Genomic DNA, 64,335 nt, shown 5'->3' with positions numbered 1-64,335 from the left:
TAGTGCCATTTTAAAATACAATTATTTGATGCTATAAATAAGGTTAAACTGGTTAAACCAAAACAGTATTATAATAGATTTTATTGTAATGATTTGGTTTAACTTTAATGGTATGTGAGAATTGCTAGAAATAACACCTCACTACAAATGAATGCAAGTGTCTGTTCATTTTAAAACAAATGGGGGGGTTGAATCCTACATGTAAAAGACAGAACCACTTATTACTTTTCAAAACTACTTCCGTCAGTGGCAGGGGCGGACTGGTCATTGGGAATACCGGGAGTTTCCCCGGTGGGCCGGTGCTGTGTGTGGGCCGGAGGGCCAACAAAAAATCCTACCGGCCCACATTTGTAAGTGTTCGGCCACTCCCTTTTTTTTTTTGCTTACAGTGAGCAGCTATTGTACAGCGCCCGGGGAGCAATGGGAGTGAGGGGGGAAGGGGGATGTCCGGTGCCTTGCTCAAGTGCACCACGGCATATTCAACTGCCTGCGTCATCAATCTGTTCCCTCTGCCAAGGACAAGCAACAAGAGGAATCAAAACAAGACAAAGACACAACACATCGCTCAGAAAACCCTGAAAATCTATCACTGCACCCGCCTGAGGAATGTCTTGATTATGGGAGACAAATGGAGGAATCTCCACCGCCCTTCACCCCCCCTATCACCTCTGAGGATACTCTTCCTTCACCCCACAGCTCTCTCTACTCTCCGTTCACCCTTTCACCCTCGCCCACCCTCCTGGAGATCGCTGAACACACGAAGGAGATACAGAGGGTTGGCACCGATTCCTTCCTGGAGTTCAATAACCAAACTAGGGCGATACGCAGGGTTGGCAGCATGTCCTTTACCCCCGCTCCTCAACGACGCCCATCAAAATCACCGAAGCACCACATCCCCCGTCTCCGTCTCCGTGCCTACGTCAACCACCTCCTCCCCCTGGACGCGCACCAACACCCCCGTCACCATGCCTACCACAATAATCCGGACCAAAACGTCCTCCCCCCCTTCAAGACTGCTGTCTCCGAAGCCTGATAAGGATGTGTGTGTACAAAACGCAAACACTGACTGATATATGATGGGTCCAGGCTCAAGGGCGTATGACACTCTCAACTCTTTCCAGGACATGCCGGGGCCCTGCCTGCCTGTAGCTTTGCCGATATCTGTGTTGATAGGTAATAGATTAAGAGCGGTGAATCAGCTTAGACACAGGAAGCGCTCAAAAGTTTGTGTGAGTTTATCAAATTTAGAAGTGATTCCATGTCAGCCACAGCTTGTTACAAAAAACCTGACTGATAGTGTGTTCAACAAACTTAAACTAGCTTTATTAAATGTCAGGTATTTGGCAGGTAAAACATTTTTAATCAATGATTTTATCACTGAGCACAATCTCGATTTTATGTTTTTAACGGAAACATGGAGGGAACAAAATAACAGTGCAGCTGTTCTTATCGAATCAACCCCTCCCAACTTTAGTTTTATGAATCAGGAAAGAATGCATAAGAAAGGGGGTGGAGTTGCTATTCTGTTCAATGATTCCCTTCAATGCAGGAAGACATCGTATGGAAACTTTGCTTCTTTTGAATATGTGGCCCTTCAGCTGAAATGCTCCTCTCGAGCTATGTTCCTAAATATCTATAGACCACCCAAATACTGTGCAAGCTTTTTTGATGATTTTACTGAACTGCTGTCTATAGTGTGTATTGACTTTGACCGTCTAGTCATTGTTGGTGATTTTAACATCCATGTTGACAACCCCCAGGACAGAGGGGCTAAAGAACTGTTTTGTGTTCTTGATAACTATGGACTGACTCAGCATGTGACGGAGCCCACGCACAATAAGGGGCACACTCTGGACTTAATTATCTCAAAGGGTCTGAATATCTTAAGGTTGTGGTGACTGATGTTGCACTGTCTGATCATTCCTGTGTTTTCTTTGAGAGCTCTATTTCTGTTCACAAAAATGTTCAAAAAGAGGTAACCACAAAGCGATATTTAACTGAAAACACTAAGGAAATGTTTACTCAGAATTTTTCTTCCACACTTGCCCCTGCTAACACCTCAGTAAATGAGCTAGTAGATCATTTTAATTAAAAAAATTTAAATTGTATAGATGCCATTGCTCCAACTAAGGTAAAGGAAGTGACTGGGAAGAAAATATCTCCATGGAGAAAGGCCATAACCGTGAGAACAGAGAACAAAGAGTTTCGAAAAGCTGAACGCAGGTGGCGAAAAACAAATCTCCAGGTGCACTTTGAAATCTATAAAGAGAGACTTGGCCTTTATAATTTGGAATTGAAATTTGCCCGACAGTCTTTCTTCTCTGATATCATTGCCAAAAACAAAAACAACGCACGTGCCTTGTTCGCTTCTGTCGACAGACTAACTAACCCCCCAGTGTCAGTAGCCTCTGAATTTCTATCCACCAGGGCGTGCAATGAATTTGCCTCCTTTTTCACTGACAAAATTCAGAAAATCAGACAAGCAGTCAGTGCCTCTGCATCAGGTACAGCAAATATTTTGTCTCTGTGTCCACCTAATATCAATTCAGACATCATGACACAATTCCATCAGATTAATGATAAAAACCTAGAGGACATTATACAACTTCTGAAATCCTCCTCCTGCTGCCTTGATATTATTCCAACAGGATTTTTCAAAAATGTTTTGCCTTGCATGGCCTCAGATCTACTTCATATAGTAAACAAATCTCTTCACTCAGGTGTTTTTCCACAGGCCCTGAAAACTGCAGTCATTAAACCGCTCTTAAAAAAGCATAATTTAGATGCTTCAGTAATGAACAATTACAGGCCCATATCAAACCTCCCATTTCTAGGTAAAATCATTGAAAAAGTAGTCTTTCAACAGTAATTTCTTGCATTTAAATAGTTGTTTCGATGTGTTCCAGTCAGGCTTTCGTCCAAACCACAGCACTGAGACTGCTCTTGTAAAGGTCTTCAATGACATCCACTTAAACACAGACAGTGGCAGAACTTCAGTGTTAGTATTATTAGATCTCAGTGCTGCGTTTGACACTGTTGACCACGACATATTACTCGACCGACTAGAAAACTGGGTGGGACTTTCGGAAACAGTTCTAAATTGGTTTGAATCCTACTTAAAGGACAGAAACAACTTTGTTTCTATAGGTGAATACAAATCTGAGTTGACAAATATGACATGTGGGGTTCCTCAAGGCTCCATCTTGGGGCCTCTTCTCTTTAACATCTGCATGCTACCACTGGCTCAGATAATGAAAAACAACAAAATAAGTTACCTTAGCTATGCGGATGATACACAAATTTACATAACCATTTCACCAGGAGACTATTCTCCAGTTAAAACACTGAGTAAGTGCATTGAACAAATCAATGACTGGATGTGTCAGAACTTTCTCTAATTAAACAAAGACAAAACTGAGGTAATGGTCTTTGGAGCCAAGGCAGAACGTATAAAAGTTAGCGCTGAGCTTCAGCCTGCAATGTTCAAAACAACAGATAAAGCCAGAAATCTAGGTGTAGTCATGGACTCTGACCTGAGTTTCAACAGTCACATTAAAACAGTTACTAAATCAGCCTACTATCACCTAAAGAACATATCTAGGATTAAAAGACTAATGTCACAGCAGGATTTGGAAAAACTTGTCCATGCTTTTATCTTCAGTAAACTGGACTACTGTAATGGTGTCTTCACAGGTCTCACTAAAAAATCTATTAGAAAGCTGCAGCTGATTCAGAACGCCGCTGCTCGAGTCCTCACTAACACTAAGAAAGTGGATCACATCACTCCTGTTCTGAAGTCTTTACACTGGCTTCCTGTGTGTCAAAGAATAGATTTCAAAATACTGCTGCTGGTTTATAAAGCACTGAATGGTTTAGGCCCAAAATACATTTCTGATCTTCTGCTAAATTATGAACCATCCAGATCTCTCAGGTCTTCAGAGACTGGTCAGCTTTCTGTCCCCAGAGTCAGAACTAAACATGGTAAAGCAGTGTTCAGTTATTATGCTCCAAATATCTGGAACAAACTCCCAGAAACCTGCAGGTCCGCTACAACTCGTACTACTTTTAAATTCAGGCTGAAGACTTTTCTTTTTGTCGCTGCTTTTAATTGAAACTGAGCCGTTGTGTTCATCAGTAAAGTGGAACTTCTGTGTGAACTATTCATATCTTAAACTGCACTGTAACTTTTTATTCATGTACTTTTTATTCATGTATTTTTTCTTTGAATGTTTCTTTTATTATCTTTTACTGTCTTTAAATGCCTTTGTCTGAATGTCTTTCATTTTTGTGAAGCGCCTTGCCTTGCCTTGCCTTGCCTTGCCTCGCCTCGCCTCGCCTCGCCTTGCCTTGCCTCCTATCAGAGCTTTTTGCACTACGTGAAATCTCTTAAAACCAAATACTGGAAACACCTAACAACAAGTCAAGTTTCTAACATTACACCACACTCTCCACAGTACACATTAGCACACGTTTGATTAATACGCAGCTCATTGCTTTGTTCCCTTTTCATCATCCTGATTCCTGTTTGCTATTGGCCAGTTCGGCTGATTTATGTGTTCCTCTTTCTTTACGGGAAATTGACGTTGAAACTAAGCCAACACATGAGACAAATATGTTGGCACCAAACCTATAAACTATATCAGATTCAACTTATTTATATCTACCCACAGGTAGATTTGGTTTTCAGCAGGTAAAACAAAAAAATCATCTAGTGATTCAAATCAACCACATGTTTACTCAGCGCAACATTGAAGTGACGCACAAAGGAACGCATCAATAGTTATAATAACGCTGCAACAAATCCTTCAACTCCTACGACCAAATAGGTCGATTGTTCACCAGTTCATTCAGACCTATAATCACGTTTTAAAGTTATCGACCTCTAGTGCTCCCGTTGACTGCAAACGCTCCGATGGGTCATACATTCACACATAACCCTCTCTGGAAAATCCTAAATTGTAGGATATCTTGGCCATTATAATGCTTTTTGATTACGTTTCTAGCGAGAAGTCTATATTGTACTTTTAAAATCTACGTCCAGTGGATGTGTAGGATCTAAAGTTTGATAGATATTTGATAGATATATCAAATGATTTTACAGTGATATCTGCACTACTCATCCACCGAAAAACGTTAGTTTATCCCCTAGGTTCTTCCCTTTCAATTCTGAGAGACACATTTCTTTTTTCAGAGGTTTTGATATATTGAATAAAACATCGAACTACCCATAATCCTCAGCTATCGTTGAAGCTCGGTGATTGGATGTTTTAGCTACAATGCACGTTTGGGATATGGTGTTTATGCGATATGAAATCCGAAAACATAAATTGAAAAAATAAAAAAATACTTTATTCCGAGTGTGCTTGCTTTTCTCTTTGGAAGTCATCACATAACGGCATTGTAATACACGGTTCGGCTGCATTACATATTACACATCTGCAGTAGTTCTTTATTTATAGAGCCCTGATTAGAAAACCTTTGGACAAACTGGAAGAACTGCCACCGAAACTGAATATGTGACGTGGATCATAAATATATCAGCAACTAAACAACATCTTCAATTTCTCTTCACACAATACGTCTCCTTGAAGTATCAACATTAATTCGGCTGACTTTTATATTTGATCCAATTGGCAGATAGGCTATATTTACACCATAATGTTGCACAGCTGACAGACAGGGACTTGTAGTTTTAAATATATTACTGATTTTCTTTGAATATAAGAATGTAAATACTGAGTTGAGAGAATAGTCGGGGGTTTTGGGTGATGGGAGACACATCTAAGGAATCAGAATTTCAATAGCTTACCATTAAATGACGGATATACCTTTCTGTCTGTGATGTTTTACAAATCAGATATTAATGTGTAGAACTACAATATGTGAAATAATATAGCAATATCTTATCCAATTATGTGAAAAGTTAAACATAAATAAAACTACACATATTCAGATGTTATACATTAGTGCTGTAGCGACGCGTCGACGACGTTGACGCGTCGACTTCAAAATATCGTCGACGACATATTTCTGCGTCGACGCGTCGCTACACTCACGTGGGTCACCCAAAGCAACAAGCAGTTCGCAATCGCACTTCAAACACAATGGAGACTGAAACGGCTACCACCTCCTACTCACAGGATTGCGCACGAAGCCCTCAAACGAAAACATCTCGCCCTAGGTCTTCAAAAGCATGGGAATATTTTAAAGTTAGTCCAAAACGCAAAGATATTGTCATTTGCAGTCTTTGCCAAATGGAGTTGGCATATCACACAAGCACAACGGCTATGTTGGAACGGAACATTTAAAGCGGCAGCTAGCTGTGGTGGCTACCATTAGCAGCTAGCATTTGCTCTCCGATTTTTACATAAAAATGGAATTATGGATTATAAATTCAATCATTTTTTTATACATAGACGTTAAAAACCTATGGATTAACCGATTCAGCCGCGTTTTTTCTCATTTCAATGCCATTGAACACGTCTTTTGATCAGATTGACAGCTATGGTGGTGAAACGATCTCCCTAGAAGCTCTGTAAAGGTACGTGTTGTGATGACTGTATTTGCTTCCCCTGTCGCGAGTCCGGATCACTCAGTGATGATACTATATACCTACATAATCAGTGGAGTCTCAGCTTTGATCACTCTCTCTCTCTCTCTCAGCTGCTCCTCGTGCTCTGAAACTCACCTGAGGAACAGGTTACACGCCATTAGCGCTGAGACGTGATCCACCATTGCTGAGTTCCGGATGAGAGCCACGTTCAGCCTCATCCACCACAGCGGACCCGAGTTCCACTAAAGGCACGCCGGGAAGGGTTTCAGGAGCCACTCCACACTGGGCGAATCACTTCTGGGATCCTACTTTTGCCCGCCGAGTGGATTTAGCACGAGAGGGAGCAACTCTTGCAGAGATAAAGAGTCGGAAGTGTGGTCCCGGCTCTCCTCTCGCCGCCCTTCTCGCCGCTCCTCACACCGCGTATCGCCGCTCCTCTTGCCGCTCCTCTCGCCGCTCCTCACACCACGTATCGCCACTCCTCTCCGCGCCTGTGCTACCGGCGGAGATGTAGAGTGGATTAAATAGCCGGTGTAACGCGGTGGGATTACCTTCTCTACTCTGCTGTGCTGCTGTAGCTGAGGCCTGGTTCCACCTGCTCTGCTCTGCTCTGCTGTGCTGCTATAGCTGAGGCCTGGTTCCACCTTGCTCCGGGAACAGCGTGGATAATGTTGTGCTGGACTGGGAGAATGGCGGGTGTCGTGTTTCTGCTGTGCCTTTTCTTGGCTGTGCTGGACAAGGAGAAGATCGCTAGTCGTCCTGAAAAATCTACTGGATTCGGGTATGTTCTGCCGCCCGCAGTGGACATCCCCTGTACAGTTTCAGAGGTGTTGCACAAACAATTGCTGGTTGCACTGTCACGGACATTCATTTCGGAAAATGTTTGTCTTTCTCACATGCCTGCCACGATGGTCCTTCAGAATTGTTTTTTAAACTCTAATCTCACTTTCGCGAAGTTTGCTGGTGACTCTAGAACAGCTGACAATGTATGTGTGTTGATTAAGAGGAAAAGGTGCTTGGTATTTTTATTGTTGTTACTATCAGGAAATGTACAGCCAAATCCAGGTCCACCTAGCAGTATTAGTCAAATAGCTACTCCTGCTGATTGTATATCTAGATCTGGGCTAGGTTTAATTCATTTAAATGTGCGTAGTCTGTTACCAAAATTTGATTTTGTCCGTTAATGGGGGCGAGTTCGACTGATGCTGATGTCATTGTCTTATCAGAAACGTGGCTAGATAAATCCATTTTGGCCTCTGACATATACATAAATGGTTACAGTGTATATCGTACTGACCGGCCTAAAAAAGGTGGTGGCGTTGCCATTTATGTGAAAAATAAGTTTTGTGTAACTAATATGGTTTCCAAATCTGTTAGTAAACAGCTAGAATTTGTAGCCGTGAATATTGAGGTAACAAAGGGTCAACAGGTCATGGTGGTGGGCTGCTACAGGGCCCCTTCGGCTGTCAAGGACTCTTTATCGTCATTGGCAAAACTGTTATCACAACTTTCCTACAAGGAAATAGTGCTGCTTGGTGATTTTAATTGGGACTGGTTAACTTCTGTGTCAGAGGATTTTAAAAACCTGTGTACCTCTTTGAATTTTACCCAGATTATAGACAGTCCTACTCGCCCAAATATTAAGTCCCCAAATAAATCCTCCTTAATTGATCTAATTTTAACAAATGTTCCACATAAATACTCATCTGTGGGAGTATTTGCTAATGATGTGAGTGACCACTGTGTTGTAGCCACAATTAGGGACACTAAGGTCCAAAAGGTTAAACCACGTATCATCACAAAGAGAGACAAAAAACACTTTGTGGAGCAGGGTTTTTTACATGATCTGTTTGATTTTGATTGGGGTAAAATCAATTTGTGTGCTGATGTAGAAACTGCATGGTCTTATTTTTATCTTGGTTTTATGAAAATTATAGATAGATATGCACCCCTGCGTACATTTAGAGTGAAGGGACGAAACAATCCCTGGTTTTCTGCTGAGCTGTCCAGTCTCCTTCATGAGAGAAATAATGCTTGGGCTAAGGCTAGGAAATCAGGCTCAGAGGTAGAATGGCTACGTTTTAGGCAGCTAAGAAATAGCTTCACATCTCAAATAAAAAGTGCTAAATCAAAGTACTATTTGTCGGTTACCACAGAAAACCTGAATAATCCTAGGAAATTTTGGAAAGCCATAAAATCGATTTCCACTGGTGATATCCCAAATGAGCTACCTCCGTGCCTTACCACAGCATCTGGCTTTATATCAGACAGGGCTACTATGCTAAATTGCTTTAATGAGCATTTTGTGTCTTGTGGCTCTCTGTTTGGCTGTGTGGCTCCTGTGAACGCTCCAATCCTTGACTCTGAACAACGTGGTCTGGAAAACCCTTTCAGTTTTACTCCTTTAACTATTGGTATTGTTCATGAAGCATTATCCAAGTTAGATCCTAGGAAACCGGCTGGCCCGGACAACGTAGAACCTTTCTTTTTAAAGATAGATGCAGATTTTATTGCTCCACCTCTTACTTCTCTTTTTAACCTCTCCCTTAGCACAAACACAATTCCAAAAGTATGGAAGTCTGCTTATGTCCTGCCTTTACTGAAAGGAGGGGAGGCAACTATTTTAAATAACTATAGGCCAATGTCTAAATTGTCAGTTCTGGCTAAGGTGCTCGAACGACTTGTGAGTGAACAAGTAAAGGAGTTCCATCCATCCATCTTCTCCCGCTTATCCGTGGTCGGGTCGCGGGGGTAGCAGTTCCAGCAGAGAGCCCAAAACTTTCTTTTCCCTGGCGACATCAACCAGCTCTGACTGGGGGATCCCAAGGCGCTCCCAGGCCAGCGAAGAGATATAATCCCTCCACCTGGTCCTAGGTCTACCCCTTGGTCTCTTCCCAGCTGGACGTGCCTGGAACACCTCCTTAGGGAGGCGCCCAGGTGGCATCCTAACTAGGTGCCCGAACCACCTCAACTGGCTCCTTTCGACGCGAAGGAGGAGCGGCTCAACTCCGAGTCCCTCCCTGATGACCGAACTTCTCACCTTATCTCTAAGGGAGACACCAGCCACCCGGCGGAGGAAACCCATCTCGGCCGCTTGTATCCGCGATCTCGTTCTTTCGGTCATGACCCATCCTTCATGACCATAGGTGAGGGTAGGAACGAAAATGGCCCGGTAGACAGAGAGCTTTGCCTTCCGGCTCAGCTCCCTTTTCGTCACAACGGTGCGGTAAAGCGACTGCAGTACCGCTCCCGCTGCTCCGATTCTCCGGCCCATCTCACGCTCCATTGATCCCTCACTCGAGAACAAGACCCCGAGATACTTGAACTCCTTCACTTGGGGTAAGGACTCATTCCCTACTTGGAGTGGACAGTCCATCGGTTTCCTGCTGAGAACCATGGCCTCAGATTTGGAGGTGCTGATCCTCATCCCAGCCGCTTCACACTCGGTTGCGAACCGATCCAGTGAGTGCTGAAGGTCGCAGACCGATGAAGCCATCAGAACCACATCATCTGCAAAAAGCAGTGGTGCAATCCTTAGTCCATCGAACTGCAGACCCCCCCCCCCACGACTACGCCTCGAAATCCGATCCATGTATATTACAAACAGGATTGGTGACAAAGCGCAGCCCTGGCGGAGGCCAACCCTCACCGGAAATGGGTCCGACTTACTGCCGAGGACCCGGACACAGCTCTCGCTTTGGGAGTACAGAGATTGGATGGCCCTGAGTAGAGACCCCCTCACCCCATACTCCCGCAGCACCTCCCATAGTAACTCCCTGGGAACCCGGTCATACGCCTTCTCCAAGTCTACAAAACACATGTAGACCGGATAAGCGTACTCCCAGGCCCCCTCCAGGATCCTTGCGAGAGTGAAAAGCTGATCCGTCGTTCCACGACCAGGACGGAATCCGCATTGTTCCTCCTCAATCTGAGGTTCGACAATCGGCCTGACCCTCCTTTCGAAGGAGTTTTTATGTATAAATGATATCCTGTCTAAACATCAGTCAGGATTCAGAAAGAAACACAGCACCATCACTGCAACAATGAAAGTGGTAAATGACATTACTACTATTTTAGATAATAAGCAGAGTTGTGCAGCTCTGTTTATTGACCTTTCCAAAGCATTTGACACCGTTGATCATCGCATTTTAAAGCAGAGGATATTGGCATATCCAGCCATGCAGTGGGTGGTTTGTGAACTACCTCTCTGAAAGGTCCCAATGTGTTCATTTTGATGGACTGTCTTCTGAATGGTTAAACATTTCTAATGGTGTACCACAAGGTTCTGTTTTAGGACCACTTTTATTCTCCATATATATTAACAGTGTAGGTGATAATGTGGATGAAGCTACTTTACATTTTTATGCGGATGATACTGTGATGTATTGTGCAGGTCCCTCCATTAAAGAGGCTGTTGTTAAATTACAAGCTGTTTTTAAGACTATTCAGACTCAGCTCTCTGAACTAAAGCTTATTTTAAATGTGGATAAAACCAAGGTAATGCTCTTTTCAAAAGCTAAAAAGACACCAGAGCCTGTTTTAGATATTGTAACTACGCAAGGAACAAAACTTGAAGTTGTTGCCTGTTACAAATACCTTGGTATCTGGCTTGATGATTGTCTCACTTTTAAACTTCAGGTCACTAATCTGCTTAAAAAACTGAGGGTTAGACTAGGTTTCTTCTACAGAAACAAGTCCTGCTTCTCGCTTGAAGCCAGGAAAAGGCTAGTCACTGTGACCTTTTTACCTGTGCTGGACTATGGGGATGTGTTGTATATGAATGCACCTGCCAATTACCTGAGCAAATTGGATGCTGCGTATCACAGTGCTCTGAGATTTGTCACAAATTATAAAGCGCTTACACATCACTGTACCCTGTATACCAAGGCAGGTTTACCATCACTCTCTGTACGGAGGCTCAGTCACTGGTACACTTTTATTTATAAAGCTTTGTTGGGTAAACTCCCGTATTATATCTGCTCGCTGATAACACAGAGAGTTGCAAGCAGCTATTGTCTGAGGTCACATGATGTAGTCTTGTTAGATGTGCCAAGAGCAAGGACTGTCTTAGGTAAGACAGCTTTTATGTGCGCAGCTCCACTTGCTTGGAACAATCTTCAGCAAGAATTGAAACTGAGCAATCTCATTCCTCTGCATGTTTTTAAAGCTAGGGTAAATGAAATGCTTGCCGATACAATGGGCACTTGTAAATGTCTATAACTATGTATCCTGTAAATATAATGTATAATGTCCTTTATTGTTTTATGTTTCATGTGGAACCTATATGCTGCAGGTCTCCCTTGAAAAAGAGATCTATGATCTCAATGGGACCAATCTGGTTAAATAAAGGTTTGAAATGAAAAATGATCGGATATCTTGTATGTGCAGCTACGATGAGTAATAAGGGTACTTTTATCTTGAGTTCTGTGCCAATGTCCGTTAGCATTTTTCGCTCATGGGTTATTTAGATGCTTCTTATGAGACTTGTGTTTTGTTTTGGTAAACATGGTTTGTATCGTCAGTTAGCTGAGATTATTTCCGTTAATCTGGTATAACACATTAATAGGTTCTTAAATATTAAGATCCCCTGAGACACAGTATCGTGAAAAAAATCTTTTTTACATTACTTTTTTTTACATTACGTTTTTTATGAATTGAACAACAGAAAAATAATCGTTAGATTAGTCGACTAATCGATCAAATAATCGCCCGATTAATCGTTTTCGAAATAATCGTTTCCCCCCAGCACTATTATACATACATAAGTGTCCTACACTAATAATAAAAAGTTATCATGGCATTGTAAGCTGTGTGTTATTTGTAACATCTTCAGAAACTAACTTTCCAACTCCTCAGGCAGTTGACTGTTACATGTGCATTCAGGTTCATGGTACAATGCATAAGATTCAAATCGAGAGACTGAAACTGTATTCTTCTTTACCGTTCTGTTTTAATTTCACAATAAAGTTAATGGTAATATTGTGTTATTATCACCCATATATTAATTATATGTTTTACATTTGATAACACCAATGTCTTTCCCATCCCCTAAACCTCCAGGGATGTACACAGTTTAATACTGGCAACTTCTATTTATGGGAAATACGAAAACGTCCCAGTAGAGACGTGCCATAGAACATGTTCTGAAACACACACATAGCCAACATGTGTAGTTCTGGGAGGGGGGGGGACTAGTTTGAATCCTGTTTTGGATAGTGTGCCGTGGGGGCTTCATTCCATTTCACAGTGCTGTTTGACGCTCAGCGTAACCTTGGTGCACTGCCACTCCAACATCCAATCACAGAGCTTGAGGACTAATCACGGGTTTGTCAAGAAAAGGGTAGTCCCAACCGATAGCTGAGGATTGTGGGTAGTGTACTGTCTTCGGCCATCCTAAACTCCAACAAAACTATTTGTTTCTCCGAATCGAAGGGGAAAAAACAAAAGCATTGTACACAATTTAAACCAATCAATGTTGTGTAATTAGCAAGGATAAACTGATATTTCTAGTGGATGAGTACTGCAGATATCACTGTACAATCATTTGACAGTGAGGGGAATACTTCCGGTTTTACTATGAAAACTTCGAGACCGGAAATACTGTTTTCACTCCGTGAGGGTTGACGCTAACTTTACATGGGCACTGGTCAATACAAATGAATAGGGGGAAGACGTAGTATATTGACGTTCTCCTGGCGAGACCTCAAATCATCTTCGTAATATCTATCAAACTATAGATCTTACACATCCGCTGGGCGTAGATTCTAAAAGTACAATATACACTTCTTGCTAGAAATCTATTAAAAAAGCATTTTAATGCCAAACTATCCTACAATTTAGGACTTTCCAGAGAGGGTTATTTGTGAATATACGACCCACCGGAAAGTTTTCAATCAACGGGAGCATCAGCCCATATGCCGCAAATTGTTGTTTCTTACACGACCACTGTAGGTGCTAAACTTTAAAACCGGACTATAGGTCGTAATAAGCTGCTGAACAATCGACCAATTTGGTAGTTTTTTGGAGGAGGACAGGCTGTATAATACAATCATTTTAAATATGTGATGCCTAATTGGGCCATTCTGCATAAGAAGTGCTTTTACTTTTGGTACATTTCGGTCATACTTGTTTACTTGTACTTAAGTACATTTTTGAATGCAGGAGTTTTATGTTAACTGAGTATGTTTAGACTGTATTGCTACTTTTACGTAAATAATCTGAGTACTTCTTCCACCTCTTGTTTCCTAAAACTAAATAAATGCCAGTCAATAAGTCAATAATTGAGATATGATATTGCAACACTAACATAAGAACACTGTTAGTATTTTGTAATATGTCAGGTGGTACAATATTAGCACAGTAAAGCAGCGGGAAAACCAACGTGTTAATGTTGCTTCATGTGGGTTAGTCCCCTGCCTTTAGTTTCTGATTGGGTTAGTGAATTACAGGCCTTGCCTCCCTTCCTCTTATACTCTGCCTTGTTTGCAGTGAGACTCACACATCAGGAGAAACCTGACAGACTACTGCTTCGGGTAAGAGCTTATATGTGTTTATATGTAAAGATAAGAAAACCTTCTTATGTTTGTTCCGAGTTAACTTCAATATGTGAAGGAGCCTTGAGTTGTAGTGTCTAGACATCCTTCTTCACATCAGGTAGATGATTCTTGTATTATGAAACATGTCGGTTTCTTCTTCTGCCTCATTTGCAGTGATTACAGATGAAGGGTTAAGAGGCTGCATATTTGAATTTATTTTGCATTTTAGGATATGCATTGACATTAAATATTACTTCCCTATAAAACTACCTTTGGAAGTAAGTGCTAATCTGTTACAGTCAAATATGATTCATGTTTTTTGGTTTCCGATGGTGAAATATGATTTTCTTTTTAATAAGCAGCCTCTTTAACCTGTTTTCACATACACTTTGGTTATTAAAAGCACACTTTGTCTTGCACCAGACTTCTGATCCTCATGGTGTTCATTTTGGCAGCTATTTTTGACGAAAATGGTTATTAGTGTTAGTCACATTTTAGTCCTTTTTATCCTTCATAGTTTTAGTCGACGAAACTCAAAACATTTTAGTCAACTTTTAGTCAAAATGTTTTCTCTCTTTAGTTAAGTTATAAATAAAATATATAATTATGTTATTATATTGTACCGTACTTCAATAAAATGTTAAGGTCCTTGTACTTTACTGGAGTATTTAAGTATTTTGCTCCTTAGTACTTCTACTCCACTACAGTTCAGAGGTAAATTATGTACTTTTACTCCACTACATTTATTTAATCCCTTTAGTTACTTTGCAGATTTGTATTATTGATGTGAAATATAATCAAGTCTTAAATCAGACTTTAGTTCCACCTGGAGTAAATTCACAAGCTACCCTGCAGTATACAAGTCATTCAAACTAGCTGCACCTTTACCAGCTTTGAGAACACTTTAATGATCAATCATTATAAAACATATCATATATTATTCTGAAATGGACCAATCTGCACAATCACTACTTATACTGTCGCTACTTTCACTATATTTTGTTGAGAATACTTTTCTACTTTTACTTGAAGAACATTTTGAATGCAGGACTTTTGCTGTAACAGAGTTTTCCTACACTCTGGTACTTTTTTACTTAACTATCAGATCTGAGTACTTCTCCCACCTCTGCGCAGCTGATGTGATAACGTCATAAGGGAGGCTGTGAGGAAGTGGACTAGTGCGTTGGTTTTCGGATCACGGGAGCACAGGTTCAAACCCCACTGAAATCAGCATGTCATTGTGTCCCTGTGACATTTCACCCCAAATTGTTCCTGTGGGGATTTCCCACAGTATTGAGTATGTAAGTCGCTTTGGATAAAAACGTCTAACAAGTGACATGTAATGTAGTAGAACCTTTATTTATCCAGGAAAATCAATTAAGAACAAATTCTTATTTACAATGATGACCTGACAGGAGGCACAGGCTTCCTGAGGGGATGGGGTTTGGGAGGAAAAGAAATAAAAAGACAGACTCCGGGCACTACAGAACCCAGGAGACAGCACAAACAAAGATGACCGGCATAGCAGTTAAACATATAAAAACTCTAAAACAATATTGCTGTGGTTCAATCAGTCAGTAATGTAATAACGTTACTAGTAATTGGGGCAACAGAACTACGAGTTAAGGAAGTTGAAAATTGTGCATTTCTCCGACTGAATATGATGCTGTTTGGACAGACTGCTCTTGTCAACGCACTTACGAGAAAACAATACGGTACTTCCACACGGCAGCGTTGCGTGCTTAAACGGAGACGCTTCCCATTCACGTTGAATGGGGTGACGTCAAGCTTTGCCGAACTGCATTGTGGTTCCGTTGCTTCGCTTTGCCTCCGTTGCTCGCTTCAAAAGTTGAGAAAAGTTTAACTTTTCAATCTTTGACGGAAGCGGCAGCCACAATCAAATCATCTGCCAGTACAAGCTCTAGCCAATCAAACTGCGTGCTTGTGTGTCCGGGGCGGGAGATTAATGTGATTGGTCGCGCTCCAGACATGCCTACGGGCAAGCTTCAACGCGACGCTGCCGTGTGGACGTATTGTAACGTAGCGTCCACACGGCGGCGTGCGTTGAAGCTTGCCGCCACACAGGGAGATCGCTCTTCTGGAGTGAAGAGAGCGGTTAATGATATTGCAAGTTGGAAACGTAAGATGCATTTTGACGGACAATTGGGGGAAAATATCCTGCATTTTGAATGTCCGATAGTCCACCATTAACACCTTAGTCCCATCTCGTCTCGTCAACGAAAAAACAAAATATACATTTCGTCATACTTTTTATGATCAAGAATCTATTTTTAGCTCGTCAACGTCTCGTCTTAGTAATGTAAAAAAGGTCGAACATTTTCCGTCATACTTTTCCTTGACGAAATTAACACCAGTGTTTCCCCTACCATTGTCTTGGCAGGGCGCTGCGCCCCCCCTGAAATTCAAGGTGTTTTTAAAAATGTTTTTTAATATATATAGCACCAAATTGCAACTGAAGTAATACGGTCACTTTACACATTGAACATGTGGTATTTTATTAAATAAACTAAACGCTTTCATTTGAAGTTGTGAGTTTAGTGTTTTTGACCCTAAACACCCAAATGCATTAATCAATAACAATAATCCACAGCTGCTCCTGAGGATTTGAAAAAAATATATACCATATATTGTGCTGTTGATTCTGTCCTTTTTCCTCCCAACAGTCAAGATGTTTCTGTGCTGGTGCCTATCTCTGGTGGCTTTAATCCCTTTGACCACAAGCATCAACCCTGGAGTAAAGATCAAGCTAACAGCTAAAGGCATTGAATATGGTAAGGTTTGTACTTTTAGTTTTACATCGCTGATTTCTCCCGAGATTTAATCATCAATTTCCCTTGATTTCCCTAGGCAGACAACTGGCAGTGGCTTCGATCTTGCAGAAACTCAAAACCATCAAACTTGATGATATGTCAGGGAAAGTGAGGGTGTCCATCGGCAAGGTCAAGTACAGCCTGAAAAAGTAAGAAAGCAGTGCATTCATCACCGTAAATTCTTAAATTTGATACTTAAAGAAGATTTGTGGGGTTTTCCCTTTTCTGTAATGTGCTATAGGTTTTTGTGAATGTAAAAGGTTTAGAGGGAGTTTCTCTCTCACAAATATGGAACCGAAAATGAACTTTCATGTTTTCTTTATCAGTATGAAAATGGTGGATGTGGGATTGCCAAGGGCTGCACTGGATCTGGTGCCAGGGACCGGTCCCAAACTGTCCATTGTCAACGCTAACTTCCGTTTGCAAGGAAACTGGCGGGTCAAGTACCGCTTTATGTAAGTGAGAACAGATTTCTTCCTTCAAGGTCAACTACCATGTCTCTTCTACATCAACATGTGTCCCCTCTTCTTCATGTCTCTTCTACATCAGCATGTGTCCCCTCTGTGTAAAGAGATTCTGAAAGTTTCAGGAACAAAGATTCTCTCTCTTTTTGATCCATTTCTATAAAAACCTGTCTGAAAATGAGCTGATCAGATTTTGTCCCCTCTTCTTCATGTCTCTTCTACATCAACATGTGTCCCCTCTTCCTCATGTCTCCTCTACATCAACATGTGTCCCCTCTTCCTCATGTCTCTTCTACATCAACATGTGTCCCCTCTTCTTCATGTCTCTTCTACATCAACATGTGTCCCCTCTTCCTCATGTCTCCTCTACATCAGCATGTGTCCCCTCTTCTTCATGTCTCTTCTACATCAACATGTGTCCCCTCTTCTTCATGTCTCTTCTACATCAACATGTGTCCCCTCTTCTTCATGTCTCTTCTACATCAACATGTGTCCCCTCTTCTTCATGTCTCTTCTACATCAACATGTGTCCCCTCTTCTTCATGTCTCTTCTACATCAACATGTGTCCCCTCTTCTTCATGTCTCTTCTACATCAACATGGTCCCCTCTTCTTCATGTCTCTTCTACATCAACATGTGTCCCCTCTTCTCCATTTCTCTCCTACATCAACATGTGTCCCCTCTTCTTCATGTCTCTTCTACATCAGCATGTGTCCCCTCTTTTTCACGTCTCTTCTACATCAACATGTGTCCCCTCTTTTTCACGTCTCTTCTACATCAACACGTGTCCCCTCTTCTCCATGTCTCTTCTACATCAACATGTGTCCCCTCTGTGGAAAGAGACTCTGAAAGTTTCAGGAACAAAGATTCTCTCTCTTTTTGATCCATTTCTATAAAAACCTGTCTGAAAATGAGCTGATCAGATTTTGGCCGCCTTATGATGTCATAACGATGTTTTGTCTTGTGTAACCATTAGCCAATCACCAACCAAGGTAACCCCCCCCCCCCTTATCACCTGAATCTCCTCCTAGAGCACCATTGAGTTCTTTGTAACCAAGTCTCTCTCAGAGGGGCGTGGGGAGGGGCTCCTTATTTTCATCTAAAGTAACAGACAGAGAATCAGCACTTTGGAAACAGGGCTGAAACAGAGGGGATTATGGGTAATGCTGCAATGATCTGTTTGGTGTTTCAGCCAATCAGAGACATGTTTTGTATATATCTGAGACCTATAATATATTAATGAAAAACAGTATAATAGGGGACCTTTAAATATTTGGGGACCTATACACCCCTAACCCCGGCCCTCTCTCCTCAGAAAGGACAGCGGCTCTTTTAAGTTGAACGGCGATGACATCAGTTTCAGTACAAGTCTCTCCATCAAGAGTGATCCGACAGGCCGACCTGCGGTTAGGAGTATCGACTGTGGAGCCAATGTTGGCAAGATGAGCGTCCGTTTTAGGGGTGGAGCCAGGTAAGAAGAAACAACTTTTGAACCGATGTGAAAAAATAAAATTTTATTTTCGTGCTGCCATATTTCCTGTTTTTCATTTCAGCTGGTTGTACAATCTCTTCAAGAAAAAAATTAGTCGTGCGATACAAAAGGAAATGCAGAAAAAGGTGAGGACTGCTTTAGCTTTACAGACACTAGCTGGTTTCCAAACTGCACTGTATCCATGTTGGGTTATTTTAACAATATGTTCTCCATTCAGAAATCACAGTGCAAATGTATTGTGTTTTGGAATTTTCTGCTCTTTTTTGTTGCAGATCTGCCCTCTGGTGGCCAATGCCGTATCTGATTTGAACAACAATTTGAAAACTCTCAATGGTAAATCATTATCTTTATATCAAACATGTGTATGTTTCATTGATGCTGAATATGTGGGAGACTTTCTGTCTTATTGCAGTTCTAGCCAAGGTGGACAAGTATGCAGAGATTGAATATTCCATGGTGGCATCGCCTGCAGTGTCAAAAACCTCCATTGACCTTGGCTTGAAGGTGAGAAACCATCCCGATGCTTTTGTTTGCTCACTTGTTACATTACATTACATGTCTTACACTAGACGCTTTTATCCAAAGCGACTTACATACATTCAGTACTGTGGGCAATCCCCACAGGAGCAATTTGGGGTGAAGTGTCTCAGGGACACAACGACATGCTGACTGCTGTGGGACTCGAACTTGCTATCCCGGCATTCAAAGTTCAGCACACAATCCCACTGAGCCACAGCCTCCCCTTGCTTCTTAGGGCTTCTGTACTCGAGCCTCAGCTTGGCAGAGATGGCAAAAGTACACATCCTTTACTCCTATACTGTATTTTGACCTAAATCAAAACATAATATTATTTTCAAAAGCTTTTTTTGTCTGATTCTTCGATTAATTTTAAACGGACAGTTCAACAAAAGGATACCCAAAAAATGTAATGTTATCATTTAAATATTGAATTGTTCTCTCTTAGTAAGATCCCATTTTCAATACAATTCTGGTCTTACCTTGACTTGAAGTTGAAGTCCATTTGCCTATCCTTCTGGACAAAAATCTCTATTACTTTTTTGTAAAAATCCTCCTTATGTTCTTGTAGTTTCAAAAGTCTACCGAAAATTATAAAAGTAGGGTAAACATGTGGATATTATCCGGCTGAACAACACTTGCATTTATCTAACAGGTTTGTTTCCCACAGATCTTATTTGGAGCTATTTTCTAAAATCCTATGGAGAAATATCATTGCTTTTTTGTAGAGGGAAGCCATGCGCAGTTTACTTCCGGGTTTTAGGACGCGTCACTGCAGCTCTCTCTCCTCCTCTTCACACACCACACTTTTCGCGGCACACGTACTTACAGCCAATCAGCTCTGAATGATGTGAGATGACGTATGGTGGGGATGGCAGCACCCCGATGGTCATTATTTGTTTGCCACACACATTAAATAGGAAAATACTCTGAGCATGCGCAGTGTAGTTTTTACAGTCACCATTCATTTTAGACAGAGAGAGGGAGGGGCAGGATCGGGTTTTGTCCCACATGGCTCTAAACAGCTCAATAGGCACACACTGTATACACTAATTAGAAGAACACAGACTAAAACAGCAATGTACAGACGAATCAGATGATTAAACATGATCTTAAAATATATTTTATTATTTATTTTTTGCATTTTTTTGTAATCATTATGTGTAATACTTTCTGCTGACACTATGTGGGGCTGTACTCCATTGCTTCCCACCTCTGCAGCTTGGTTATTAAGAAATAGACAGTCATGGTTACGTTGCAAATGTTCTGTTTCTTTGTTTTCTTTGTCTTTTAGGGTGAATTCTACAACATCGGGAAGCATCAGGAGCCTCCCTTTTCCCCCGCAGTCTTTTCCCTGCCGCCCCAGATCAACAACATGTTGTATATCGGCATTTCCTCCTTCACCATGAAATCTGCGGCCTTCGTCTACAACACAGCTGGAGCCCTCAGCCTGTCCATCACTGATAACATGGTTAGCTAAATCCTCCTGATTCGCTCATCTATCTTTTTACGTGAGATCACAATGATATTCAACCTTTCTGACTCTCAACAGATCCCAAAAATCTCTCCCATCCGACTCAACACCCGAACGTTTGGAGTTTTCATCCCGCAGGTGAGAACTGATTCTACTCATTTGATACAAAGCATTGTCTTTATAGATTGGTGCATGGATGACATATTTTTGTAGGCCGAAGCGGAAGTTAGAATCATAATAATCATAATGGGATTTTTCCATTGGATTTGAGTATATTGCAGAAAATAGGATTTGTGGCAAACTCACGTTTATGATTCTTACATGTTCTGTTCAACAGGATAATCTCCACATATTAACACCACTTTAATTTTTGATTTTTGAAGCATAATTGTAATCACTGGAAGTAAAAAACGAACTTTAGGCTAAATACAAAATTGGCTGCGCATCACCACCGCTAAGCTAAAGGCGCACTTACGTTTATCGCTTATTTAGACACTTGTTAGCATCTACTGTTGTATGTCTCATAGAAGCTTTGGACATTCACGAGTGGGGTATTTTATTTGTCAAAGAATAAAACGTAAACATTTCCTCAGCTTGAGTTAACCACAGACCTTATTTCAGGCATCTAACCGGTCCAAAAAATGCAAAAGTAAAGACGAGGAAACTAGAAGTGGTAAAATGCTCAAGGACTCTGCACCAGTGTATTAGTGTTTTTGTCAGCTATATATCTTCTTTTTCAGATTGCTCAGCGTTTCCCAGGTCTGATGATGAAACTTGTGGTGAAGATGGCGAAAGCTCCAGTCATCACGTTTGAACCCAACAACGCGACAGTTCAGAGCTTGTCCTCAGTGACAGCTTACGCTATCCAACCCAACGCCACACTTACGCCTCTCTTTGTCCTGAACTTGGTAGGTTACACAGCTGGTGTGATAAATGAAAAGCCATTTGTTTGGTTCTACGTTGGGAACTGTCTCACTATATTGTCTTTACAGGTCTCCAGTGTCAGCGCCCGAGTGTTTGTCAGTGGAACGAGGTTGGCCGGAGCTGTCACCCTAAACAAGTGAGTAACTAAAAACAAAAACATGGGGCCAAAAGGTCTTTGTGAAGACGAGCATGACAGTTTAATTTGCCTCATTTGCACAGAATGGATCTGACCCTGGGGACGAGCAATGTCGGAGACTTTCGGGTGAGAAGTAATTCTAACACAAGTCACAGTGTGCACATTCAGTACCAATATAACTAACGAACCCTAACCCTAACCTGCAGGTCAGTACCCTCAACAACATCATCCAAACGGTCCTCAATTTCGTGGTGATACCTACAATGAATGGTGAGATCTTGCATTATCACTATACACTCGATATGAAATACAGAGACCCGCCTTGATGAGAGGACTGACAGATTGAAATGTGAATGCAACAGATTTTGCTCTTTGAATTGTAATATTGTCCACTGTACTGCAGGTTAGGTCCTCGGAAACAAAATTAAAATGCCATTTTCATTTGAAAATCGACAGAAAATTGCATTTTATTTTAAATTGTGACTTAAATAATTATTTCAGGAACAGCAAAAAATACTGCTATTTATAATAAACTCAATTATAAATATTTAAAAAACACATAGGGCCTACATATAGGTAAAATGTAGAGTGTAGTAATGTTTCATTTTCTATTTTACATTACAGGCCCCTCTGGCATTCTATACAAGACAGAAAGGCACACTTTGTTGCCCATTTAAAAAATGTTTATCTATTATTCATATGTATTTAATCGTGTTGCATATTGCTAGTGTGTATTTTTATCTTTTCATATAAATTATATTGAACCAGTTTTAAAGTCATAACTTATCCCCCTTTTTCAGTTAAATCTTATGTGTTGCATTTTCCTTTTTTAAGCAATTGAATCTGCATTTAATGAAGAAAATGTCCTATAACACTTCTGCTATTATATCATGACCACGTTTTCCACATTAGATTTTTGGGACTAGTTTTTCTAAATGTCTGAATTTTGCTTCATAGTTCAACTTGCAAAGGGATACCCTCTTCCGACACTTGGAAAGATGAAGCTGGTGAACACTCAGCTGCTGGTCCTGAAGGTCAGACTGTTTCCTATAAAGCTGTATTTATTATATGACATGGATTTTTACGAGGGCCAATAACTCAGAAGAAAACATCTTAAATATCCAGACAATCAACTGAATTATTTGATTTTTAAGCTGTTCTTAATTTTGGTTTATTCCTCTCTAGGGCCACTTGATGATTGGGACCGATGTTCAGTTCACGGGTTGAGTGGCATTTCTGGAAGCTTGCAATTCTGCATCATGAAGACACAATCACAGTTCATCATGTAGAAATATTACCGTCAAATGCTGATCATCTGTTCGCGATATCAACCCAGGTTTTCATGCTGCTTTTCTATTAAATATAAATCTTATGTACAATGTAGAACAGTCTGTTAACAGTTGTCACCACGATCATCTTTTTTAAACAAAACGCTCCTTTTTAAAGTGGATCAGCTGCCAACTTTATGAAAGATGTATGACTCAAAGGTTTCTGATTCTGTATCTCACAGAGCGATGCTTCAAATGTGCCGATGCAGGACTTTTCTGTAGTAGATTTGAGAGCTGTAGGAAAGAAATTAAGACATCAGTACAACAAAAACTAGGTCACAGTAGTTTGTGCTAAACAAACGTTATAATTTACATTATCCAAACCAGTTTTAGATTCTTAAAGGGACGGTTCACACAAAAGTACATTGTTTTCTTTTAGCTTTAATGCAATTTTTCAATCTAAATATGTTTTGGTGTGAGTTACTGTTTATGGTGATTTCGGAGGGGAGGTAACGGTACGTCCACATGGCAGCGTCGCATGCTTCAACGGAGACGCTTCCCATTCACTTTAGCCACGTTCACACCGGAGTACTTTTCCCACAATAGTTCACCAGAACTACGATATATTTGCGTTCACACCAAAAAGCCCCAGGAACTAAATTAGTTCATGAGAACCTTTTTACCCCCTTTTCCGTCCCTGCTAGAGAGCAGGAACTTTCGTGGGAGAAAAAGGTTCCTGTGTCTGTTTGGCTGGGCGGAATGCAAACCACGCCCAGTCAAACTCCCAAAAACGTTTGTGAAGCCGCCATTTTATTATCCTCGCATTGCATTATTAGCATTAGCATTAGCATTAGCGCATAAACTACCGTGTGGACGTACCGCAAGTCTGCCTTCCCTTGAATATAAACACACTTTACAGGACTTAGTTCGTTGTGCTCAAAGCCCCAATGAAATACATTTGAAAAACTTACCAGCACGATGTTTCCTTCCAGAAACCGAGACCCAGTTCCTTAACATAATCCACAGACATTGTTGTGAGCAGTTTGTTGTCGGAATTATTTTCTTTCTACCAACTTACACGTGCCACTGTGATTAACGAAGCTCGCATCGACTCATGGACAAGAAGCTGGTGCTCAATCGTTGATGCGTGAAGTTAGGTTGAAATAGTAGAAGAAAATAGTTCCTACATTAATCCGCTCACAAGAATGTGTCATTATTTCTGAATAAAGACACTGCTCTCTAGTTTTTCCAAATATAATAGCGAGTCGTCAGTTCAATATGTAAATAAACACACTTAGTACCGAAAGTTTAAATAACATTGCAGTTTTAATAGCTCATCACAGCAGTCCAATGTGACCAAGAGTCCATGAAAAACAGCCACAGTGTGTCTTCCCAAAAAATACGGCGGTGCTCTTGCTCCCCCATCTTTCCAGTGGTTTCCCTTGTTTCCATCATGGGCCTGTTTCGGTCATGGTTGTGTTTGAGGACACATGTTCATCGTAGTTCTTCACCGTCTCTCTCAGGGAGCTGTGACTGAGGGCTCGGCCTCTCAAGCTCTGGGAGTTGGCCGACAAAATCTATATCAGAGACACAAACCATGAAGAGTGAGTGATTGAATGAACCAGATAATGCCTTAAAATATTTGTTTATTCTTTAATCTTAGCATGCTTAAGCTTGTTTATAATGGTTGGTTTGTTACAGCAGTAGCAGAATTCATGATAATACATGATTGTATTAAACACTGGAACATCTGTGTATCTTTCATTTGAGGATAAATAAAGAAATGATTTCAAACCAAAAGTTTTCATCTCCATCTTTCGGTAAATGTTCCCGATCTTTGAAGTACAGCCTGACGGTGACATGGCTTTGAAGGGAGATAGCAATAGAACTTTTTCACCATAGACACAAATCACACGTGGAATCTTGAAGTGTTTCTCTATAACATTAAATAATCACGACTGAAGGTACATCTGTAAACCTGCCTCTTTGGGACTGTGAATGTGTTGGGAATTGACAGGGATCAAACAAATCATTAGCCACCCGATTGTAATTCAAATGTTTTCAAATAGTGATAGAAATCGAGAAGTTGATAGGAAAAATAAGGGCTTTTACATTTGGTTATTACATCATTTGGATATACTGATTACAGCCAGTGAGTGGGACATGTTATTGTTTCAAATACACCTAAAAGTGCTTTCTGATGGAAATACTAAAGTGGCAAATGCATCTCTGGCATGTACCAGTACATCTGTAATAAATATCGATCAGTCTATTTTGAAGTAAAGGTAAACATGTGTGTAAGATGTATCTGTACCTCCACCAGCACGTAGTCTCCAGCGCTGATTGGTGCTCTGTTGGATTCTGCAGACTGAACAGCAACTTCCTCTTTGGGGAAAATAACTTTGGTGTTTCCATCAGTTCTCCCACTCAGATCATTGGCAGATCTTTTACTCTCCTGCATGAACAGAAAGTGGAGAGCGAAGAAGAGCTTAGTTATTCTATGGTAACCCAGTTATGAGGTAAAGGTCAAGTACTTCTATCTATGGTGAGCAGTTTGTCAAATATCAATGCTAGTCAGAGCTGGTGATCAAACCGCTGTCACTCTGATTGGTAGACGCTCATTTAATTTGTGGATATCTAAGAGAGAGCTGCAGGGAAACGTATTTCTGACAGCTAACCTATAAATTACCATCGCTCTGATTCCCTTGATTTTAAAACAATGGTATTTTTCCATTTGATGTTTGATAATTGCAGAAAATAAGCTTTTAGGCAAAGAAACATTTATGACTAGAAGCAAGATAATCTTGACAAATGAATGACTTTTACATTTTAAGGTGTCTTTTTGCCTTTGCTCTATATACAGTGGGGCAAAATTATTTAGTCAGCCACCAATTGTGCAAGTTCTCCCACTTAAAAAGATGAGAGAGGCCTGTAATTTTCATCCTAGGTATACCTCAACTATGAGAGACAGAATGGGGGGAAAGAATCCAGAAAATCACATTGTCTGATTTTTAAAGAATTTATTTGCAAATTATGGTGGAAAATAAGTATTTGGTCAATAACGAAAGTTCATCTCAATACTTTGTTATATACCCTTTGTTGGCAATGACAGAGGTCAAACGTTTTCTGTAAGTCTTCACAAGGTTTTCACACACTGTTGCTGGTATTTTGGCCCATTCCTCCATGCAGATCTCCTCTAGAGCAGTGATGCTTTGGGGCTGTCGCTGGGCAACACGGACTTTCAACTCCCTCCAAAGATTTTCTATGGGGTTGAGATCTGGAGGACCTTGAAATGCTTCTTACGAAGCCACTCCTTCGTTGCCCGGATGGTGTGTTTGGGATCATTGTCATGCTGAAAAGACCCAGCCACGTTTCATCTTCAATGCCCTTGCTGATGGAAGGAGGTTGTCACTCAAAATCTCACGATACATGGCCCCACTCTCAACCCGTCTGATGTTATAAACTACAGGCCTGTCTCTCTCCTCCCGTTCCAGTCTAAAACACTTGAATGCGCTGTCTTTAAACAACTCTCCTGTTCTCTCCATCAGAACAACCTTCTGGATCCGCACCAGTCTGGTTTCAAGGCAGGCCACTCCACATAAACATCATCCTTTTGGACCCGTCTGCTGCATTCGACACGGTGAATCATCAGATCCTCCTTCACACTCTTCAAGAACTTGGAGTTTCAGGCTCTGCACTTTCCCTCCTCACCTCATACCTCAAAGACCGCACCTACAGGGTTACTTGGAGAGGGTCGGAGTCCGACCCTTGTCAATTAACTACAGGGGTCCCTCAGGGCTCTGTTCTTGGTCCCCTCCTCTTCTCCTTGTACACAAACTCGCTCGGATCTGTCATTAGCCTGCATGGTTTTTCATACCACTGCTACGCTGACGACACCCAATTAATTCTGTCCGTTCCCCGCTCAGAGACCCAGGTCGTCGCACTCATCTCTGCTTGTCTAGCTGACATCTCTCAGTGGATGTCTGCTCATCATCTCAAGCTCAACCTTGACAAGACTGAACTGCTTTTCCTTCCGGGAAAAGATTGTCCCACTCGTGACCTGACTATCAACATCGGCACCTCTGTTGTTTCCCCGACTCAGACTGCAAGGAATCTGGGCGTGATCCTAGATAACAACCTGTCCTTCACTGCAAACATCGCTGCTACAACCCGCTGCTGCAGATACACGCTTTACAACATCAGGAAGATACGTCCCCAGCTGACCCAGAAAGCCACGCAGCTTCTGGTCCAGGCTCTCGTCACCTCACGCCTAGACTACTGCAACTCCCTCCTGGCTGGTCTACCTGCATGTGCCATCCGACCTCTGCAGCTCATCCAGAATGCAGCGGCTCGTCTGGTCTTCAACCTTCCTAAATTTTCCCACACCACTCCGCTCCTCCGCTCCCTCCACTGGCTTCCGGTAACTGCTAGAATCAACTTCAAGACACTGGTGCTTGCGTACCATGCTGCGAATGGATCTGGCCCTTCCTACATCCAGGACATGGTTAAACTGTACACCCCAGCACGTGCACTCCACTCTGCATCAACAAAACGGCTCGCTGCACCCTCGCTGCGAAGGGGACCCAAGTTCCCATCAGCAAAAACACGTGGGTTTGCTATCCTGGCTCCAAAATGGTAGAATGAGCTCCCCATTGACATCAGGACAGCAGATAGCTTACACACCTTCCGGCGCAGACTGAAAACTCATCTCTTTCGACTCCACTTCGAGCGATAGAATTACTAACAAATAACTGCTAACAAAGCACTTATATACTAATAAAGGACTGGCTTATCTATAGCCAGTTGAGTAGCACTTGAAATGTTGTAGCTCTATGAAACCTGATGTACTTATATGATTCTGTTTTCTTCAAGTTTGTATTTTGTTGGTCGAACGCACTTATTGTAAGTCGCTTTGGATAAAAGCGTCGGCTAAATGCAATGTAATGTAATTCATTCTTTCCTTTACACGGATCAGTCGTCCTGGTCCCTTTGCAGACGAACAGCCCCAAAGCATGATGTTTCCACCCCCATGTTTCACAGTAGGTATGGTGTTCTTTGGATGCAACTCAGCATTCTTTCTCCTCCAAACACGTCTAGTTGAGTTTTTACCAAAAAGTTCTATTTTGGTTTCATCTGACCATATGACATTCTCACAATCCTCTTCTGGATCATCTAAATGCTCTCTAGCAAACTTCAGACGGGCCTGGACATGTACTGGCTTAAGCAGGGGGACACGTCTGGCACTGCAGGAGTCCCTTCCATTTTCTAATAATTGCTCTCACAGTTGATTTCTTCACACCAAGCTGCTTACCTATTGCAGATGCAGTCTTCCCAGCCTGGTGCAGGTCTACCATGTTGTTTCTGGTGTCCTTTGACAGCTCTTTGGTCTTAGCCATAGTGGAGTTTGGAGTGTGACTGATTGAGGTTGTGGACAGGTGTCTTTTATACTGATAACGAGTTCAAACATGTGCCATTAATACAGTTAACAAGTGGAGGACAGAGGAGGCTCTTAAAGAAGAAGTTACAGGTCTGTGAGAGCCAGACATCTTGTTTCTTTGTAGGTGACCAAATACTTATTTTACCAAGGAATTTACCAATTAATTCATTAAAAATCCTACAATGTGCTTTCCTGGATTCTTTCCCCCCATTCTGTCTCTCATAGTTGAAGTGTACCTAGGATGAAAATTACAGGCCTCTCTCATCTTTTTAAGTGGGAGAACTTGCACAATTGGTGGCTGACTAAATACTTTTTTTCCCCAAGGTAGAAAGGATGGGAGGACTTTGGTACGAGGGAACCAGAGGTGCAAAAATGCTGACTCACTCTTCAAATGAAGAGTTAGGGTTCTCGAAAGAGGGAAAACAGGGTGCAGTCTGGGTAAGAAAAGAGAAACGAACAAAACTATGAAGCTGTGTCATGTGTGCAGTACTAGTGGAGATTAAACCACCCAACCTTTGATTGGCAGACGCCCATTTACTTTGTGGAAAACAGTCCAATAGCCCGCTGCAGGGAGACCAACCAGGAAGTTAACCAATGGGAGTTTTCCATTAGATTTTCAGATTTTTGCAGAAAATAAGGGGAAAATAAACATTTAAGACACTTTAGCGAGATAATCTTCACAAATTAAAGATTTTCTTTTGTTGGTTTCATGCCTTTGTCATATAATGCAGCCAAAGATTGACAGGATAGTGGGACTTTGGGATGAGGGAACCAGAGATGCAAAGATGTTGAGTTAGGGTTCTTGTAAAGCACCCTTGGATCCCATGAAAGGCGCTATATAAATCTAAGCTATTATTATTATTGAAAGAGGAAGAACAGGGTGCCGTCCGGGTAAGAAACGAGAAACTAAAGAAACTATGAAGCTGTGTTATGCGTGCGGTACTCACCCCCTCCACCAGGACGAGCTGTTTGCTGCCCACCAGAGCAGCGTTGACCCTCGTTGCCCTCTCCCTGAAAACTGTGATACACTCCTGCAGTCTGCGCTGCTTCACCTCTGCCGGAACGTCATCCTCCAGACGGTGGTAGGCCTGCGTTTTCTGAGGAAGGAAACCACAAGGACGGTAAGGTTAGAATCTCGATCATTTACGGAGCGGCTGAAGAGAACAGCTTGGATTTCATTGTGCAATGGCACGTTACTGACCTTCCTCATGCTGTAGGCGAACAGGAAGCCCACGTTGTAGCCCACCTCCCTGATCAGAGACAGAGTCTGCAGGTGGTCCTCCTCCGTTTCACCACAGAACCCTGAGATGAAGTCACTGCTGAGACTCACCTCTGAAACACAGTCATTCATGTTAAACACATACCACACACTCATTTATTAAGACGACGAGAATAAGAAAGAAAAGGCCTTTAGGTTTCACAGAAGGAGATAGCTGGGATTTAATAAATAAATTGTATTTTATGAAGTCAGGCTAGTGTTATCATAAGATACCTAAAGACGTGTGACGAATGAACAAAGCTGTAAGTAACAAATGGAATTTACTTATAATCTCATAAAGTAAATACAGGAGTCCAATGGAGGCGCTTGAGGCAGTGTGTGTGGGAGGGGAAGGGAACACTGTTTAGCCTTTGCCGACCATTTACATGCACTAAAACCTTCATAATACCCACACACCTATCAATCATCAAACCGTGGGGTCTTAATTCATTACGTGTTGATTTCTATCAACGGGGGAGTACTTCAGGAAAGTCGACAGAGGGGGGGGGGGGGGGCTAGTGGAGTACTTCGTGACCACAGAGTGTGAACGTTGTGATCAGCTGTTTTAGCGCAGTTCTCCAGTGAAGGGGGGACTCTCCCTCCGCAGCCGGTTGGCGTAGTTTTGGCACAGTTCCGTTGTACAGACCGACGTTAACAGCAGCCTGTCTGTGCACACGGAGACCGACTCTGTCGTCCGGTGATCGAACCGCCTTCTGGAAAAGCTTCACAAGTACGTCGGTACGCAAATGCGCTTTGTGACACAAGTGACGGTGCGCATTTCAGATTACACACATAACCTGCGTACCAGTTATGTGAAACCTGTACTACAGCAAAAGTATTCTCCGTCGGGACTTCCTGCAACAACACCACGCCGTTATCAAAGATGTTCTATTGAGAAGACGATCACTTCGTGACAAAAGTTTTGAAAACCGTGGCTACTGAAATCAATCTTACTAACTGCTGTCTGTGCAATTTACTCCGCGAGTTGGCAGACTTTATTTTGCTTACTTTAACATCATGTCTCACGGTGGGGCTAATCCATTTCTTGGTATGGGTGCAGCCTACCCCAGCCATACCCTGGCGCTGCCACTGGTGGCAGTATGGGCGGGCCATTCGTCACATGCGTTAAATGCGTTAAATATTTTAACGCAATTAATTCAAAAAATGTATTACCGCCGTTAACGCGATAATTTTGACAGCACTAGTAACAATATATTATTATATATATCTTACCTGGGACAATTCTCCTGATGTTCTGGACAAGATCAAGGTAGGCCTCTCTAGTGTAGCTGCGTATTTCATAAGAGAATACATTTTATTAGAGTTTATTAGAGTTCCCCCAAAACCTTACAAACAGAATTGCTTTGATGATTTAGTTTGAGTTGTCTTACCCACGACGCATTGCTTTGAGGACCTTGCTGCTGCCGCTCTGAGCCGGGAGGTGGATCTGTGTGCAGATGTTCCCTCGCTCCGCAATCAGATGAATAACCTTTGAAAACACAGAGCCCATTAGGACGTCTTCAATAAAGCACTAGAGCAGGGGTGTGAATCTCAATTTCATCGTGGGCCACATTAGCATTATGGTTGCACTCAAAGGGCCGGTTGTAACTATATAAATATACATATATAAATACATATGAAATAATGTATTATATTATATTATTGCCTCTGCATTGGATTTTTATTGGATAGGGTAATAACTTTGTAATTATGTCTGAAAGCAGAAGTCTAGGGCAAATAATTGCAAGTCTCTTCAGTGCGCATGTCACAACATGAGATGCATTGTGGGACATGTAGTTTATGGGCAACCTGCTTCTGTAAAATAAGATGGAGCTTTATTAATCCCCGTGGGGAAACTCAGTAGTTTAACAGCAACAGGGTAAGATTGAAAAACAGGACAGCAGAGATTCACACAGATTAATACAATTAAGGATAAATCAAAAATAAGAAATAACTATAAAATAAGAAATTAATTAAAATGAACATATACAGATATACTGTAAAGTAGCATGTAACCGTATAATAAACTTATTATATTCTTTGCAAGCTCTTGCGGGGCCACATAAAATGAAGTCGCGGGCCGGATTTGGCCCCCGGGCCTTGAGTTTGACACCCCTGCACTAGAGGAAAGGGAAACCCCCAAAAAGCATAATAGGGCCTCTTTAATACATTTCATCTACGCTCATCTGTACTTTTCTCCTTAACTCACCCACGGTTATCATTACATAACTCCTCATTTGACTATTTAAAGGCTCTAACATCAGCTGTTCAGCCCCATTCACCTTTAATGTGTTCAGTTGAGTGATACCGTACCTCATCGGGGAAGTCTTTGGGGTGAGGGGAGGTGAACCTGACCCTCATGTCGGGGTCGATGCGGGACACTCGGTCCAGCAGGTCAGAGAAGCGCAGGCCTCCCTCTTTCCTCCTGTAGACGGTCTGGAAGCCCTCGCTGAGCCGGGTCGCCCCCGAGCTGCAGAGCTGATCCTCTGACGCGTCTCGGTAGCTGTTCACGTTCTGACCCAGAAGAGTCACTTCCTTCACGCCCTGAGGACAACACACACACCGTGTACATGTTAGTATGCAGAGGTGGGAAGTAGTGGAATACGAACAATTCGTTACTGTACTTAAGTAAATTTTTCTGGTATCAGTACTTTACTCCACTACCTCTTTTTCTGACAACTTTTTACTTTTGCTTCTTACATTTTCAAAACAAATACCTGTACTTAGGTCAGGTACTCTTTAAAACAGATGCTAGTTATGGGTACTTTTTACTTAAGTACATTTCAAAGCCCATACTTCTTTACTTTTACTTGAGTAAAGAAGTTTAGTCAGTACTTCTACTTTTACCAGAGTATTTCTAAACATGAGTATCTGTACTTCTACTCGAGTAAAGTATGTGTGTACTTTTGCCATCTCTGTTAGTATGGGAGAGCTGGGATTATTCATCCACTAATTAAAGCATCTCTGGGAACAATAAGAGACTGGAAGGACTGCAAACATCTCAGTGTCTGTCTTCTTGTCCCATATTCTGTTGACCAATCACTGCTCTTCATTTCAAGCTCCTACTTTAGATCCAGGGGATATTTTCCATTGTTGGTCTTCATTTTTATACATTTTGTCCCAAACCTCAGATCCTCCTCTCTACTGTTATTTAAATCCATGTTAAGACCCCTCTCTTTCATTTAAGTGTTTGAGACGAATGTAAAGATTATTTAAAAAGTTATAAAATGTGCACCTACCCTGATGTTAACTTAATTTAACCCACAAAATAATGACCATTATGCCATAAAATGTCTGATAAAGTAAAACTCTCTGTGGCTAATGTAATATTATTTTCATGTTAAGTCCAAAACTCCAAAATGCTGTGTTTTCAGATTGAATACTTTGGTATATTGCACTTTCCACATCCCTCGCATTGCTATCAGTGCATGTCTACTTGTAATAAAGAGGTTGTTCCGTCAGCACTTGCCTGGTCAGAGAGCATCCGGACCTCCTCCAGGATGGAGCTGATGGGGCGACTCCTCTCCCTTCCCCGGGTGAAGGGGACGATGCAGTACGTGCACATGTTGTCACAGCCGCGCATGATGGAGCTGCCAGCAGGAAGACACACAGGAAGTCATCAGAGGTCAAAGTCAACTGTATCATCAATATCTCTGAGAGTGTGGTACGAACAGGGAGATAGAAATGCTGTTTCTCACCATCCCAGAGATTAAAATATATAAGAAATATATGTATATATACTTATATGAAGTATATATACATACACAAAATGTAAATGTAAAACAAAAAAGGCACATATATAACAATATGAAGTAACAGGTTGCGGTCAAATTGTGTTTTTGTGAAATTACCCAGAAGGACTTAAGTGGCGGCCATGATAAGAGCTGTTTGGATTCTGTAGATGATGATAATAATAATAATAATAATAATAATAATAATAATAATAATAATAAATGGAATTTTTAAAGCGCTTTTCCGAATGCTCAAAGACGCTTTACATAAAATCAGAACAGAAACAATACAAATAAAACATCTATCCTAGATGATAGGAAAGGAGCTTCAATGCTTCCTTTATAATCTCCTAATTTAGGAAACACTAGACCATCCTTATCGAAAGGAAAGGAGATAATGCTTTCCCACGATACCTTGGAGATGCAATATGAAGGACATCCTCCGGAAACACTCACACAAAAGCACTGTTCCCGTGCGTGGTGTGGTGGACGGGCATGATGTCAGCGTAGGTCTCCTCGAGGGACAGCAGCACGTTGCTGGCCTGCTGGCCTCCGTCAGCGACCGTCAGCAGGCGGGGGAGGTCTCTGTACGCGTCTGGACCGGCAAGGACGTCCACCAGCTTCTCCCGCTCCAGGAGCTCCGTCTTCAGCCTCTCTGCCATGCAGCCTGGACCAACACAGCCATTATTACATATCTCATAGTCTCTGTCAGAGTGTGAAAATGGCTTGATTTCAGTCAACAATCTTACCTAAAATCCCGATTTTCATCGGAGCGAGGCTCTTTTTCCGTCTCTTCTTCATGGCTGTTAGTTGTTTTAGTCTGTTCCAAATAGTTTGTTCAGCTTTTTCTCTGTTAAGAAAGAATTTGGTTAATTAGTTAGGAATCGTATGGAAGCCTTGAAATGCCCATTTTAGTTAGTCAGGTTAACCCTTATGCCTCACTAGGGATAATAAACGGTGTAGAGAAAATACCCACACTAAGAACTTAAAGGAGGACAAGAATATTCCCAAAAGGTTGTAGATTTGTGGTTCAGTTTGCAATGTGCGTCATTGTCCTGGTTTTCCTCACAACAATAAAAATACATAAATTGAAATATCCCAGACCGTGAATAACTGAACATAGAATTGATTTATTTTTCCAATGTCCAAAACAATGTTGCCATTATATTAACTCAGTGATTCTCAAATGGGGGTACGCGGACCCCTAGGGGTACGTTGGGGTACTGCAGGGGGTACGTGAGATTTTTTTTTTTTAAAGAAAAGAAAGGTTAATAAAAACCCATGCATGATTACGAAAATAATCTTAGTACAATAAGTTAAATAGAAAACACAATTGTATATACAATATTCCTAGAACCACCAAGGGGGTCCTCATATAAACATGTCAAATGTGTGTATTGTATTTTATAGTTTTTCACAATATATCATTTTGTTCATTAGTTTGTTCAGTTGAAAAACTCCTTGGAAAAATCTGTTTTATAAAAACGTTATTTTTTTTCATGCATAAAATGAAAATATCCTTAATTTGTTGTAATTCATGCACGAAGGAGTTAATACATCTCACTGAGGGAACATCACTATATAGTAATTATTTATATAGGCTTTTTCGATCAAAAATGTTCGGGGTCGGTCAGGGGGTACTTGGCCGAGAAAATGTTTCAAAGGGGACACATGACTGACAAAAGTTTGAGAAGCACTATATTAACTCACCGACATGGAAACGCTTGAAATTCATACAAATGTGTGGTGGATATCATCAGAAGTGAAGTTGGTTAATGGATTAAACTCAAGTTACATTTACTATTTGTTAATCTTCTATTTCATGTCTTATCTACATGCCGCTGTGACGAAAAACATTCCTAAATAGGCATCAATAAAGTAGGCTATACCGAATCTAAGTGAAAAATTCTAAAATATCACATTTTATGGCGGTTTTTTTTATCAGAGGACAACTTCTTTTGTTTAAAGTGAGGCATAAGTGTAACATTTAAAACAGCATGTTTCACGTCATTCCTAAAAGCATGACATTGCCTTACCTTATGGAGCATGTCACCAGGAGAATAACGTCTGCCTGTAAGCACAACAATATAATTAGTTAACTGGGTGGGCATAAATGGTGTCCAATTGTTTTATTTCTCTTGAATACCTCATTTATCTCCACTGTGCGGAGGTATCCCTTCCTCTGCAGGATGGACCAGGCTATCTCCGTGTCGTTCACATTCATCTGACACCCATAGGTCTCAAAATACACTGCGATGCGAACACAAATACCCAGTTCAACAGTGATACCAGACATTTAACGTTTAGTTGTAATACTTTTTATTTTGGATGCATTAAACAGATGCACTTTGTTCAGAATACCAACACATGTGTTTACAAAAACCATAGGCAAATCACATCAAGGAAAAACAAAAAGACAAAGGAAAACATTTAAAATCAACTCATTGGTGATGCAGACACACCTTTCCTTGAGTTGCCCATCTCCAGGTCCTCAGACAGATAGCTGTGATCATCATAGAGATCTTCATCTGCAGCAAAGCTCTTCTTCACTGAGGCTCCTTTGATAAAATCCTGAAAGCTTGGCCCACAGGATAACTGACTCTTGAATGCATCTACATGTGTCTTCGTCTCCTTGGAAGTGACACTAGTGTTGGCTAATTTAGAACAATATCTGGGTCTAACACCTCTGTGGGGTCTCCAGTGTTGCAGGATAGTAAACATGGGTTTCCTGAGGGACTCCATGCTCAGTTAGCGAACGGTAGCTCCAGGAGCTTTGCAGCTACTGTAGGATGTAGCTCTGACTGAACAACCATATAGTTTGGTTAGCTACTCCTAACGTTATTTAGTAGCTTACTGCATGTATAGTTTTAATCTTTTTAAATATATTACTGTGTAAGTGCTAGCAGAGTTGAGTAAATGTCATTCAGCTTCTCATGTGTGGCCAAAGATGTCTTCGTACCAAGAAGAATATCTGCCATTTCCAATATGTCGTTATTCAACCAGGAAATAACATTGAGCTGTTAAAAACAATACTTGAAAAGGTACATTTGTATGAACATGTATAGCATAACTACCTCGATTTGAATGAATAATATTTATATTTGATAGTAATCGGCTTTATTAAGGTACACAGGCGTAAAACGAATGCAATGTTTTTTGTTGTTATTACATTATACAGATATGCCGTCATGTCAGAAGGAACTAATGTATTTTCCTACTTAGGCATTTGTTTTATTACACTGTTTATTAATATTCTGAAGTTCATTTTAGTTAAACAATGATGCTAAATGTTGAGGAAACGGTCCTGTTTAACAAAGACGGATGTACGGGCAGAGACTCATCTTGCATCTCCAGAATCCGTTAGCCAAAGATGTCCCCGAGTACGTCCATCTTCAGGGTCCGTCTAAAATAACCTCTTGACGTAAAACATAGTTCCGCAGGTCAGCAGAGGCTTCACAGTGAGTTTTTAATAGATCAACTCCTGGAAACTTAGTAGTGATAGAAACATGTCACACTTTTCTTTTCAATGTATTTTCCTAAACTCAGGCCAAAGGGGAATACATAATAATGGTTATTAACTTAAACTCAAACTATCCTAATGACATAATTAAAGTTGGGGTAGGCAATTCACTTCAGAAACACTTTTTGTTATATTCCATGGAATACTCTTAACATCCCGATAGCAATGAATACATGAAATGCTTTGACAATAAATACGTAACAATATGTCATCTGTGGAAGCCGTAGCGCTGTAAAAAGCACGACCAATCATCTGAGCCGGCTCGGCTAAAATAACTGGATGGCCTACCTCATACTTGCCAACCCTCCCGATTTTCGCGGGAGACTCCCGATTTCATAGCCCTCGCTCGATTTCCTCCCGGGGTCATATTTCTCCCGCATTTCTCGCGATTTCTGACAAAAAATCTGACAGATTTATTTCGGTTGTGTAGCCTACTTTCAAATTCTTGCGCACTCGAGCTGGCTTCTCCATACCCTACCTTTAACTAACGTCTTTTCATTAGGAAAATGTAAAATACATAATCTATTTCAAATGTTTTTAAATAGCTGTGAATTCTTTCTATTTCATACAAAATCCAAACATTGTTTTAATGTCCAGGACACTATATATTTATCTATTTATTTTCTGGTTTCAATGTATTTGTATTTCGAGGCAATAGTTGTACACACTTAATGCATACGATAATGAAATGGCTGTCAAAATTACTACTAAATTCATTTTCCTACATATTGTGTAAAGCATATATCATTCTGTCATATATATAATAATCGTTTACATTATTTGTTCTCAATCTTAGTTTTTTCTGCCAACCATTTGTTAGGCCTACTGTGGACGGTTCGCTCAGGAGCAATTTGGAGTGAAGTGTCTCTCCCAAGGACACAACGACATGCTGACTGCAGTGGGAAGAGAGCAGAAAGTTCAAGGATACAGAAATAAAGAGTGTGTGTGTGTGTGTGTGTGTGTGTGTGTGTGTGTGTGTGTGTGTGTGTGTGTGTGTGTGTGTGTGTGTGTGTGTGTGTGTGTGTGTGTGTGTGTGTGTGTGTGTGTGTGTGTGTGTGTGTGTGTGTGTGTGTGTGTGTGTGTGTGTGTGTGTGTGTGTGTGTGTGTGTGTGTGTGTGTGTGTGTGTGTGTGTGTGTGTGTGTGTGACGGGCAGCTACAGGTTCAGTATAAACTGGCCATGGACGTAGGGATAACAAACAGTCCTGCCTTTTCCTGGCAGTGTGAAATGATGACAGCGGAGGGCTCCAAATAAAAAGGACCTGCGGGGACGCTCAGAAGTGACTCAAACAAGGTACATTCAACTCAGTGTGTAGATGTAGTGTCAAAGCTTGGACATGTTGTAGATGAAATATGTTCCTTCATACATCTCTGCCTGCTGTAACTTCAGAGCCTCCTGCAGAGCGATGAGTCTGTTTCAGGGAAACTGTGGCTTCAGCGTTTTTTCTAATGTAATTTCTACTCCTGTCATTTATTCTGGCTGTCCCTTCTTCCCCAGGACTCGCTGTGAGGATGGACAAAGCTGTGCTGCTGCTGTTTTGTTGCCTGGTCATGTCTTTATCAGGCTCCCCGCTCTACCCATCCATTAGGTGAGTCCTCACACATTTTACTTACATTATTTACCATCAAAGTCTTTTCTTTAGTGTTGTTCACATCTTTTAGAACTGGTCAACTCAGCTGGTAAGATGGGAAGATGCCCAACGATAAAGGTAACACGATGTTAATCATAAATGGTTTCCCAGATTCAGAGAACAGCTGATGTGGTTAGAAAGCGTCATCAAGTGAAACATATTTTAAACATTTCAAAGTAGAAAACTAACACCCGGACGCAATTTGAATAATTCTGGGGATAGCGAAACATGCAACAATTAAACTGGCACACCACCGCTTCCTCTCATACTTGAAATGTATCCCATTGAAAGGATATGACTCACAGACCTGATGGGCACACCTCGAGGGAATCTGATTTCTGATTAGACACAAGTTAAAATATGTTTTGATGTGAGGCAACATGAACAAACGGGCATGAATCTTAACTGCAATCTGGGGAGGGGGAGATAAGGGAGAGTGAGGCTGCTCAGGGATAAGAGGTGATTCCATAAAAGCATTTTCTCTTTTCAATATTTTATTATTTTAAGTTAAGCACCAAAAGTATGTACATTAATGTGATTGGATTTTTCAAAATGTCCTGTTGTTATCAGAGTTTTAGATGGCAGAAGATATTTAGTTAATTTATTTGTATAAATCATTATTATACATTGTGTTGTTATTTGGTGCTATGTAATAACAAAATGTACTATTATTTTATGTTTTCAATTATTATTATTATTATTTTATTATTACTGTTATTATTATTGTTGTTGTTATTGTAGATGTTATTAGTGGAAGTAGTATTATTGATATTATTATTTTTAATAAAAAATGTGCCTGACTTATTATTTTGTTATATACATATTATTATTGTTATTGTGGTTTTTAGTATTCATGTTTGGTTTTGTCCTCATTTTTGACTTTTATTTTATTTCTATTCATTACTTTTCTCTTGTGTCTTTTGAAATGAAATGTGTTTAAATGGAAAATAAGCACAATATAGGACCTTTATTTTGAAGCAGCAACAGAGTGAGGGTGAAAAACAGGATGGTAGACAAGAGGACATATAACATTATATAAGTAACTTTTAAAACGAGATATCACAACAAGGTTGATAATTTAATGAACATATATTGGACATGGATTGTTAGATATATTTACGTGTATATGTGCAGATGCCATTGGTACAAACAGTGCACATCCATGTTTTGATTCCTCTCAATAAGAAAAGATTTGATCCAGACAATGTACAGAATGTAAACAAGAGGACAACTGAAGGTGAGGGACAGGGACTTGAGCATTGTGTCGGGCTGATGGAGCTGGATGTTCGTGTCTCTGCGGCTGAGGCTCTCCTCGTGTCAGAGCGCTGCCCTCTGCACTTGTTATGCTAACGAGGGTCAAGATGTGCGTATTAGTCACTGCGTTGCGTTCACGCAGGACTTTAATTACAGTCCTGCTGCGTCGAGGCAGCAGAATAAATCATCGAGAGAGAGAGAGAGAGAGAGAGAGAGAGAGAGAGAGAGAGAGAGAGAGAGAGAGAGAGAGAGAGAGAGAGAGAGAGAGAGAGACAGACCATTTTACTGTGAGACTGAGGATATTGTAATAATCAGACTTTGAGTATATACACTTTGGGGAAGTGGTTTTATTTATTAAGCTCCAAAATGACTGAAATACCTAGAAATATTACAGAGGTAGACCTTTTTAAGTGACAGCAACATCTTAGCTTTAATTATTAATATCACCTTCCTATTGGTCTGTATTTGTCATTGCAGTCATAATTATAATGGTATTTATTAATTGTGTCTTATTTCTGTCTCACTTTTCTTTTTTTCATCCATAACATCAATAGAACATACATGGAGATGCTTACATAACTGCAGCTGTTATACACCAGGATTAATCACATACCCTCCTTGGGCACCAAAAGGACATACAGTTTCTTAGTGTTATCAATTTCTATGTTGTGCAAACATTACAACATATTACAGTCATTATCACTCCCCCTCATCGGAAACACGATCGCACAATACCTGAACCCTTATGATAGTAAGAGCCAGTGCTTTACCATCCAGATGAAACAAGTACAAGTGCAGTGAATAAAATAAATGAAAAAGAAAGAAATACAAATAAATGAGTAAAGTGGTGCTGCTAGAGATCTGGTGTTGCTTGTATTAATGGGGACCATGTTTCTGTCAGTTTTCAGCTTGTAGTCTTGCTGTGATTTTCTCCATTAAATAAACATTTTGTACCCTGTTTCTCCAGTGGACTATATTGGGGGGCTGCGGGTTCAGCCACGAGACCGTTATCATTTTTTCCGCAATTAGAAGAAGAATTCTTAGTAAGAAAGCTACATTTCTGTCCATATCGCTGGGCAGTATACCCAGTATATAAAGTGCTGGGTCCAAAGTAAAGGTAATGCCCAGCACCCGTTTCATCTCCTTTTGAACATCCTTCTAGAAGCCGTGAATGGTTGGACGGTCCCAAAATATAAGTGTGAAGTCTCCCACCCGTCCACAGCGCCTCCAGCACAAATTAGAGGTATTGCTATATTTTGAAGTGATAGATGGGGTGTTAAAATATCTCATCTTCACCTTCCAATCAAATTCCCTCCATGTTGGACTGTTTGTTATTGTACACTGAACAAAAATATAAACGCAACACTTTTGTTTTTGCTCCCATTTTTCATGAGATGAACTCAAAGATCTAAAAAAAAATGTATATACACAAAATAACCATTTCTCTCAAATATTGTTCACAAATCTGAAAAAATGTGTGATAGTGAGCACTTCTCCTTTGCCGAGATAATCCATCCCACCTCACAGGTGTGGCATATCAAGATGCTGATTAGACAGCATGATTATTGCACAGCTGTGCCTTAGGCTGGCCACAATAAAAGGCCACTCTGAAACGTGCATTTTGCTTTATTGGGGGGGTCTGGGGGGGGGCCGAAAACCAGTCAGTATCTGGTGGTAGGGGTAGGGTTAGGGTTAGGGTAATGTTGTGAATCGAGTGGCCCATGGTGGTGGTGGGGTTATGGTATGGGCAGGCGTATGTTATGGACGACGAACACAGGCCACTCGATTCACAACATTACCCTAACCCTACCCTTCACCCTACCCCTACCCCTCACACCAGATACTGCCTGGTTTTCGGACCCCCCCCAGACTCTCCCAATAAAGCAAAACTGCACGTTTCAGAGTGGCCTTTTATTGTGGCCAGCCTAAGGCACACCTGTGCAATAATCATGCTGTCTAATCAGCATCTTGATATGCCACACCTGTGAGGTGGGATGGATTATCTCGGCAAAGGAGAAGTGCTCACTATCACAGATTTTTTCAGATTTGTGAACAATATTTGAGAGAAATGGTTATTTTGTGTTTATAGAAAATGTTTTAAATCTTTGAGTTCATCTCATGAAAAATGGGAGCAAAAACAAAAGTGTTGCGTTTATATTTTTGTTCAGTGCACCTTGAATGATTCTTCCCAATCCTCGTCGCATATTATAATATTCGCTTCCAACTCCCATTTTTCTTTGACATCCTTATTGTTGCTGTTACATTCAGAATGTAGTACCTTGTAAAGTTTTGATATAGCCCCTTTTTTTGTCTCGTCCCCTGTATATGTCATTAACAGTTCCTCTCGTTTAGATGGAGCTTTGCGAATGTTTTCCCATTCCTTATGCTTCTGAAGGTAATGTCTCGGTTGCAGGAATCTATAAAAGTCACAGGATGTTAAATTCCTGTTTCAGTTGTTCAAATGATTTAATGGTGTGTCCAGTAAAGAGTTGTGTAATATATATTAACCCCTTATTTCCCCATGTTTTAAATCCTGAGTCCATAGCAGATGGTAAAAAACTTGTCCGCCGTAACCTCCGTTCCCTCTCCCCCTCTACCTTTGCCTCCTCGGTGCTCTCAGCCCTCCCTTCCTCTGACTCGTTCCAACTCCTGCCTCCAAACTCTGCTGCAGAAACTCTCCTCTCTACTCTCTCCTCCTCTCTGGACTCTCTCTGTCCTCTCACATCTCAGCAGGCTCGTCAGTCCCCTCCTGCTCCCTGGCTAAATGACGCACTGCGTGCTAATAGAACCGTCCTTCGGGCAGCAGAGCGGAAACGGTGGAAATCTAAACACAGTGACGACCTCCTAACCTATCAGGCTCTCCTCTCCTCTTTCTCTGCTTCGATCTCTCAGGCAAAAAGCACTTTCTTTCAAGATAAGATCCAATCTTCCTATTCCAATCCTAAAAAACTATTTTCCATCTTCTCCACCCTCTTGGACCCTCCCAAAGCCCCTTCCCCCTCCTCCCTTCTGTCAAGCGACTTTGTTAACCACTTTGAAAAAAAGGTTGACGATATTCGCTCTTCTTTTTCTGACTCACCTTTACTCACCGCCGGATCACCTGAGCCACCTTCAACCGGCACACTAACCTCCTTTTCCCCTCTCTCTCCAAGTGAGGTTCTTACCCTCATTACCTCTGCCCGTCCTACCACCTGTCCTCTGGACCCTATCCCTTCAAACCTCCTTCAGACTATCGCTCCTGATATTCTACCGTTTCTCACCCATTTCATCAACACTTCTCTAACTTCTGGTCACTTTCCAAACAGTCTCAAGGAGGCAAGAGTAAACCCTCTCCTAAAGAAACCCACTCTCGACCCGTCAGATGTTATAAACTACAGGCCTGTCTCTCTCCTCCCGTTCCTGTCTAAAACACTTGAACGCGCTGTCTTTAAACAACTCTCCCGTTATCTCCATCAGAACAACCTTCTGGATCGGCACCAGTCTGGTTTCAAGGCAGGTCACTCCACAGCAACTGCTCTCATTGCTGTCACTGAGGAACTGCACACTGCTAAAGCAGCCTCCCTCTCCTCTGTCCTCATCCTGTTGGACCTGTCTGCTGCATTCGACACGGTGAACCATCAGATCCTCCTTCACACTCTCCAAGAACTTGGAGTTTCAGGCTCTGCACTTTCCCTCCTCACCTCATACCTCAAAGACCGCACCTACAGGGTTACTTGGAGAGGGTCTGAGTCCGACCCTTGTCAATTAACTACAGGGGTCCCTCAGGGCTCTGTTCTTGGTCCTCTCCTCTTCTCCCTGTACACAAACTCGCCCGGATCTGTCATTAGCCCGCATGGTTTTTCATACCACTGCTACGCTGACGACACCCAATTAATTCTGTCCGTTCCCCGCTCAGAGACCCAGGTCGTCGCACGCATCTCTGCTTGTCTAGCTGACATCTCTCAGTGGATGTCCGCTCATCACCTCAAGCTCAACCTTGACAAAACTGAAGTGCTTTTCCTTCTGGGAAAAGATTGTCCCTCTCTTGACCTAACTATCAACATCGGCCCCTCTGTTGTTTCCCCGACTCAGACTGCAAGGAATCTGGGCGTGATCCTAGATAACAACCTGTCGTTTACTGCGAACATCGCTGCTGCAACCCGCTGCTGCAGATACACGCTTTTCAACATCAGGAGGATACGCCCCCAGCTGACCCAGAAATCGACGCAGGTTCTGGTCCAGGCTCTTGTCACCTCACGCCTAGACTACTGCAACTCCCTCCTGGCTGGTCTACCTGCATGTGCCATCCGACCTCTGCAGCTCATTCAGAATGCAGCGGCTCGTCTGGTCTTCAACCTTCCAAGATTTTCCCACACCACGCCGCTCCTCCGCTCCCTCCACTGGCTTCCGGTAACTGCTAGAATCCACTTCAAGACACTGGTACTTGCGTACCATGCTGTGAATGGATCTGGCCCTTCCTACATCCAGGACATGGTTAAACCGTACACCCCAGCGCGTGCTCTACGCTCTGCATCAGCCAAACGGCTCGCTGCACCCTCGCTGCGAGGGGGATCCAAGTTCCCATCAGCAAAAACACGTGGGTTTGCTATCCTGGCTCCAAAATGGTGGAATGAGCTCCCCATTGAAATCAGGACCGCAGAAAGCTTACACACCTTCCGGCGCAGACTGAAAACTCATCTCTTTCGACTCCACTTCGAGCGATAGAATGACTAACAAAGAACTGCTAACAGAGCACTTATATACTAATAAAGGACTGGCTTATCTAAAGCCAGTTGAGTAGCACTTGAAACGATTGGCTCTATGAAACCTGATGTTCTTATATGATTCTGTTTTCTTCAAGGTTGTGTCTTACTAGTCGAATGTACTTATTGTAAGTCGCTTTGGATAAAAGTGTCAGCTAAATGCAATGTAATGTAATGTAATGTAAAAAGTCTGGGTTTGTAGCTATTTTAGTCGCCCTGCTAATAGAGTTTGACAGCTTTAATTCTTTTCGTACCTCTGACCATATCGTCATCGTAGCCCTGATCCACTCGTTGCAAGTCCCCAACCCTTTCTGTGCCTTTTCTGTCAGAAATGGAAGTGCTCCCACAGGTACATTATTACATGACTTTTGTTCCATATCAACCCAAATTGTTTCCGTGTCTTCAGTTATCCACATAATTATTGCTCTAATTTGTGCTGCCCAATAGTAATATTTTAAATTAGGTAGATTCAAACCACCATTCTCTTTTGTACATATCTTATATTTAATTATCGGTTTTTTATTTTGCCACAGAAATTTTGAAATTATTTTGTCCAGTAATTTAAAAATAGATTTAGGGATCACAATAGGCAATGACTGGAACAGGAATAAAAGTCTTGGCAGTATATTCATCCTAACCGTTTCTATTCTTCCCGTTAGATTAAGAGGTAGAATTCCCCACCCGTCAACATCTTTTTTTATCTCATTTATCAGTTTCCCATAGTTTGCCTCAAATAGCTGAGATGTGACAGGAGTACTATTAATACCTAAATATTTGAATCCTTTTGTGGCCCATTGAAATGTAACCTGACCCTCCAACCCTCGTGGACGGTGACCTGGGATCATCGTAGCTACAGATTTTGCTTCATTGGTCAAATAACCTGATATCTCCCGTATTCATTAAGATTGTTCAACAAAGCTGGAATATTCGAGGGAGGCTCAGTTATATATGTTAATATATCATCCGCGAATAATGAAATGTTGTGTTCTTCTCCCCCTGTGTCTCTTATTCCTTTTATGTCTTTATTTTGTCTCATTAATTCAGCCAACGGTTCGATACTTGCGGCAAATAGTAACGGACTTAAACAATCTCCTTGCCTAACTCCTCTTTTAAGATTAAAAAAATCTGAGCAATAACCATTTACTCTAATACGTGATCTTGAACAGCTGTACACCATTTTTATCCAATCTTTGAAGGTTGATTGAAACCCAAAAGCATCCAAAAAGCTCTACTTGACCCGATCAAAAGCTCTTTGTGCATCTAAGCTTAGTAACATGGTTGGCTGAGGATTGTTTTTAGTACATGATATGAGATTTAATGTTCTCCTAATATTATTAGCCCCTTGCCTACATGGGATAAAACCTGTTTGAGTTGGAATGCGAGAAGGCGACTTGCTCTGTTGCCCATTTCCTTCTGCTTTGTATGTTCATCCAATTGACATCTGTTTCTTTTTAGTTCAAGTACGGTGCTATTGTTGGATGCTCTTTTATGTTCTCCCTCCAATTCTCTAATTTTACTCTCCAAACTCTTTTTGCTGTTCCAGACGAGCCTTTCTCAGCCTAGATGTTATTTCAATTATTTCCCCTCTACTAACTGCTTTTCCAGCCTCCCATAAAGTTGATGGTGATACCCATACTTGCCAACCCTCCCGATTTTCGCGGGAAACTCCCGATTTCACTGCCCTCTCCCGGTTTCCTCCCGGAGTCATATTTCTCCCGCATTTCTCCCGATGTCTGACAAAATCTGATTTACTCAGGACTGTTTCCACTCTGACTTTAATACAGCTACACCATTGTTTGGTTTCCATGGTAGCGCGTCTCTTTAGTAGCGCGCACAACTGACAGTCTGAGAGGGTGAGGCAGATAGTCACAGTAAACTGAACAAGAATCGACAACTCTACCCTCTGCTCACTCCTTTCCATGCTACAGGCCGCAAGACAGTGCACTAACAACTACAATAAGCATGTTAATGTTAAGCTAATACAGCTCCGGCGATCCACTATTTATACACATCTCGCGGGCTGCGAGAATGTGTAAATATGATACATTTTCATATCAAAACAATGGGGTTGCTAAGCCGTTGCTAGGCCAATTGTTGGAGTTGCTATAGCAATACCCCCTGGCGCCGCCCCTGCTCTCCATTATCATTAATTTGAAAGTATTCCATTAGATTTTGTTTTATCTCCTTCACCACTTTCTGGTCCGATAGAATTGACACATAAAGCCGCCCAATATTTGAAAAAAGATTCTCGTCCCATGTCTATAGTCAATGTTATAGGAGCATGGTCACTTATGGTTATAGTCTCTGTCACAATTCCAGACTTTGTGTATATGTCGTTGTGACACACAAAAAAGTCTATCCTTGAATAGCTACCATGTGGGTTAGAATAGAAAGTAAAATCCTTCCCTCTGGGGTTGTTGTTTCTCCATGGATCTATGAGACCCAGCTCTTTAACAACATTGTTCAACACCTTAGATTTTTTGGAAGTTGGTCCTTGTTCTGGTGGCAACCTGTCTAATTTGCCGCTCTGTACAGTATTAAAATCCCCTCCAACTATTATCATGCCTTTTCCATTAGTAGTAATAATCTTAGCTATGTTTAAAAATAAATCCTCGTTCTCTTCATTTGGGGCGTACACGTTCAGAACGACATAGTGACGTTAACTGACGTCACTTCCGGGCAACAATTACGGCCCCGCCCATTTTTGGAGGAAACACACGCTGTCATTTGAACGCGGGTCAATACAATTCTGAAGTTTTTGCCAATCCGATAATTTTTTTTTGAAAACCGTGGATTTTCGGATCTTCAAAGAGCCCGATTACGATGGCCAGTCAGGCATACAATTACATTTCTATCATTGGTAATCGACAATCGGGTCTTGATATATGGGGAGAAATAGCACTATGGTGCACTTGCAACTTCCAGCTGTTATGTAAAGTTGCTACTTACTCAACATACCTCATTCACACCAACGGTGTTTCAGGGCCGGTTTCGGAGCTGGAGCTTGAAAAGCACCGGGTTTTCCTGTTCACACCGCAGAGCGGAGCAGAGCCTCTTAGCTCCGGAATCCGGTTCGTTTCAAGCACCAAAAAATTGTCCGGCTAGAGCAAAAGCACCGCATACGTCACGCTTACGTCGAGGCGGGGGCAGGGGCAACTCCTGAACAACAACGAGAAGCCCGCGTTTTATCCAGTTTGTACACAACGATGGAGAAACTTAACAAGAGTTTCAGAGTTTCAGTGTTTCTGCCATAGACTGTATATCAGTGGCGGTTCTAGACCAATTTGACTGGGGGGGCACTGGGGGGCCAGTTATTTTCTGAGGGGGGCACAATAAATGCAGGACGAAAAAGAGAACTAGACAGTATGAAGTAATTGCGCATAAGAAAACAATGCAATCCAGTTATTGGTATTTGTTTCAGTACACTTATTTATTTCAGATTGATCTTATAGTTATTACTGTTAGCTTCAGCTTAAGTTATAGTACAATTTTGCACGAACACCATATTTTATAAAAATAAAGGCAATGAACAGTTACGTCTCTACTTTACATCTACAATTACACGAATACAATAGTTTAACTCACCTTCAATTATCGTGGTAGTCTCTCGAAACGTAGGTTTCAATCTTTCTTGGATGATCCGAGATGAAAAGTGTTTGTTTTTCACGCACTTCAGCCGGACAGTGAAAGTGAGTGCACCGCTCTAATGGGTCCGACTAGAATGACGAATAACGTTAGTTCCGTCTATTCCGTCATTCAATAAATCGTGTAATAAATCATACATTTTTCATTTTTTTTACTTTTCATTTTTAGGGGGGCCACAGGGGGGTCAGAGGTCAGTGTTAGGGGGGCACTGGCCCCCCCTAGAACCGCCCCTGCTGTATATAAAGGTTTCTGCTCATGGTGGAGCAACGTGTCTGCGTGTTAAGGTGGAACCTGAGCATTCACGTTGATCACCTCTCATTATAACTCATTATAAATCTATAAAACTATAAATATTAAACTTTACTTCACGTGTTCATTTGAGAACAGCTGTTACATACCTGGGTGAAGGTTACAGTTCATTTAAATGAAAGATACAACGTTACTCCACACTCATGGTTCAGTCCACCTTAAGAAATAAGACCGACCTCGGAAGCAGTTGTGTAAACCTTTATTGACACGAGTACACTTTTGTATAAGAATAACTAAACCACAGAAATGACTCCGGAAAAGCTGCAGATCGAGCCATAAAATGAATGCAACTGATTTCATCCGCGCGGGTTGGCTTTATGAAGCAGGCACGCAAACGGTTACGTCATGACGCAAACGATGACACAACGACGCATTACCAGTCGGACTCTGGGCGGTGTGAAAAGAGCCATAGCTAAACCTAAGAACTGGTTCTGAACCTGAAAAGCTCTAGCACGGAGCTTGAACCGGAGTTGCGTTGGTGTGAATGAGGTATCAGGGAGTTGTGAATTTTCTCTAAATTACCAACATTTTCAGTAGTTTGCACAGGGAGTATATTACTGCTCTCGCTTGTGTTATACGTACATTATGTTAGGCATATCTCTAATTGTCTCACTATGTTTCAGGACCTTCTCCTGGTGTTGTATATATTTGTTTTAGTCCTTTTTCTCGTCCTTACCATAGTGATCATGACCGGGAGTTTATTCTGTGACGGCCTGTGGGTCTGGCCCTGGTGTGAGGCTGACTCCTCTTCTCCTTCTGTCTCATCACCATTTCCAACTGCTTTGCGTTCTCAGCCTCTGTAGTTCATCCCTCTCCTCCTCCTGTACATGGATCCCCATGTCCCTCAGCATAGGCGCAGCCTCCGTTAATGTAGTGAATATCGAACACTTTTAGCTGTGCAGGATATGGGGACTGTGCCTTGACCTTCTTGTCCTTTAACTTTTTTATTACGTCCCGCACCTGCTTTCTCTTTTTCTGAACCTCATTCGTGTAGTCTTGATTGAAGTAGATGGTCCGTCCCTCATATGTGGTCTTTTGTTTCCATGCCTGCTGTATGACCTGCTCTTTCACCCTGTAGTCTAGAAAGCGAACAATTATCGCCCTCGGAGGAGCTGTGTTCTCCTTCGGTTTGGCGAGCAGCGAGCGGTGCGCTCTTTCGATGCGAATATCCACCTCCGCCGGGATTTGCAGTGATGAACGAATAAAGCCAGATATAAACCCTATTGTGTCATTTTCTCAGAGCCCTCGGGTATGCCATGTATCCGCACATTGTTGCGTCTCGACCTTGATTCCGATCGTCACACTTGGCAGCTAACTTTGCCTCTTGGAAGCATCCTGTCCTCCGTGTCCCCTAGCCTCTCTTCAGTATTCACCATTCGCTGCTCGAACAAGGCTGTTCTTTCCACCATATCTTTAAGGACATTGTCTAGTCGAGTCAGAGCCTCTTTCGTGTCGTTAGCCGCTTCTGTGTGCTCGTTTCTCAGCTTGCGTATCTCCGCCAGTATCACCGAGTCCTCCTCTCCGCTCACACGCTTCATCTCCGGCCTCGTTGTTTCGGTGTGTCGGTCTCGCAATATTTTTCTTACCAGGTTTCAGTTTTGTATCCATCCTTTTAAAAATTACTTGTACCGTCAGGTTTTGTCTTAGGTTAAGTTACTGCCTTAAATATTGTTTTAAAGAGCTTGTTTTCGTTGGTTTTTGGACGAGCTAGTTTCCACCCCACCGTCTCCTACCTCATGGCGCCACCGGAAGTCCTTTTCTGTCTCACTTTTACCGAGTGTGTTATCTTTTGGATGATTTGATTGTATTTTGTCTACCTTTATTAATATCATTATTATTGTTTGTAATTATTTTCATTTATGTTATTTGCTTATTTATTTATTAGATGTTTTTGTTATTACTATCATTATGATTATTATTATTATTATTATTACTACCCTCATTTACGGAAGGAAAATTACTTTTTCATATTTTATTGTTATTTGCTTTCAAAGCATCTTTGAGCACTATGAAAAGTGCTATTTAAATATACTTATTATATTATTGTTATTTGTTATTATTCTTCAGGTTTGGCAGAAGGGACACCTCCATCCTGATGACGTCCTCTGTAAAGGATCCGGCAGATCAGCTGGAGGACGACTCAGAGGAGCCAGCGGCGTCACGGTCAGTTCCTTAATACAGGACGCCTTACTGTACATCAAATATGTTGTCACAATAACTTGTTACCAGCACAGATACATGTAAGTATATTTAACAATCTGGACTCAAATATGTATGTTCATTTAATTCATTTCTTATGTTGACAGTTACTGTGCCTGTATATAATTTTAATTTAATCTTTAATCGTATTAATCTTGTGTGAATCTGTGCTGTCATGTTTTTCACTCACTCTGTTGCTGCTTAAACTCCACGGGGATTAATAAAGTTCCATTTTATCTTTTCTTGTCTCTGATCAAAAATATGTCTTAAAGAGTTGCTTTACCACATTACAAAAAACCTAGTTAGATTTGTTTTCTAAGATGTCTGCCTCCACCCCGACACAGTAGAGGTCAGCAGACCCACAGTCGTCTGCATATCCCTTCAGGTACAGGTTTAAAGGTCACTGTGAATCATTTGCAGACCTGCTCTGAACAGTTTTTAGTAGCTAGGTGAAATCTGAACCATCTGCTAGGCTGTTGAAAACATTTGCTTGTTTGTAACTGGACTGTAGAACAGATGTGTTGTTTTCATGTTGCTCACTTTATTAGCTTTTCGAGACGACAGCAGTTTAATAACGGTCTCCTTGTCCTCTTTGTGTTTTTAGCTCGGGACGCCACGCTGACGCCATTTTCACCAACAGCTACAGGAAGGTCCTGGGACAAGTCTCTGCCAGGAAGTTCCTTCAGACAATCATGGGCAAACGGCGGGGGTGGGTAGCACGAGAGGAGAGCAAGAGAGTGGTGCAGGAATGAGTCTTAAAACCCGGGATATGAGTTAGCATTTTAGCACTTCCCCTCGGGATCAATGGTTTCTGGAACAATGTTGGTACCTGAAGTAAGATCTGTGCTTAACACAAGCTGAAGAGATTACCAAATGGTGTTCTACGACATAAAATACATCAGAGATTACCCCACTCATGAATACCCGAAGCTTCTATTCCCTCCATGTGGACTGTTTTGTTATTGTACACTGACAAAAATATAAACGCAACACTTTTGTTTTGCTCCCATTTTTCATGAGATGAACTCAAAGATCTAAAAAAAAATGTATATACACAAAATAACCATTTCTCTCAAATATTGTTCACAAATCTGAAAAAATGTGTGATAGTGAGCACTTCTCCTTTGCCGAGATAATCCATCCCCTCACAGGTGTGGCATATCAAGATGCTGATTAGACAGCATGATTATTGCACAGCTGTGCCTTAGGCTGGCCACAATAAAAGGCCACTCTGAAACGTGCATTTTGCTTTATTGGGGGGGTCTGGGGGGGGCCGAAAACCAGTCAGTATCTGGTGGTAGGGGTAGGGTTAGGGTTAGGGTAATGTTGTGAATCGAGTGGCCCATGGTGGTGGTGGGGTTATGGTATGGGCAGGCGTATGTTATGGACGACGAACACAGGCCACTCGATTCACAACATTACCCTAACCCTACCCTTCACCCTACCCCTACCCCTCACACCAGATACTGCCTGGTTTTCGGACCCCCCCCAGACTCTCCCAATAAAGCAAAACTGCACGTTTCAGAGTGGCCTTTTATTGTGGCCAGCCTAAGGCACACCTGTGCAATAATCATGCTGTCTAATCAGCATCTTGATATGCCACACCTGTGAGGTGGGATGGATTATCTCGGCAAAGGAGAAGTGCTCACTATCACAGATTTTTTCAGATTTGTGAACAATATTTGAGAGAAATGGTTATTTTGTGTTTATAGAAAATGTTTTAAATCTTTGAGTTCATCTCATGAAAAATGGGAGCAAAAACAAAAGTGTTGCGTTTATATTTTTGTTCAGTGCACCTTGAATGATTCTTCCCAATCCTCGTCGCATATTATAATATTCGCTTCCAACTCCCATTTTTCTTTGACATCCTTATTGTTGCTGTTACATTCAGAATGTAGTACCTTGTAAAGTTTTGATATAGCCCCTTTTTTTGTCTCGTCCCCTGTATATGTCATTAACAGTTCCTCTCGTTTAGATGGAGCTTTGCGAATGTTTTCCCATTCCTTATGCTTCTGAAGGTAATGTCTCGGTTGCAGGAATCTATAAAAGTCACAGGATGTTAAATTCCTGTTTCAGTTGTTCAAATGATTTAATGGTGTGTCCAGTAAAGAGTTGTGTAATATATATTAACCCCTTATTTCCCCATGTTTTAAATCCTGAGTCCATAGCAGATGGTAAAAAACTTGTCCGCCGTAACCTCCGTTCCCTCTCCCCCTCTACCTTTGCCTCCTCGGTGCTCTCAGCCCTCCCTTCCTCTGACTCGTTCCAACTCCTGCCTCCAAACTCTGCTGCAGAAACTCTCCTCTCTACTCTCTCCTCCTCTCTGGACTCTCTCTGTCCTCTCACATCTCAGCAGGCTCGTCAGTCCCCTCCTGCTCCCTGGCTAAATGACGCACTGCGTGCTAATAGAACCGTCCTTCGGGCAGCAGAGCGGAAACGGTGGAAATCTAACACAGTGACGACCTCCTAACCTATCAGGCTCTCCTCTCCTCTTTCTCTGCTTCGATCTCTCAGGCAAAAAGCACTTTCTTTCAAGATAAGATCCAATCTTCCTATTCCAATCCTAAAAACTATTTTCCATCTTCTCCACCCTCTTGGACCCCCCAAAGCCCCTTCCCCCTCCTCCCTTCTGTCAAGCGACTTTGTTAACCACTTTGAAAAAAAGGTTGACGATATTCGCTCTTCTTTTTCTGACTCACCTTACTCACCGCCGGATCACCTGAGCCACCTTCAACCGGCACACTAACCTCCTTTTCCCCTCTCTCTCCAAGTGAGGTTCTTACCCTCATTACCTCTGCCCGTCCTACCACCTGTCCTCTGGACCCTATCCCTTCAAACCTCCTTCAGACTATCGCTCCTGATATTCTACCGTTTCTCACCCATTTCATCAACACTTCTCTAACTTCTGGTCACTTTCCAAACAGTCTCAAGGAGGCAAGAGTAAACCCTCTCCTAAAGAAACCCACTCTCGACCCGTCAGATGTTATAAACTACAGGCCTGTCTCTCTCCTCCCGTTCCTGTCTAAAACACTTGAACGCGCTGTCTTTAAACAACTCTCCCGTTATCTCCATCAGAACAACCTTCTGGATCGGCACCAGTCTGGTTTCAAGGCAGGTCACTCCACAGAACTGCTCTCATTGCTGTCACTGAGGAACTGCACACTGCTAAAGCAGCCTCCCTCTCCTCTGTCCTCATCCTGTTGGACCTGTCTGCTGCATTCGACACGGTGAACCATCAGATCCTCCTTCACACTCTCCAAGAACTTGGAGTTTCAGGCTCTGCACTTTCCCTCCTCACCTCATACCTCAAAGACCGCACCTACAGGGTTACTTGGAGAGGGTCTGAGTCCGACCCTTGTCAATTAACTACAGGGGTCCCTCAGGGCTCTGTTCTTGGTCCTCTCCTCTTCTCCCTGTACACAAACTCGCCCGGATCTGTCATTAGCCCGCATGGTTTTTCCTACCACTGCTACGCTGACGAACACCCAATTAATTCTGTCCGTTCCCCGCTCAGAGACCCAGGTCGTCGCACGCATCTCTGCTTGTTTAAGCTGACATCTCTCAGTGGATGTCCGCTCATCACCTCAAGCTCAACCTTGACAAACTGAAGTGCTTTTCCTTCTGGAAAAGATTGTCCCTCTCTTGACCTAACTATCAACATCGGCCCCTCTGTTGTTTCCCCCGACTCAGACTGCAAGGAATCTGGGTGTGATCCTAGATAACAACCTGTCGTTTACTGCGAACATCGCTGCTGCAACCCGCTGCTGCAGATACACGCTTTTCAACATCAGGAGGATACGCCCCCAGCTGAACCCAGAAATCGACGCAGGTTCTGGTCAGGGCTCTTGTCACCTCACGCCTAGACTACTGCAACTCCCTCCTGGCTGGTCTACCTGATGTGCCCATCGACCTCTGCAGGCTCATTCAGAATGCAGCGGCTCGTCTGGTCTTCAACCTTCCAAGATTTTCCCACACCACGCCGCTCCTCCGCTCCCTCCACTGGCTTCCGGTAACTGCTAGAATCCACTTCAAGACACTGGTACTTGCGTTACCATGCTGTGAATGGATCTGGCCCTTCCTACATCCAGGACATGGTTAAACCGTACACCCCAGCGCGTGCTCTACGCTCTGCATCAGCCAAACGGCTCGCTGCACCCTCGCTGCGAGGGGGATCCAAGTTCCCATCAGCAAAAACACGTGGGTTTTGCTATCCTGGCTCCAAAATGGTGGAATGAGCTCCCCATTGAAATCAGGGACCGCAGAAAGCTTACACACCTTCCGGCGCAGACTGAAAACTCATCTCTTTCGACTCCACTTCGAGCGATAGAATGATGACTAACAAAGAACTGCTAACAGAGCACTTATATACTAATAAAGGGACTGGCTTATCTAAAGCCAGTTGAGTAGCACTTGAAACGATTGGCTCTATGAAACCTGATGTTCTTATATGATTCTGTTTTCTTCAAGGTTGTGTCTTACTAGTCGAATGTACTTTATTGTAGTCGCTTTGGATAAAGTGTCAGCTAAATGCAATGTAATGTAATGTAATGTAAAAAGTCTGGGTTTGTAGCTATTTTAGTCGCCCTGCTAATAGAGTTTGACAGCTTTAATTCTTTTCGTACCTCTGACCATATCGTCATCGTAGCCCTGATCCACTCGTGCAAGTCCCCAACCCTTTCTGTGCCTTTTCTGTCAGAAATGGAAGTGCTCCCACAGGTACATTATTACATGACTTTTGTTCCATATCAACCCAAATTGTTTCCGTGTCTTCAGTTATCACATAATTATTGCTCTAATTTGTGCTGCCCAATAGTAATATTTTAAATTAGGTAGATTCAAACCACCATTCTCTTTTGTACATATCTTATATTTAATTATCGGTTTTTTATTTTGCCACAGAAATTTTGAAATTATTTTGTCCAGTAAATTTAAAAATAGATTTAGGGATCACAATAGGCAATGACTGGAACAGGAATAAAAGTCTTGGCAGTATATTCATCCTAACCGTTTCTATTCTTCCCGTTAGATTAAGAGGTAGAATTCCCCACCGTCAACATCTTTTTTTATCTCATTTATCAGTTTCCCATAGTTTGCCTCAAATAGCTGAGATGTGACAGGAGTACTATTAATACCTAAATATTTGAATCCTTTTGTGGCCCATTGAAATGTAACCTGACCCTCCAACCCTCGTGGACGGTGACCTGGGATCATCGTAGCTACAGATTTTGCTTCATTGGTCAAATAACCTGATATCTCCCGTATTCATTAAGATTGTTCAACAAAGCTGGAATATTCGAGGGAGGCTCAGTTATATATGTTAATATATCATCCGCGAATAATGAAATGTTGTGTTCTTCTCCCCCTGTGTCTCTTATTCCTTTTATGTCTTTATTTTGTCTCATTAATTCAGCCAACGGTTCGATACTTGCGGCAAATTGTAACGGACTTAAACAATCTCCTGCCTAACTCCTCTTTTAAGATTAAAAAATCTGAGCAATAACCATTTACTCTAATACGTGATCTTGAACAGCTGTACACAATTTTTATCCAATCTTTGAAGGTTGATTGAAACCCAAAAGCATCCAAAAAGCTCTACTTGACCCGATCAAAAGCTCTTTGTGCATCTAAGCTTAGTAACATGGTTGGCTGAGGATTGTTTTTAGTACATTGATATGAGATTTAATGTTCTCCTAATATTATTAGCCCCTTGCCTACATGGGATATAAACCTGTTTGAGTTGGAATGCGAGAAGGCGACTTGCTCTGTTGCCCATTTCCTTCTGCTTTGTATGTTCATCCAATTGACATCTGTTTCTTTTTAGTTCAAGTACAGTGCTATTGTTGGATGCTCTTTTATGTTCTCCCTCCAATTCTCTAATTTTACTCTCCAAACTCTTTTTGCTGTTCCAGACGAGCCTTTCTCAGCCTAGATGTTATTTCAATTATTTCCCCTCTACTAACTGCTTTTCCAGCCTCCCATAAAGTTGATGGTGATACCCATACTTGCCAACCCTCCCGATTTTCGCGGGAGACTCCCGATTTCACTGCCCTCTCCCGGTTTCCTCCCGGGGTCATATTTCTCCCGCATTTCTCCCGATGTCTGACAAAATCTGATTTACTCAGGACTGTTTCCACTCTGACTTTAATACAGCTACACCATTGTTTGGTTTCCATGGTAGCGCGTCTCTTTAGTAGCGCGCACAACTGACAGTCTGAGAGGGTGAGGCAGGTAGTCACAGTAAACTGAACAAGAATCGACAACTCTACCCTCTGCTCACTCCTTTCCATGCTACAGGCCGCAAGACAGTGCACTAACAACTACAATAAGCATGTTAATGTTAAGCTAATACAGCTCCGGCGATCCACTATTTATACACATTCTCGCGGGCTGCGAGAATGTGTATAAATATGATACATTTTCATATCAAAACAATGGGGTTGCTAAGCCGTTGCTAGGCCAATTGTTGGAGTTGCTATAGCAATACCCCCTGGCGCCGCCCCTGCTCTCCATTATCATTAATTTGAAAGTATTCCATTAGATTTTGTTTTATCTCCTTCACCACTTTCTGGTCCGATAGAATTGACACATAAAGCCGCCAATATTTGAAAAAAGATTCTCGTCCCATGTCTATAGTCAATGTTATAGGAGCATGGTCACTTATGGTTATAGTCTCTGTCACAATTCCAGACTTTGTGTATATGTCGTTGTGACACACAAAAAAAGTCTATCCTTGAATAGCTACCATGTGGGTTAGAATAGAAAGTAAAATCCTTCCCTCTGGGGTTGTTGTTTCTCCATGGATCTATGAGACCCAGCTCTTTAACAACATTGTTCAACACCTTAGATTTTTTGGAAGTTGGTCCTTGTTCTGGTGGCAACCTGTCTAATTTGCCGCTCTGTACAGTATTAAAATCCCCTCCAACTATTATCATGCCTTTTCCATTAGTAGTAATAATCTTAGCTATGTTTAAAAATAAATCCTCGTTCTCTTCATTTGGGGCGTACACGTTCAGAACGACATAGTGACGTTAACTGACGTCACTTCCGGGCAACAATTACGGCCCCGCCCATTTTTGGAGGAAAACAACGCTGTCATTTGAACGGCGGTCAATACAAATTCTGAAGTTTTTGCCAATCCGATAATTTTTTTTTGAAAACCGTGGATTTTCGGATCTTCAAAGAGCCCGATTACGATGGCCAGTCAGGCATACAATTACATTCTATCATTGGTAATCGACAATCGGTCTTGATATATGGGGAAATAGCACTATGTGCACTTGCAACTTCCAGCTGTTATGTAAAGTTGCTACTTACTCACATACCTCATTCACACCAACGGTGTTTCAGGGCCGGTTCGGAGCTGGAGCTTGAAAAGCACCGGGTTTTCCTGTTCACACCGCAGCGGAGCAGCCTCTTAGCTCCGGAATCCGGTTCGTTTCAAGCACCAAAAAATTGTCCGGCTAGAGCAAAAGCACCGCATACGTCACGCTTACGTCGAGGCGGGGGCAGGGGCAACTCCTGAACAACAACGAGAAGCCCGCGTTTTATCCAGTTTGTACACAACGATGGAGAAACTTAACAAGAGTTTCAGAGTTTCAGTGTTTCTGCCATAGACTGTATATCAGTGGCGGTTCTAGACCAATTTGACTGGGGGGGCACTGGGGGGCCAGTTATTTTCTGAGGGGGGCACAATAAATGCAGGACGAAAAAGAGAACTAGACAGTATGAAGTAATTGCGCATAAGAAAACAATGCAATCCAGTTATTGGTATTTGTTTCAGTACACTTATTTATTTCAGATTGATCTTATAGTTATTACTGTTAGCTTCAGCTTAAGTTATAGTACAATTTTTGCACGAACACCATATTTATATAAAAATAAAGGCAATGAACAGTTACGTCTCTACTTTACATCTACAATTACACGAATACAATAGTTTAACTCACCTTCAATTATCGTGGTAGTCTCTCGAAACGTAGGTTTCAATCTTTCTTGGATGATCCGAGATGAAAAGTGTTTGTTTTTCACGCACTTCAGCCGGACAGTGAAAGTGAGTGCACCGCTCTAATGGGTCCGACTAGAATGACGAATAACGTTAGTTCCGTCTATTCCGTCATTCAATAAATCGTGTAATAAATCATACATTTTTCATTTTTTTTACTTTTCATTTTTAGGGGGGCCACAGGGGGGTCAGAGGTCAGTGTTAGGGGGGCACTGGCCCCCCCTAGAACCGCCCCTGCTGTATATAAAGGTTTCTGCTCATGGTGGAGCAACGTGTCTGCGTGTTAAGGTGGAACCTGAGCATTCACGTTGATCACCTCTCATTATAACTCATTATAAATCTATAAAACTATAAATATTAAACTTTACTTCACGTGTTCATTTGAGAACAGCTGTTACATACCTGGGTGAAGGTTACAGTTCATTTAAATGAAAGATACAACGTTACTCCACACTCATGGTTCAGTCCACCTTAAGAAATAAGACCGACCTCGGAAGCAGTTGTGTAAACCTTTATTGACACGAGTACACTTTTGTATAAGAATATAACTAAACCACAGAAATGACTCCGGAAAAGCTGCAGATCGAGCCATAAGAAATGAATGCAACTGATTTCATCCGCGCGGGTTGGCTTTATGAAGCAGGCACGCAAACGGTTACGTCATGACGCAAACGATGACACAACGACGCATTACCAGTCGGACTCTGGGCGGTGTGAAAAGAGCCATAGCTAAACCTAAGAACTGGTTCTGAACCTGAAAAGCTCTAGCACGGAGCTTGAACCGGAGTTGCGTTGGTGTGAATGAGGTATCAGGGAGTTGTGAATTTTCTCTAAATTACCAACATTTTCAGTAGTTTGCACAGGGAGTATATTACTGCTCTGCTTGTGTTATACGTACATTATGTTAGGCATATCTCTAATTGTCTCACTATGTTTCAGGACCTTCTCCTGGTGTTGTATATATTTGTTTTAGTCCTTTTTCTCGTCCTTACCATAGTGATCATGACCGGGAGTTTATTCTGTGACGGCCTGTGGGTCTGGCCCTGGTGTGAGGCTGACTCCTCTTCTCCTTCTGTCTCATCACCATTTTCCAACTGCTTTGCGTTCTCAGCCTCTGTAGTTCATCCCTCTCCTCCTCCTGTACATGGATCCCCATGTCCCTCAGCATAGGCGCAGCCTCCGTTAATGTAGTGAATATCGAACACTTTTAGCTGTGCAGGATATGGGGACTGTGCCTTGACCTTCTTCTCCTTTAACTTTTTTATTACGTCCCGCACCTGCTTTCTCTTTTTCTGAACCTCATTCGTGTAGTCTTGATTGAAGTAGATGGTCCGTCCCTCATATGTGGTCTTTTGTTTCCATGCCTGCTGTATGACCTGCTCTTTCACCCTGTAGTCTAGAAAGCGAACAATTATCGCCCTCGGAGGAGCTGTGTTCTCCTTCGGTTTGGCGAGCAGCGAGCGGTGCGCTCTTTCGATGCGAATATCCACCTCCGCCGGGATTTGCAGTGATGAACGAATAAAGCCAGATATAAACCCTATTGTGTCGTTTTTCTCAGAGCCCTCGGGTATGCCATGTATCCGCACATTGTTGCGTCTCGACCTTGATTCCGAATCGTCACACTTGGCAGCTAACTTTGCCTCTTGGTGAAGCATCCTGTCCTCCGTGTCCCCTATAGCCTCTCTTCAGTATTCACCATTCGCTGCTCGAACAAGGCTGTTCTTTCCACCATATCTTTAAGGACATTGTCTAGTCGAGTCAGAGCCTCTTTCGTGTCGTTAGCCGCTTCTGTGTGCTCGTTTCTCAGCTTGCGTATCTCCGCCAGTATCACCGAGTCCTCCTCTCCGCTCACACGCTTCATCTCCGGCCTCGTTGTTTCGGTGTGTCGGTTGCTCGCAATATTTTTCTTACCAGGTTTCAGTTTTGTATCCATCCTTTTAAAAATGACTTGTACCCGTCAGGTTTTGTCTTAGGTTAAGTTACTGCCTTAAATATTGTTTTAAAGAGCTTGTTTTCGTTGGTTTTTGGACGAGCTAGTTTCCACCCCGTCTCCTACCTCATGGCGCCACCGGAAGTCCTTTTCTGTCTCACTTTTACCGAGTGTGTTATCTTTTGGATGATTTGATTGTATTTTGTCTACCTTTATTAATATCATTATTATTGTTTGTAATTATTTTCATTTATGTTATTTGCTTATTTATTTATTAGATGTTTTTGTTATTACTATCATTATGATTATTATTATTATTATTATTATTACTACACTCATTTACGGAAGGAAAATTACTTTTTCATATTTTATTGTTATTTGCTTTCAAAGCATCTTTGAAAGCAAATAATAGCACTATGAAAAGTGCTATTTAAATATACTTATTATATTATTGTTATTTGTTATTATTCCTCAGGTTTGGCAGAAGGGACACCTCCATCCTGATGACGTCCTCTGTAAAGGATCCGGCAGATCAGCTGGAGGACGACTCAGAGGAGCCAGCGGCGTCACGGTCAGTTCCTTAATACAGGACGCCTTACTGTACATCAAATATGTTGTCACAATAACTTGTTACCAGCACAGATACATGTAAGTATATTTAACAATCTGGACTCAAATATGTATGTTCATTTAATTCATTTCTTATGTTGACAGTTACTGTGCCTGTATATAATTTTAATTTAATCTTTAATCGTATTAATCTTGTGTGAATCTGTGCTGTCATGTTTTTCACTCACTCTGTTGCTGCTTAAACTCCACGGGGATTAATAAAGTTCCATTTTATCTTTTCTTGTCTCTGATCAAAAATATGTCTTAAAGAGTTGCTTTACCACATTACAAAAAACCTAGTTAGATTTGTTTTCTAAGATGTCTGCCTCCACCCCGACACAGTAGAGGTCAGCAGACCCACAGTCGTCTGCATATCCCTTCAGGTACAGGTTTAAAGGTCACTGTGAATCATTTGCAGACCTGCTCTGAACAGTTTTTAGTAGCTAGGTGAAATCTGAACCATCTGCTAGGCTGTTGAAAACATTTGCTTGTTTGTAACTGGACTGTAGAACAGATGTGTTGTTTTCATGTTGCTCACTTTATTAGCTTTTCGAGACGACAGCAGTTTAATAACGGTCTCCTTGTCCTCTTTGTGTTTTTAGCTCGGGACGCCACGCTGACGCCATTTTCACCAACAGCTACAGGAAGGTCCTGGGACAAGTCTCTGCCAGGAAGTTCCTTCAGACAATCATGGGCAAACGGCGGGGGTGGGTAGCACGAGAGGAGAGCAAGAGAGTGGTGCAGGAATGAGTCTTAAAACCCGGGATATGAGTTAGCATTTTAGCACTTCCCCTCGGGATCAATGGTTTCTGGAACAATGTTGGTACCTGAAGTAAGATCTGTGCTTAACACAAGCTGAAGAGATTACCAAATGTTGTTCTCCGACATAAAATACATCAGAGATTACCCCACTCATGAATACCCGAAGCTTCTATGTGTCCTAAAAACGGCAGATGCTAACAAGTGGCTAAATTAGACGACTTAAAGAGCAACTTCCAGGTTAAAGACACCTGTGAATAAATGTGTAGGAAAATGATGAATACACTAGATTTTCCAAAAAATATACAGAAATATACACTACAGTGACATCTGGCGTCGTTTTTGTAAGAAATGTTCACTTCCGCATAAAAAAGCCTCGGCACGTGACCTCCCGCGTGTGACGTAACAAAGGGTAAACAAGGGGGAGAGCGGCCGGTGTAACGTATTAATAAACATCCAAAACAGAAACTAATGCTCAAGTATCAGCCGTATCTCGCGTTACCTAATGCAAATCCACACTATACCCGCGGTCAGAGAGCGGAGACGTTTACCCTTTGTGATGTAATATGACACGTTTGACGTATGACCTTAAAAAAAAGCCGTTTTTAAGAGCAGAGCTCAAAATGGCTCCTTTCCCTCTGAATTCCTGCCCTTATGTCTCGTAAAACATATCAAATCCTACATTCACTTTTTTAATTGTAATTGTCAAGCAAGTTTAAGCATAAATGTAGAAAAAAAAAAAAACCTGCAAGATGCTCTTTAACGCCATATCGCCGAACATTAGCCGCCGTTAGCTTAGCGGTGTTTATGCGTAGCCATGTGACCGTGATGTTGTTCCTTTTATAGACTAATGCTAGCTTTTTACTACAATTTTACCCTTAAGAATCCTAACATTTGTTTAAATATGTAGAGTTTATCTTGTTGAACCAAACATGAAACTATTATAAATGTGTGTTTGCCACATTGCTTATTTTCTGCAATATCCAATGGAAAATTCCCATTGCTTTTGTATGCTCAAACTAACTGATCTACCTTTCAACATCACTGAACGTGACGTCACACTGCTAGTGTGTGTTTCTTAAGCACATAAATACACAATGAACACAAGTGTTGTTGTTTTCTCACAGTGATAAAAGTGAGAGCTACGTGAAGCGTCAGTCAGACATCTACGAAGGGACCTTTAAAGAAGATCTAACCTCCATCCAGAGCAACCAGAGATACAGAGGAGTGCACGGGAACATCATGAGGCCCAGGTCAATAAATATTACACACTCAGTTCTATGAAATTATAACGTTGTGTTTATTTCTCGCTAACCTTGAGTCTTTCCTCTCCACAGACTGCTTAGTTGAGATCGGTGGATCGGACAGATGGAAGGCTGCCACTCCTCGCCAACTTCACTTTCCATAACCATCGCCGCTTGTTTTCCTTTACCTTCTTATTTAAAGATGTAAAGTTTATTGTCTTTTATTGAATTCCCATTAAAGCTTTGAAAAAAAATCCTGCAGCCCAGTTCATGCCTTTGGGATGAATGGTGCGTTGTTATAGTTACATATTGTTTTCTATGCAAATGTTTTTTTGCTGCCTTAAAGGGGCCCTACTATTCTTCTTTGGGGTGTCCCGTTCCTGTAGTGTGTTCTGTAGGTTTTAGTGCATGTATGGTCTTCAAAGACTAAACTCACTGTGTTCTCTCAAAAGGCCCCCCTGCCGGAAACACCTCCATTGGACTCCTTTGTTTACTTCCATGACATAGTGACATCATTATGTAACTAGGGCAGTCAAACGATTAAAAATTGTAATCAGATTAATCACAGCTTAAAAATGAATTAATCATGATTAATCACCATTCGAACTATGTCCAAAATATGCCATTTATTAAGTATATTGTTGTGGGAATGGAAAGATAAATGAAAGATGGCGGATATATCCATTTAACATACAGTATCTATGTTTATTATAACATTTTTCTGCGTGTCAAAATGAAAGACAACCCACACACATGGGCGGCGACAGGATTTTTTTGCTGCAGTAGCTTAGCAGTTGCTATATGACAGCACGGCGTTGCTAGTTAATTTTCAAAATAAACAAACAATACCAGTGAGCCAAGCACGAGCCTGTTC

The 64,335-nt window shown here is 41.7% G+C and overlaps 3 protein-coding genes across 4 annotated transcripts; 2 read left to right on the top strand and 1 right to left on the bottom strand.

The window, feature by feature from the left end:
* The first annotated feature begins 13,996 nt into the window (after positions 1–13,996).
* LOC117447213 (bactericidal permeability-increasing protein-like) lies at positions 13,997–23,311 on the top strand. Its single transcript, XM_034083889.2, has 16 exons — positions 13,997–14,085; positions 16,773–16,880; positions 16,957–17,068; positions 17,246–17,374; positions 18,699–18,854; positions 18,937–19,000; positions 19,148–19,208; positions 19,288–19,379; positions 20,686–20,862; positions 20,944–21,003; positions 21,606–21,773; positions 21,858–21,925; positions 22,009–22,051; positions 22,132–22,195; positions 22,883–22,959; positions 23,111–23,311. The coding sequence occupies exons 2-16, from the start codon at positions 16,778–16,780 to the stop codon at positions 23,150–23,152; spliced, it is 1,416 nt and encodes a 471-aa protein (XP_033939780.1). The 5' UTR covers positions 13,997–14,085; positions 16,773–16,777; the 3' UTR covers positions 23,153–23,311.
* Positions 23,312–24,500: 1,189 nt separating this feature from the next.
* On the bottom strand, positions 24,501–36,566 carry cdk5rap1 (CDK5 regulatory subunit associated protein 1). Of its 2 annotated transcripts, none has more exons than XM_034083799.2 (13): positions 36,082–36,565; positions 35,766–35,869; positions 35,656–35,690; positions 34,369–34,469; positions 34,076–34,286; positions 33,358–33,478; positions 32,202–32,432; positions 31,280–31,377; positions 31,122–31,177; positions 29,832–29,962; positions 29,578–29,727; positions 25,508–25,648; positions 24,501–24,770 (listed from the first exon to the last, which is right to left on the bottom strand). In XM_034083799.2, exons 1-13 carry the CDS (start codon positions 36,359–36,361, stop codon positions 24,645–24,647), a joined length of 1,785 nt encoding a protein of 594 aa, XP_033939690.1. In that variant the 5' UTR covers positions 36,362–36,565; the 3' UTR covers positions 24,501–24,644. The 2 variants fall into 2 exon arrangements, with proteins under 2 accessions (XP_033939690.1, XP_033939688.1); XM_034083797.2 differs by having other exon boundaries at positions 24,660–25,057; positions 36,082–36,566.
* A 2,069-nt stretch (positions 36,567–38,635) lies between these two features.
* On the top strand, positions 38,636–63,728 carry ghrh (growth hormone releasing hormone). Its single transcript, XM_034082323.2, has 5 exons — positions 38,636–38,726; positions 50,786–50,881; positions 51,522–51,626; positions 63,345–63,470; positions 63,555–63,728. Exons 1-5 carry the CDS (start codon positions 38,650–38,652, stop codon positions 63,565–63,567), a joined length of 417 nt encoding a protein of 138 aa, XP_033938214.1. The 5' UTR covers positions 38,636–38,649; the 3' UTR covers positions 63,568–63,728.
* The last annotated feature ends 607 nt before the right edge of the window (positions 63,729–64,335 follow it).

The sequence above is a fragment of the Pseudochaenichthys georgianus genome, chromosome 5, assembly GCF_902827115.2.
Source record: "Pseudochaenichthys georgianus chromosome 5, fPseGeo1.2, whole genome shotgun sequence".
NCBI classification, from domain to species: Eukaryota; Metazoa; Chordata; class Actinopteri; order Perciformes; family Channichthyidae; genus Pseudochaenichthys; species Pseudochaenichthys georgianus.
This window is presented reverse-complemented; position numbering and strand designations above follow the sequence as displayed.

What these genes read in the sequence shown, in the direction of transcription:
- LOC117447213 (XM_034083889.2), top strand. Translation starts at nt 16,778, where the DNA reads ATGTTTCTGTGCTGGTGCCTATCTCTGGTGGCTTTAATCCCTTTGACC. An exon ending in CGTTTTAGGGGTGGAGCCAG is followed by an intron (nt 18,855 to 18,936) that starts GTAAGAAGAAAC and finishes TTTTCATTTCAG; the next exon opens with CTGGTTGTACAATCTCTTCA. An exon ending in CCATTGACCTTGGCTTGAAG is followed by an intron (nt 19,380 to 20,685) that starts GTGAGAAACCAT and finishes TTTGTCTTTTAG; the next exon opens with GGTGAATTCTACAACATCGG.
- cdk5rap1 (XM_034083799.2), bottom strand. Translation starts at nt 36,361, where the DNA reads ATGGAGTCCCTCAGGAAACCCATGTTTACTATCCTGCAACACTGGAGA. An exon ending in CTCAAAGCAATGCGTCGTGG is followed by an intron (nt 31,178 to 31,279) that starts GTAAGACAACTC and finishes TGAAATACGCAG; the next exon opens with CTACACTAGAGAGGCCTACC. An exon ending in TCGCCTACAGCATGAGGAAG is followed by an intron (nt 29,728 to 29,831) that starts GTCAGTAACGTG and finishes TTCCTTCCTCAG; the next exon opens with AAAACGCAGGCCTACCACCG.
- ghrh (XM_034082323.2), top strand. Translation starts at nt 38,650, where the DNA reads ATGGACAAAGCTGTGCTGCTGCTGTTTTGTTGCCTGGTCATGTCTTTA. An exon ending in CCGCTCTACCCATCCATTAG is followed by an intron (nt 38,727 to 50,785) that starts GTGAGTCCTCAC and finishes ATTATTCTTCAG; the next exon opens with GTTTGGCAGAAGGGACACCT. An exon ending in ATCATGGGCAAACGGCGGGG is followed by an intron (nt 51,627 to 63,344) that starts GTGGGTAGCACG and finishes GTTTTCTCACAG; the next exon opens with TGATAAAAGTGAGAGCTACG.